Genomic DNA, 67,109 nt, shown 5'->3' with positions numbered 1-67,109 from the left:
GGACAGTGGTCTGAACTTCCCGGCCACAGAGTACATCAGCAGAGTGATCTACAGAGAAGCTCTCATGGGTAAGAGAGATCAGCACAGTGCTCTACAGAGAAGCTCTCATGGGTAAGAGAGATCAGCACAGTGCTCTACAGAAGGTGTTATGGGTGAGAGAGATCAGCACACTGCTCTACAGAGAGGCGTAATGGGTGAGAGAGATCAGCACAGTGCTCTACAGAAGGTGTTATGGGTGAGAGAGATCAGCACACTGCTCTACAGAGAGGCGTAATGGGTGAGAGAGATCAGCAGAGTGATCTGCAGAGAGGTGTAATGGGTGAGAGAGATCAGCACAGTGCTCTACAGAGAGGCGTAATGGGTGAGAGAGTTCAGCACAGTGCTCTACAGAGAGGCGTAATTGGTGAGAGAGATCAGCACAGTGCTCTGCATAGAGGCGTAATGGGTGAGAGAGTTCAGCACAGTGCTCTACAGAGAGGCGTAATTGGTGAGAGAGATCAGCACAGTGCTCTACAGAGAGGCGTAATGGGTGAGAGAGATCAGCACAGTGTTCTGCATAGAGGTGTAATGGGTGAGAGAGATCAGCAGAGTGCTCTACAGAGAGGTGTAATGGGTGAGAGAGATCAGCACAGTGCTCTACAGAGAGGTGTAATTGGTGAGAGAGATCAGCACAGTGCTCTACAGAGAGGCGTAATTGGTGAGAGAGATCAGCAGAGTGATCTGCAGAAAGGTGTAATGGGTGAGAGAGATCAGCACAGTGCTCTACAGAGAGGTGTAATGGGTGAGAGAGATCAGCACAGTGCTCTACAGAGAGGTGTAATTGGTGAGAGAGATCAGCACAGTGCTTTGCATAGAGGTGTAATGGGTGAGAGAGATCAGCAGAGTGATCTGCAGAAAGGTGTAATGGGTGAGAGAGATCAGCAGAGTGATCTGCAGAGAGGTGTAATGGGTGAGAGAGATCAGCACAGTGCTCTACAGAGAGGTGTAATGGGTGAAAGAGATCAGCACAGTGCTCTACAGAGAGGTGTAATGGGTGAAAGAGATCAGCACAGTGCTCTACAGAGAGGCCTTTCAATCACTAGCTGCACTTCACTCTGCTTCCCTCTGAAGTAACTCCCGGGTGTAACGGAGCAGGTGTTTTGTGGGAGTTCCTGTCCGTTTCTCACGGCTGTGCAGAGCTCAGGGTGTAGCTCACCTTGCATCGGCTCTCAGGCTGTGTTTGTGATGTAAGAGGTCTCCCTGTCCCTGGTCTCAGCATCCCCGCCCCGGTCGGTGGTGCTGGACTGTCACCACGTCTGCAGCCTGGACTTCACGGTGGTGCAGGAGCTCCGGGACCTTCTGCGGCAGTTCCAGCTCAGAAACGTCTGCTTGGTCTTCTCGGGTCTGTCGGTGAGCTGACCGTAACCACCACCCCCCGAGCTTCCCATGATCCCTCTCTCCAACAGAGCAGCAACTCCAGGAGATTAGTGAGTGTCTATCTCTCATGCGCTCTCTCTGTCTCTCTCCCTCTCTCCCCCTCTCCTCCTCTCCTCATTGTCATGGTGACAGCACTCGGTGCTGGAGATTCTGTTGGCTGCCGACTTGCCGGGCCTGAAACACACAGAAAGCGTGGAGGCAGCACTGCAGGCCCTCTCTGGTAACCAATGATTGCCCTGTCATCAACACTACCGACCAATGATTGCCTTGCCATCAACTCAGTCAACCAATGATTGCCTTGCCATCAACTCAGTCAACCAATGATTGTCCTGTGTTTGTCCTGTCATCACCTCAGTCAGCCAGTGATTATTCTGTTATCACCTCAACCAATGACTGCCCTGTGATTGTCCTGACATCAGCACAGCCAACCAATGACTGCCCTGTGATTGTCCTGACATCAGCACAGCCAACCAATGACTGCCCTGTGATTGTCCTGACATAAACCCATCCCTTCTAGCCTGCTGGTCTTGTCGGACACGGCCTCTGACCAGCAGTGCTAATCCATACTGACATCGCAGTACCAGGTTTGATTGACAGCCCTGGTGGGGATCCATTTTCTGCACTCCTACCTGTTTCGTGGCCACGCCCGCATGCTCCGGTCAGATCGTGGGGACACAGTGCTGCTGTTGGTGCAGTGCTTTCTTAGCATACACACAAGTGACACCCATCCAATCAACAACAGCGTTAATGCTGTCACTGTGCTGCAGCTTTACAAAATGCAAGCAAATGGAGGATGGGTTATTAACAGTACCTCCCATTTTGATTTAAAGGCTGCCTATTGTGATCTCAGTCCCTCACAAAGTACCATTCGTTTGCTCTGATGGGTGAGGTCAGCTGCCTGTTACCTTGATAACGATAGGCCCTCGTTCCTGATCTCAGTGAACGACCTCCTGGTCTCTGTTTGACCCCCACAGAGCTGTACTTCACAGAGGAACTGAACCACGTCAAACCTCTTCTGGGGAGATGACAATGGGACCAATTACACCCATGCCCAAATCAACACACACAACTGTCTGCTGTTATACAAGCCTGGAAATCACGCACACGGCCATCTGTGGCTGTACAAGCCTGAAATCACACGTGCACCTGGGAAAATTCACCGATCCGTCTTTCTCCACATCTCCTGAAGGCCTTGAAGAAACACTACTGATTACAGGAAATGCAGCACCACTGAACACTGGAAAAGTGAAGCCTGAGAAGCAGGGAAAGCTCACTGTCTGTATTTCAGACGTTCACCTGTGAGAGGGGGGTGGGTGTACAGAGTGTGTTTCCATAGCAGCGTATGGTAAGAGAGCATGCTCCTGGCCAGCCCATAACCCTGCCCTTCCCACCAGTAATGGGGTTGATCGTTTTGGGCTGCAGCATTGAAATAAAAAAGCTTTAAATTGTGATTATTGGATGGTGCAAACATTTGATTTACTCTGACCCTCAGTCAGGGGTGACGGGACCCTATGCAGTACTTCCTGATTCTTATCTCTGCAGGCCTCCCTGCTGAGTCACTGACAGCTCACAGCATCACACAGCATTACACAGCATTACACAGCGTGTGCAAACTGCAGGGTGCTTTCCGTACCCCTGCAAGCTTCACGTCACTTGAAAAGCATTATGGGGCAGATGCTTTAAATGTGTGCAAATCTGCTGTCCTTTCTCTGTGCATCCCGCACAGTCTCTTACACTACCTCAACAGATATCGCACAAGACATTTATGAATGAACGTTTGTGTTTCACTTCTCGTGGGGATTTGACATATTAGGCGACAATATTGGAAACACTACTGTGAGCTGTGAAGTGATGCCATCAGGCGTTTCCTGCAGTCTTTCATATGGTAGGATGAAGAGGGTACTGCTTCATGTTCTGTATGTTGAAAAAAGGTTTTAATAGGGCGTATGTGTTGTTCTGGATGCTAGAGTATGTAAAATATGTCAAAACAAACAAAGAGCTGTATATCTCTCTCCTGGTGTACTGGATAAAGTATAGACGATTTTAGAAAGATTTTTAATTCTCACTAAAGACCTGTTGTTTACTTTTTAAACTTTTTTCAAAATTGTAAACTGAAATGTTTTTTTTAAGTTTCTAACAGAGATGATGTTATATGGTGCATTTTCTTAAATTCCAACACAGCTTACTGGTTAAAGGCTAAAGACATTTTGTGTTTTGGATCTTTGTTTTGATACTAATTGTGGAAGTGGTATTTTTTAATGTTTCTGAAGTACGGTTAAATGAAGGGAAAAGCATACAGTCTGTAATATGTCTGATTTACTGGGGCAAACAAAGAAAAAGAAACCATGACTAACCAAAAGGTGTTGTGTTTTATTGTTCTGTTTCATTGTGATTTTCTTTAGGTCTTGATAATATCTCATAACCTTGGACTTGATTTGCACGTTGCAGTGTGAAGAAATGACAGATTCTCTGGGAGCCACCGGATCTATGGGCTGCATTAGTTACAGCATTTCTCTGTCAGTCCCAAGACTCAGACCATCATTTTGTTTCCCCTCACTCCCCAACCTCACCCTCCACACTCACTCTCTAACCCTCACCCTCCACACTCACCCTCTAACACTAACCCTCTAACCCTCACTCTCTAACCCTCACTCTCTAACCCTCACCCTCCACACTCACCCTCTAACACTAACCCTCTAACCCTCACTCTCTAACCCTCACCCTCCACACTCACCCTCTAACACTAACCCTCTAACCCTCACCCTTTAACCCTCACCCTCTAACCCTCACTCTCTAACCCTCACTCTCTAACCCTCACCCTCCACACTCACCCTCTAACACTAACCCTCTAACCCTCACTCTCTAACCCTCACCCTCCACACTCACCCTCTAACACTAACCCTCTAACCCTCACTCTCTAATCCCCACTCTCTAAATCACAGGCCAGTGAGATTTACCACACCCAATCAGAGGCTAATGAACTTACCACACCCAATCACAATTTAACAAACACACACACACACACACACACACACACATACATGAACAGAAACATGAATACACACACAAACACACGCATGCATGAACAGAAACGCACTCACACATACATACGCAGACATGAACACACGCTCCTGCGCACGCAGACACGAAAAAAAGACATAATCTACGACCTCACATCATGTAATAAAACGTTCAGCTTGCTCCTATTACACATTTCTGTAGTCTCCTAGCTGCCAGGGTTTGGAATAACGGATAACACAAGTGCATGATTTTTCAATTATCCGACAAAAATACAACACATTTCTACCTTGCACGCATAAATGTGAAGACTACGGGAGTCGTCCCCGCTCTCACTGTTATCTCGGTAATAGCTCATAGAGCCCGGAAAGCTCAGCCGGTAGAGCATCAGACTTTTAACGCAGACTAACCCGGCGCTGAAGTCCGCTGCGCCCTGCAGCACCGGGCGCTCGCTGTACGCCAGCTAATGACGTTGAGAAAGAGCGCAGATTCTTAGGAAACGAAACTGTGCCGCAGACGCGCAGAAAGAGAAGGGGTTCGGCAGAGACACTCCGCTGGACGCGTCCGACCTCCTGAATGAGGGCTTATTATCGAGGACAGGCACGGAAAACACTGGCTGCTGACTTATCACAGGTAGTTTTGACCCGTCTGTAGTTAACTATCACTGTGCGCCCGTATCTTTTCAAATCATTAGCAGGACAGTGGCTCGCTGGTAACCATTGGAATTTCATAAAGCAATATTTGTCAACCGTTTGATGTTACAGTGTATTCACACTGGTTGTGACAGAACCTCACCAGAGCTCGGGGGTGTTTGTGAATATTATTTGTTTTTGGGCTCGTTAAACAGATATTAATGATCTGGCAAGCGGTGATCATTTGAAGTTTATTAGATAACTGTGAAGGGCAAATTTGCTGGTCATATGAGATACGTTGAAACGACGACATTGCTATCTTAATTACTATGTTGTGCTTTTTTGCAAAATAGCGACAAATTGTCGCGCTCCCACTACAACAGAAAAGCTGATGTATACTTTGATTTTGGGGTTATGAATAATAGTGCGGCCATATGGGGTCTTCATGTGGTCGAAAAAAAGGTACAGCAAGAACACAGTGGAACTTGGGAGCGAATGCCCGTTCAGCACCTGGTGTTTTTCGCACTGTATGGACATTATTTCCCCTGAGTTGATATGCCATCGCTGCATTCCCGCATTCTCTTATGCATCCTCATGTTGTAAAAAACGAAACTGATGTTTACTTGTGCAGAGTGAGAACGGGCCGGGTCTGTCTTGGTCCTCCCTTTTTATTTCATCGTGATGATGGAACGAGGACCTTAGAAAGAGAAAAACAATGTACACAAAATGAATTTAAATTCTTTACGTGTTATAAAAACATGGTATAACCGAATCTTCCATTGAGTGTGTATAATCGTGGAGTGATAACGGTATATTTCCAGGCGCAAAGGCATCAACTAAAGCACTGATTGACTGTGTGCTACGGTGCTACGTACCGGTTTCTGAAATTCACCGGCACAGTCCGAGGCAGAAATGAAAGTGAAAGATTTTTTCGCAGAACGAGAGCGTGAGGACGCATGTCTGCGTTTTTTCCCCAGTATTCGCTGTGCTCATTAGAGATAATTGTGTCATCCCACGCGAAGGAGGGAAGAAGGAAGAATTGGATACATTTTTCTTGCGCTGGCTGTGTTTCTGGCTCTTACGTTATGGGATGCAGATTTGGTATCACTCGAAGTAAACAATAAAATCTCTTAATCTCTCTCTCGGGCAGAAACAAGCTGGCTGCATTGTCAAACTGTACCATCCTGACAATAATATCCGAAAGCAAATAATGCACGTGCAAACAGACACCAGGTATGCTCAGCATACTATGCTGACTCACTATATCAGAGTGTTATTCAGCAAATGCTCTCTGAGTGGAGTGAGGTATGCCCGTCCACAGAAATCAGTGCAGTGGAGCCACCAGCAGCGGGCAGTGCAGAGTTCTGCCAGGCAGCTGTTGATGTGAGTTTTATCTGTCACAGAAGGTTTGCTGCCGAGGCTGAAATCTCCCGCTGTGAGAGGACAGAGCTGGGGACAGAGAGGGAGCCGGGTGGAGACATCTCAGAAACAGGCAAACCAGGAGCCCGTCAGCACCATGAGAAAGAAGAAGGTAAAGAGGAGCTTTGCTTTGCCTGTGGTGGAAGTGAAAAGACTGTTCACCAGCTCACCTCTGCAGCTCATCACTGTATGTTTATGCCATTGGTCAATAGCTGGCCTGTTCAGGTATGACAGTGTTACACAGCCTCTCCCTGTGCTTATAGCAGATTTTGAGAGATGAGACAGGGAAGTGTGGGTGACTGGGTGATTGAGGGGTTTGGTGTGTAGCATTGTGGGGCGACAGTGTAGCATTGTGGTTAAGGGGCAGGGCTTGTAACCAAAAGGTTGCTGGTTTGATTCTCCCCTGGGCCACTGCTGTTGTACCCTTGGGCAAGGTACTTAACCCACAATCGCCTCAGTTAATATCCAGGGGTATAAAAGGATTACATGTAAAATTTGTAACATATGTAAGTCACCCTGGATAACATTTACATTTTTTTATTTAGCAGACGCTTTTATCCAAAGCGACTTACAAAAGTGCATACAGCAAGTATAGCGACAGTACAGGGACAGGATGTGTACAGTTCCACAATGAGACAGTTCTCAGCTGAGAGCAAGGTCTGTTTGAGGACACAGTACTATTATATTTGTACAATTACAGCCTATAGGACAACTACTACGATACGCTTTCAAACGGCGGACTTCAACAACTTCAAACGGTGCAATGAGCGTCAGGGTAAAGGCGGCAACAAGAAACAATTTAAAAAGCACAATTTAGAAAGCACAACAATTTACAACAGCACTGATGGGCGGGGGGGCAGCAATTGTGTGCTGGGTCAGTCCAGGTAGAGTCTGAAGAGGTGCGTCTTCAGGCCTCGTCTGAAGGAATGGGGTGAAGAAGCTGTCCGTAGCGAGACAGGGAGTTTGTTCCACCACTGAGGAGCGATAACAATGTCTGCTAAATGGTAATAATGTAATGTAGTGACCGGGTGATTGAGGGGTTTAGTGTGTGGTGAGTGGTGACATGATGCATGTAATTAGATTTAAGGTGACCTTTGCTAGATTGTAGAATTAAATTGTAACTTCTGCGTGGGTAACCTCTTCCACTGTAGATGAAAATGGGGAAGGAGAAGAAATCGAAAAGGCGGGAGAAAGCAAGCCGTCCATCCCAGGACTCCACTGCGGCTGTGACCTCTGAACCCTCCGTCTCAGCGGACAGGAAGCTGAAGAAACTGCAGGAAGCAACAGAGGCCGCTGGGAGCGGGAGCTCGGCCAGCAGTGCGGAGGAGGAGTCCCATTCGCTGCAGGACACCAAAGCAGACACTCCCCCTGCCCCGCCCTCAGCTCCTGAGCCGCCCTCCCCGTCTGCCCCCCCTACACTCCAGGGCGAGATTTCGCATGACCCCAGTACAGCTGACCCACGACTGGATCAGACCTGTGCAAATCCACCTGCACAGGCGCCAGCCAATCAGGAGCCAGTCAGCCATGCTCCGCCTCCAAACCCCGGGAAACTGGCAGATGAGGGTTCTGCAACTGCCACTCCAACCTCAGCCGCTTCCCTACCCTCGGGGAGGGTGTCCATGGAGAGGAGCAAAAGGCGGAGTTCACAGGGAGGAGGCGGGAGTGCGCATGGGCGAGGGGCGGGTAACGAAAACTCCAAAAGCAGGAAGGATACAGCAAACTCCCAGCAGGCTAACAGCCTGGGACCCCCTGCGAGGCAGACGACCAAACCTGGCGAGCAGCCAGGGCTGAAGCCGGCACAGCCTCCCCCCAGCGCACACACCCCTCAGGTAAACTCGCCTGGGCGGGCTCTTTAGTGAGTTTCTGTGTTTCATTTATTTTAGTGTAATTTAAGCGAAATACACTGGCCCATTTCATAACCTGATGTGTGTTTGGAAATAATATAGTTAATCTGAAGTGGCTCTACAAGGATAAACCAAGGGAAAGGGTTTGGTGGCCCATGCTGAGCATTAATAAATGGCCTTTGGCTTTGCATGTGTGAAACCCATCCTGGGGTTCATTCTCACTGTCACACTTTTCATATTTCAGTTAGATGTACCCTGGGAGCAGAGCTGAAAATAAAGCTTTATTACTATTATTACTGTTCCTTTTTTAAGGATTTTTTATTATTATTAAGATTACACACATCTCCTTCCTGCAATCAGGCAGGTGAGTCAAATGTGAGTGTGGAGAATGCTGGGACAGACCAGGAAGTGGCCAAAAGGATGCCTGGGTCAGAGGGTGATGGGGCGGGGACCAGAGAGGAGCAGACGGCTCTGCCCAGCGCACCTGTGGACACACCCTCACCTGGGACTCAGAAAAAGAAAAGGCAATCCCACATTCCTCAAAAGTATGAAGCACGCTTATGTATACGTCATAAAGCCTTTGTGAAGCGTACTTATCTCTCTCATGAGCAGACTGTCATATCTCTATAACATACTTACAAACACCTGCAGCTCTCTGTCATGCCTGGAATATAGTGATACAGCTCATGTTGTGTAATACATGACATCATTCATGTGAAACTGAAATATCACTCTGTCACCCATAATAAATCATAAGATTTGGTTATGAATTCTTTACAAAGAGGTAGCACTGTGCTCATTGATGTGTTATGTATGTTTTGTGAAGGCCTTAAGCAGTTACACTGTATAGAATGTGCTTCTGTTGCTTACAGCCCATGTTGAAGAGTTAAATCATTTTGATTTTTCTATCTCTTGTTCTTGTTATTCACTCCAAAAGTGAGACAAATCTTCAACAGGCCGCTTTTGTGGACCAGGTCACCATTTACTTCCATGCGATTCTGTCTAAAGATTTCAAACTGGACCCAGAAAAGGATCAGGTTTGGCTGGAGGGGGGGGATCCTTGGACCAGAAATGTGGCAAAGATGGAAGTCACACGGTAATTAGCATGTTTTAATGAAGAAAGCGAAGTCACACGGTAATTAGCATGTTTTAATGAAGAAAGCGAAGTCACACGGTAATTAGCATGTTTTAAGGAAGAAAGCGAAGTCACATGGTAATTAGCAGGTCTTAATGAAGAAAGCGAAGTCACACGGTAATTAGCAAGTCAAAATCAATCCCAACTCTGTACATGCAATGGGGTTAACACATATAGCTCACAAGGGAAATAACTGATGTGACTACCCCAGAAGAAATGCTAAGGTAATATCTGAAATGTTTAAACCATGTCTGCTAGCTTAAGCACAAATTAATTTTGCACTTTTTGTGTGTGTTTCTCACAGGGATTTAGAAGAACATGGTTTCCTTGTCGAGGGACGATTAGTGACATTCAAGAACAGTGTTTCTGCTCCCTTACCTTATAAATATGTTGTGTACAAAGCATGTGGCAAAGAATATGATGCTAACTTTGAACACATTTACAAAAATGATGCAAAAGGAATTGTCAACAGATGCTTACGTGTCATAGAGCTGACCCAGCAAGGTAAAGTACTGAAAATAAAAATGATATTCCATTAAAGTGATTTTAGCTCCATCTCCCTGACCCAGTTTCACCACAGAGGGGCTCAGTGACAAGTTAAACAGTGTTATGTTCACCGTAGTTACAAGTATTTTATATATTTGTTACACATATTTCAATCAAAAGTATGCAACACTGCTATTATGAGGCTGCAGCATTAGCCAGAATTCATAAAATGAAATTTTAGTAGAGCTTTGTGATTATATATAATCAGCACTCTTTAATGGTCAGGAAAACCCTGAGGCTGAAAAAAATTGGTCGACTTCTCTGGTGGAAAGATGTAAAACTACATAAAGAATAAACAGTCATGGCCATTTCTATTAATGGCAGAGTTAGTGACCCACTGAATGAACCAATCATAATCTAATGCTTTGGAGATCAAGGTCAGCAACAGATTTGTACAGGTGAATTATTGACAGTATATGGAAGCCCCGCCCACACTGGGCTTATTGTGGCTTGCCCCTCTCAGTTGGTAGCTATTCCTGTAAATCCCCTTGAAAAGGTAGCCTCAGCTCACCTTTGCTTAACTGTGTGTCTCTCAGGGGAGTGGCATCAGTATGATGACATCATATGTGCAAAGCCCGACAAGGGTTTAGTAACATATGTCAAGAACATGTTTTCGTCGGAGAGCAAGGACATCGCGAAGGGTCGTCACCTGGCTGCGGGGGTGATGCTGAAGGCCATCTTTGACCTGCTTCGATGCTGGAGTCCTGTCAACGTGCACAACTTCTTCTGTCAGCTCGGGCAGTTTGTCGTGACCTACAGCACCCCCCTCGTTTTTGAAGAGAAGCCGAAAGTGTGGGAGTCTCTGGGCTTCGGAGAGGTTCAGGTAAATCACATGACATCATGCTGTTTCAGGTTGCCAGGTAAAGGTGAGTTTAGAAAACACCCCCACCAGGTGAGTATGAGGCACCTTTTGGCTGAACCCTCTCTGTACTGTACCGTAGTGCACTGTGTACAGGGTGATGTGGAAACCCAGCTTTCGGTGGCTCCAAATGACATTTCAGAAGCATGTGGCTGAAGTGAACAGTGCTGTTAAGATGTAACGTGATCTGTATCTGATTAGAAGATACAATCAAATGTCCCCCAGAAAAAAAAAAAACTTTATCCAAGAGTTGTAGCACAAGGCATGTGCTCAGCAATTGTCTGGATGGGTGTGTCTGCTATTCAAACTATAAACTCCATATGTGTGTGGGGTGTTTTTTATGATAAGCTCTGAATGGATGTGTGGGTTTGAAGCATACTTTGAGTATTACATGTAAAAATGCTAAAACGGAGGCTGTATTTTGTGCATTGTGCAGGTGAAAGGCCTTTTGAAACAGTTCATCCTGGAAAACATCATCCCTCCGCTTCAGAAGGAGGAAGCAGGTAGTGGTGGTTTCCTACAGGACCCTCTGAAGGCAGCACTCATATCCCTGCTGCTGTGGAGACAGTACCATCTGAAACTGGATAACGTCGGGCAACAATTGTCCCATCTGTGTCAGATCCTGTGTCTCCCGCAAAAACCAAGAGAAGATTTCTGTGCCTACTGGAAAGATCTGACGAGTGGATTACAGTATCAAACAGGGTATGAGCTGAATGCAGTAAATATTACAGAATATTTAAGTTTGAAAACCATCTGACTAGCAGTGGAATGAAATAATTACTCCCTCTCACTCACAATGGTGTCAACCATCAATGGTCTTAACCCTTAATAACCTCAGATGGAGCATGTAAAACATCTTCAGACGGTTTTAATCCCATCACTGACTCATTGCATTTTCTCCAGGGATGATTACTCTATGTACAGGCCAAGATGAGGGCTCCCTGAGTTTTATGTTGTGCTGTGCTGTTCTCAGCCTGAGTGAGGTGGGTTAGGGTTAGGGTTACGGTTAGGAGGGTTACGGTTATGGTTAGGAAGGTTAGGGTTAGGGTTACAGTTAGGAGGGTTAGGGTTACAGTTAGGAGGGTTAGGGTTAGGGTTAGGGATAGTGTTAGGGGTTAGGGTTAGAGGTTAGGATTAGGGGTTAGGGGTTAGGGTCCTTGCTGTACATAAGTTTGCTTATCAGAAACAATGGAGTCCTCATTTCAGTAAAGAGTTATCATTCTCTTTCTCTTGCCTTTAAGTGGGAAGAATTAGGGTTAGGGTTAGGATCGGGGTTAGAGGTTAGGATTAGGGGTTAGGGATTAGGGTCCTTGCTGTACGTAAATTTCCTTATCAGAAAGAATGGAGTCGTCTTTTCAGTAAAGAGTTATCATTCTCTTTCTCTTGCCTTTAAGTGGGAAGAATTAGGGTTAGGGTTAGGAGTTAGGATTAGGGGTTAGGGTCAGGGGCAGGGTTAGGGGTTAGGGTTAGGGTCAGGGTTAGGGGTTAGGGTCAGGGTCAGTGTTAGGGGTTAGGGTTAGCTTCCTCTGAGGCCTGTGTGTTATACACAGGGTGCTGGAGGAGGTTGTGGCTCTCTGCAACACCGCAGTGAAGCAGAAGGTGGTGAAGTGGATCCTGGTGCTTCCCCTTCTGCACCTTCTGAGAGGCGACTGCAGACCGTTTGAGTCCCTCCCATCCACCGCTGACCCAGGGTTCGAGAGCTGGGCGGGGCTTCAGGGCATCAGTCTGGCCCAGTTCAACCCAAGCTCACAGGACACCAGGTGAAGGGCAGAGACTGGGGGCATTGTGTCTGTATGGCTGAAGCAGTCTGGTGATTTCCTTTATTAGATGAACTGAACACCCTTTGTTTGTTACTCTAAATCAAAATATATTCAAAATTAAACGAAACATTCCTTTAAGGACATTGCTCTAAGTACACACCACACATGAGTGGGTGTATGCTGCAGGTCAGGTCCAGGATACAGCATGTGTACTGTGTGCTGAGGTTTATGATGAACAATGTAGATTGTCTGATTATCTCTTGTAAGTAAAAATGATTATTGAACTCCGTCATCGTTTGGTAATGTAGCCTGACGTAATAAGGTTTCATAATACATTTTGGAATAAATATGCGTGTGTGTGCTTGTGTGCCTGCGTGCATGCATGTGTTTGCGTGTGTGTATTTTGTAGGGCCCTCCTGAAGCTCATGGCAGCAAACTCTCACCTGCTGTCGGTGGACCGGCTGGTGGGGCGGTCCTGGATGAGCTTGCTGGGCATGGAGGCCCTGGCTGAGTACTGCTCCTCTGCTCCTGTGGACCTGCTAGACGCCCTCCGCATTCTCTGCTTCAGTCCCCGGAGGGAAACGTTTTACTCCAAACACGAGGTCTGTTCCCATCCCTCTGCTTCCTGCGGATCCTACAGCACCGGCCTCTTCAGAATGCAGCAAACTCTGTTACTCTGGCAACAAGCGTGTATAAACATGTATGTACCTGTGTATTTTACAGACAATGCAACAGCTGCTAGCCTGCCTCCTCAGCACAGTGAAGGAACAGCAGCTCAGGTGAGAAAGAGAATGGTAACTCTTTACTGAAATGACGCCTCCATTGTTTCTGATAAGGAAACTTATGTACAGCAAGGATCCTAACCCCTAACACTATCCCTAACCCTAACCATAACTCCAGCACTTAACCCCTAACTTGTAACCCTTAACCCTTAACACTAACCTCTAACCTTAACCTTAAGCCCTAACCCTAAACCTAACCCAAGCTTGCATACAGCAAGGACCAGATTCAGTCTAATACAGATTGTATTAGATAATACAGATTGTTTTTAAACAATGATTTTAAGCCATTTTTACATTTTGTTAGATTCTGTTTTTTCACTTCAGAAATCAGCTCTTTCATTATGTTCTGGAGGTATTGGAAAATGAAACCAAAATGTAACACTGGCTTAAACTGGTCAGCAGTACACGCACTGCATTTTGATTGAGTGGAAATGTAGGGTATACTACCTGCAAGAGACACATCCATGTGAAGCACCGGGGGCTGCATCAAAGCATATTTTTCACCATTACACAATGAAATCTGTTGATGAATGTTGAGAATATTAATTTTGCAGAAGGTGCTTTTAGGCATATCCACTTATCCAGGGGCTTTGGTTTTTCAGTTGTTATGACGACAGCTATGGAGAATTTTGCCTGAAGACAGCGGTGAGGCTTTTGGAGAGAATCTGCAGTAGCACTACAGACCGGCATGCCTGTGATGTTCCTGTAGCATGCCTGGCTCTCATCGCTGAGGTGGCCGAGTTTGCTGGCCTCTTTCATCCCAAAGTGAGTCAGCGCGTAGCCGTGATCACACCTCATTGGGCATCAGTGATGCTGCTTTGGCCAATAGCAGGACAGGATGCAAATGTGTGTTTGAGTTTTTATTTAGCATGTAAGGTTGCATATGGTTGGACCACAGCAGGGGGCGTGTCATGTGAAAACCAATGGGAAGAGCAGCTGAGGAGGTTCTCTCTGTCTAATGAAAAAGGAGCAAACCTACTACCTCTAGCCCATTTTTATCATAACTGACACATTGCACAATATTGTTGATGTGCATGTGTTTGACATCAAACGATTCTGAGCTCTTCCAAAAAAGACTTACATTTACATTTACATTTATGTATTTAGCAGACGCTTTTATCCAAAGCGACGTACAAAAGTGCATACGGTAAGTATAGCGACAGTACGGGGACAGGATGTGTACAGTTCCACAATGAGACAGTTCTCAGCTGAGAGCAAAGTCTGTTTGAGGACACAGTACTATCCAATTTGTACAACTACAGGGTATAGGGCAACTAATAAGATACACCTTCAAACTTCAAACAGCAACTTCAACTTCAACAACTTCAAACAGCGCAATGAGTGCCAGAGTAAAGGCGGTGACAAGAAAACAATACACAAAAGCACACAGCAACTTACAACAGCACTGATCTGGGGTGGGGGGGGGGGCAGGTGTGTAGGGCTGGATGAGATCTTGGAGGTAGGTAGGGGCTGTGCTGTTGATTGCAGAGTAGGCAAGGGTCAGAGTCTTGAATCTGATCCTGGCAGCGACAGGAAGCCAGTAGAGGGATTTTAGCAGGGGAGTAACATGGGAGAATTTGGGGAGGTTGAAGATTAGTCGGGCAGCTGCGTTCTGGATGAGCTGCAGAGGCTGGGTGGCAGTAGAGTCAGTGGGGTGTCATCAGGGAGGGAACTCAGAAGAGTGTCAAGCTCGACAATGAAGAAACCAAGGGGACCTGGGGGGCGGTAAAGAATAAAAATGGTGAGTTTTAGAGGATGAGATACAGATATGGCATGGAATTCAAATGAGTTAATGGAGAGAGTATGGAGGGGCACAGGGGAATATCTCCAGGATGGGGAGATAAGCAGCCCCGTGCCACCTCCTCTGCCTGAGGCCCGTGGAGTGTGAGTGAAGGAGTATGAGGAGGACAGGGCAGCGGGGGTGGCGGTGTAGTCCGGGGAAATCCAGGTCTCAGTGAGTGCCAGGAATTGGAGTGACTTGGAGTGACCTGCAGCTAAATCCCAGAATCCAGGTGCTCAGGATGCTACTGGATTAAACAGTGTTTTTGGGGCCAACACACACTTGTGCTTATGTGTGCTCGTCCCATATGCCACTGCTCACATCCTGCGGTGTGGAAAGGGTTAAGTGTGTGTGACTCTGCTTCCAGTGTGCTGAGGGACCTGAGGAACAGCTCAGCAGTAAGAGTGGTGAGGTGTTGCGAGGAACCCTCCAAACCATCAGGGCCTGGCTGAGAAAAACCTTCCGTAACAAACTGCTCAACTCCTCTGTCTTGTACACCAGCTTTACCTCCATGTATGAATTACAGGTTAGATATTCCAGCTGTTATTAATGTTATTATTATGTGGTTATTATCTATTACTGAACTAACATAGTGGCAGATTTATATTGTGGCAGTGTTTTCCATTGAGGAACGCCATTTGTTGTACTTGTCCCACGTTAATGTGCATGTTAAAGAGTAGAACATTTCCAGTGAATCTCTGCTCTGATAAAGCACTGCCTTTTAGGCTTGGAATAACCTTCTGTCTCTGACATTTGCTGGAGGGGACTTCACCAATTATTGGAGGACTACTCTTCTGAACGATTTTGAAGGCAAACTCAAACAGGTAATATTGGTCATTAAAGTTATATTGTAAAACAAATATATAAACCTACAGAACAATGGAATTGATTGCATACTGTATACTGCTTTCTTTCTTGCTTCTGGTTACTGCTATTCTTAATGCCGATTGGGTGCCTGCTGATGCCACCAGGAGCGCTCTGAAAACCGAATTGAGATTTACTGCGGTCAGACTGAGGAAGTGAGCAGGAAGTTTCCCGCCTTAACTGCAAGCCTAGAAAAATGCGCCCTGGATGCTGTCACCGCCATCTGCCAGGTACGCTGCCGTTCCCACCTGTGTCACCGTGAAGGGGGCTGAAAACACCCACAGTGGGAAGCTGAAAAAGAAAAGGAGCCAGGTGTGCAGTCTCCAGGGGGCGTGGAGCATTCTCCAGGGGGCGTGGAGCGTGGAGGTGAACTCTGAAGAGGTGAGAGTAGGCTCATGGGCTTGATGACTCTTGATCTGCACCGACAGGAGAAGTCTGAGAACTCGCTCTTTGACCGGCTGAAGGGGCAGGACTTCAGGAAGTTCGGAAAGCTGGTGTCTGCCATCATCCTGAAGGCCTGGCCCAGGGACCATCACAGATGTTACCTGCAGGGGGAGGAGCTGGTGGTGCAACACCTGCTCACCTGGTCTGCTGCCAAGAACGTCTTTCAGCTGCAAGGTGCTGGAGAGTCGTGGCACCTATGGCTTCTTTTTTTAACCAGTTTGCACTGGAGTTTGGAGCCAGCAGATAAGAACAGCATAGACACATGCTGATGTATGATGAGACAGGGATGTCTGACCTTCTGTGGATTAAACCCCCAACTGTATGAGTGAACATAATCCATTTAAACTCATCCTGGATCAGGGTATCTAAATCAGAAACAGGATGATTAGAACTTTTCCCAGGCCAGTTCAGTGCAAGGGGCAGCGTGGGGAGAGGCTGCAGTTTGAATTACTATTACTGGAAATGGTAAAAACGGCACCTGAATTCTGAAGAGCTTGATTTCTGAGACCCTGTGTTTGCTGGTGTTTTCCTGAGTGTTTCTGTCCTTGCTAACACAGACGGTACTCTGATGGAGCGGCTTACAGACTCTGCCAGGGAGAGAATGGCTGTGGCCACCTCGGCATTTACCGCAGTCGCAAAACAGGTCCTGAGCGGAAAAATAAGGATAAAGACTCTCAACCAAATCCTCAAGAGGAGAGACGCCTTTATTGAACTCCTGAAAATAGGTATGTGTTCATCTTTTGAGTTACACCTGTTCTGTTGTGGTACTCGTATGGAATTGCTCCCATGTGATTGGTTCAGAACTGACATTTTACCTGTCCATGTACGTACGCTGAAGTTTTGACAAATTGCATATTAACTTGATTTGATTTTGGTCATATTGTTTGGCTCTTTGCTTGTAATAGATATCCATCATATTAATCCCCAAATGACAAACAATAAGCAATAGGGGTATGTGATTGATGTGTGTGTGTGTGTGTGCGTGCGTGTGTGCGTGTGTGTGTGTGTGTGCATGTGTGTATGTGCACGTGTGTGTGTGTCTCGGCAGACTGCCTCTCAGAGAGTGAGAGGTGCAGCAGACCAGGTGCCATCAGGAGGTTGCTGCAGTCGCGGGAGGAGGAGGTGAGGGCCGTCCACCAGGAGAGGGCGCTGCTGCAGAACCTGCTGACAGCGTGCCGGAAACTGCAGGGCCACGTCACAGGTGCGTGTGTGAAAAACGCCTCTGAGGTGCTGGCAGGCCTCAGCTGAAGTCTTAACTGTCTGAAACTGAAGTGGAGGAGCACAGTCTGTGCCTGAGAACTGGGGCTGTAAGCAGATGCTTTCAGATTTAAACCCCAACTCTAAACTGTAACCTGTGGCCATGGATAAAGGCATCTGCAAAGTAACTTAAATCCTGTCCGCAATTCAGGTGTGTGTAAAGAGTAAGATTTTAGCACCAGCTGGGTGTTTCATTCCTGCTAACTGACCAGTCCTTGGCCATGTGCTGTTTCATGCTACACTTCTGTTCAAATCTGTATGAATTTCAGTTGATGTGGAGGACCTGGAAAGCAAACTCAGCATCAATATGGAGGAGAAGAGGCTGGATGAGTTGATGGAGGTTCATCTGCTTGATGAAATCGCTTCTGAAAAAGTGGGTGTGGTCACGTACTTCAGCCTCCCGCAGGCCACCAGAGAGATGGCGGAGGCCCTGCATGTGTTTAAAGAGAGCTTCATTTTCAAGATATGCTGGGAGCGACAGGCAGAAACGCTGTCCCGCCCTGATGACATCACAGACAAGCTCCACCCTGATGGCAGCACGTCGGCCTCACTCAGTGTGGTCCAAGACCGCATCTTTCAGCCTTGTTACCGTAGATACAGGGAAATCTATGAGAACTTGAAGAGCGGCCGCCTCATGCTGGAGGAAGTGGACAACATTTTCGAGGCCTTCAAGGGCAAATACGAAGAGCTGGGGGAGGATCTGCAGATCATGTGCAGAGTGGACCCACCTGCCGACAGGCGATGGGTCGAAAGAAGAGTCCAGCAGATCGAGCAGTACCACGAGCTGCACCTGGCCCTGGAGTCGGCCAGGGTCATCATGGAGGTCAAGCAGACGCTCTGCCCTCAAGGCGACTTCCAGGTGCTGGAGACTTTGCTCAGTGCTGTAAGTAGTCATGGTTACGTTCCTTTTTTCAGAGTGAACTGTTCCGTGAAAAGAGTGTGACCGTTTCCATGGAGACGGTGTGGGCCTCACCAGTGAGAGTGCACTGTGTTCACTGTGTTTGTCTTAGGCCTCCTTTGATAGATGTTTTCCAACAGGTTTTGAAAAATACATTGACTCGATGAGCAGATAGAATATTAGATCTATGTCAGGAATAATTTACTTTGAACACTTCAAATTACACCCATGATTATGCTGTTAATGTACATTGTTCAGTTTCCATGACATGAGCAGATTTTATATAATTGAAGTTTCTTCTTGAATCTAAAATTTCAGCTTCATTTTTGTGTTATCAGACACATGTTGACTTTAAGAGAGAGAGTCTGGATCGCATTGACAATGACTTGATGAAGGCCAAGAAGGTGCTGGTGGACATCACTGAGGCTCGCAGACAGTGCCTTCAGGAGCTTGATCTCAGGAGAAGCTTGGTCCTGTGGGTCAAAGAGGCTCTTGAAGGTGAGGCACTGTAACCGCAGTGAGAGGCTGTGTACATTACAGCAGTTCCTGCAATCACCCGGCCTTTCAGACGAGCATACACACAAGATGTGTCGTGACTGTAGCTGTAGGACAGCACTGAGGATCCCAGGATTTAATGGGTCCAAAAAGATAACAAGTGCGGTATTATTAATACGTTTATGTCATCATCATGTTCTCACACTCTTCTCACACTATTTATATAAAACTTTTGTTTTGTCAACGCAGATATCAATGAGCTGAAGGTTTTTGTGGACCTGGCCTCCATTTCTGCTGGAGAAAACGACCTGGATGTCGACCGCGTGGCCTGTTTCCATGATGCTGTCCTGGGCTACTCCTCCATGCTGTATGACCTGAAACCCGATGCCGACTTCCCTGCCTTCAGGAATGCCCTGATGAAACTGTGGAAAGCACTAGAAACTGACAACAATCTCCCCAAGAAGCTGGTGAGAACTTCCTCTCTTCTCTATTATGTGAAAGTGATGTATGGTCAAATTTACAGTGTATTCTATGGAGATATGGTTATTCAGCTTTTTTAAAATCCTGGCTACCATTCAGAGCCTACACTTTCACAAATGATACATATGCATAGGTGGATATTATTTTCTAAAGCAGTCCAGGTTAAGCAGCTTTCTTTAGCATACAATCAAACAAGGAACCTCTGAGGCTCCCCAGCCAGTTTTTTCCCCACACTTTGCTCATATTTTATAGGTGAGGCTTTACTGAATGGGACTGTGAAGTAGATGAGAAACAGTGTGAGATTGAGATTGGAAACAGTGTGAGATTGAGATGAGAAAAAGTGTGAGATTGAGATTAGAAACAGTGTGAGATTGAGATTAGAAACAGTGTGCGATTGAGATTGGAAACAGTGTGAGATTGAGATGAGAAAAAGTGTGAGATTGAGATTAGAAACAGTGTGAGATTGAGATTAGAAACAGTGTGCGATTGAGATTAGAAACAGTGTGAGATTGAGATTACAAGCTTTGTAAGTGAGGCATGAGAAAAGCTGCTGTTTGCCCTGTGTTTCAGAGAGACACTGCACGCCACCTAGAGTGGCTGAAGACAGTGAAGGACAGCCATGGCTCTGTGGAGCTCTCTTCACTCTCCTTGGCATCTGCCATCAACAAGAAAGGCATCTACATCATCGGTGCACAAAACCAAAAGAAGGTATGTGCTTGCATTGGTTATGACTGGTCTAGTGGACTTGTGGGTAGAGGGCTCACCTGACCCAGGAGGTTGATAGGTTCAGTCCAATGAGCACAAGACAGAGTCTCTTCTACACATTGGCAGCAGACAAACCTGGGTGCACTGGTCTGAGCAATTGTTAAAACACATTTTATTTCAAACACTGTAAGCAAAATGGGCATCTTTACTGTCTGCTTTGTTTACTTCATAGAAAGACTATACCTTAGAATCAACAGATCAGATTTGGCAGATTACCATTAACTTTAGCAGTGAACAGAAAATGTTAACTGAAAGTGCTTAATTCAGTGACAGATTGGTGCTTTGTAAGAGTTTCCCTGAATAAATACACCTTACCAGCTGTGTTTTGATTGGTTGATTATTGGCTGTCTCCTGGTGCAGCTGAGCCTGGAAACAGCCCTGAGGCTGGAGCTGCCAGAGAGTCAGGAGGAGGGGCCGGAGCTGCGCTGCTATTGGCTGGAGGACCTGAGGGAGCTGCAGAACAAGCTAATGCTGATGTCTGGGAAGGGGGAGCAGGGCCAGGGCGAGGTGGACCACTTTGCTGAGGTAAAACTCCTTATCCCCCCAACACACAGACAAGCAATCCAAAGTTTCTGGAGGTATATACTGAAGATGTTCAACATCACTCTTAAAGTATACCTGACTTGAGAGTGATTACCAACACACATGGTGAGTGTAAGATTATTTATCCAAAGGTTTTGGACACCAGATAAAATGAAATGACACTACAACAGTCCAGGTTCAGGCTTTGCTGAGCCCCGTCCCATGGTTTCCATCTGTTTGCGTAGTTCAGTGAGGGTGTCCTCAGGATGTTAGGTAAAAAGCTCAGATGAGCATATTCGTTTACCTAGTGACATAAATGCCCTGTATTGCACTGAAATGTAGACACTGCAGTCTTCTATAAAACACTGTCATTTTGTTTTCTTAATTGCTCAGGCCTTCAGCAGCGTGCAGAGACTAGCCACGGCGTTCATAGATCTGCATGCTGCTGGGAACCCTCTCTTCAGGCGCTGGGAGGCCAAGATTAGCTGCAGCACACCGAGGGATGCCGGCATCATCATGGACTTCAACCTGACTGGCAGGGTGGGGCAGATGCTGGTGGAGGGAAGCGTGATGGAGCAGCTGCCAGAGCTGTGCAGGAAGATGGAGCGATGCCTCACCTTCTGGAGCAGCTTCATGGATAAGCAAAGATCTCAGCATTACTACCTCAACTACTACACCGCAGAGCAGATACTGTACCTGTGCGACCGCCTGGCTCCGCAGAATTTGAAGAAAGAGCTGGATGATCAGGTGCTGATGCTGCTCTCCTTCATCAGACCCACCTGCAGAGCCTCTGGTTTGAAGGAGCTGTGCGCTGCACTTCAGAGCAAAGTCCTCAGCAGAACACCAGAGCAAAAAGGTGAGCTGGAGTTTCAGACCTTTGTGGAGGCTTCTGGGAACGTGGGAGAAGATCAGTCTTTTGAACGGGAGGGTGGTCCTCCAACAGAAGCTCTCCAGAATCTCGTGGATCAAGCTCACGGCTCAGGAAAACTGGATCTGGTCTGGAATGCATTCATGAGGGACGTGAGTGGCTTCCTTCCCCACTCTTTAGATGTTTGCAGCTTGGGCAGACTGCTGGAAGCACTGGCCAGTGAAGGAGCAGAGGAAAAGTATGAGGAAGAAGATGAGGAGGAGTTTGATTTTCCAGAGAGGGAGGGGAAGGTGGTGAGGAGAACCCTGCCGAGTGGCTTCTCCAGTGGAGTTCCAAACCTCATAATCTGCCCCCATGTGGAGGTCCTGACCTCCTGCATCTGCGTCTACATGAGCTGCGAGTCCCAGCCGCTACCTACCTACGACGAGGTTCTCTTGTGCACCACTGCCACCCCCTACCAGCAGGTGGAGCTGTTCCTCCGGCGCTGCCTCACGGCTGGGTACAGGGGGGAGAAGATCTACACCCTGCTCTGTGCTGACCAGCTCACCTACGAGGTCAGCTGCAGAGTGGAGCAGGCCTTTCAACGGCTGAGGCTGCAGGCCATGCAGGACTACAGACTGGTGATCATCTGCAGCTCCGAGAGAGAGCATGCCTACCTCCCCTCCGCCTTCAGCCAGTACAGGCTGCACATGGTCCCCCAGGAGCCCCTGGAGAGGATCCGCAGCTACCTGTCCAAACACTACACCATCCCGCTGGGACAGCCTAGTGCTGCCGCCGTGTTCAAAGGCAGGCAGTATGTCGGGGTCGTGTCCTCCAAACGAGCAGGCGTTGGTGAGTCAAAAACAACAACAAACTACCCCTTCAATCAACCCACTGCCCGCATCATGTAATGAGGCCTGAGCTGTTTTTATTTTAATACTGCATTGGTTAACTAGTGGCTAATGCCCACTAGTGGTTGATGATGTTACTGCGGGAGCTACTTTGTCTTCAGTGACTAAGGACCAGTGCCATTTGTGATGTACACACTGATGAATACTCTGTCAGTATTTATCTGTGGTACTAATTACATTTAAATTGTCTCCTCAATGTTAAATCCAAGGTAAATCCCTCTATATCCAGAGATTATATGAAAAACTTGAAGAATCTGCGGAGGAATCCTCGTTGTTAAAATGCATTCGCTTGATTGAACCAAGAGTCGATGAGAGCATCATCCTCAAGTCCCTGCTCAACACTCCTGAAAAGAAACTCACAATCTTCCATTTTGATGTTACATCATCGGTAAGGGTGTTAATCAGCCAAAATGAATTATATGAATATAAATGTAAACATTTCAAGTTATGGATTATTTCTTGGATTGTTATGAAAGATATTGCCCTTATAGAGAATACTTTAAAAGTATCACTAGATTCTATAGCAGGATATGGTATAAAGTACAAATTCCAAAGTGGAAGTTACAAGTGGATAGTGACATTTTACCCCATTTAAGCCAGTTGTGGGATGGTTTATATGCATAGGTGTTTTTGTGTGTTTAGGTGCAGCGGGGCTTGTATGAATTCCTGTTCAAACTGTTGATCCTGGGCTACCTGATGGATGATGAGGGCTGCATGTGGAGATGCCACCCAACACACCTCTACGCTGTTGAGATCCTTCGGCCCTCTCGCGGCTCACACAGAAATGTCCCGAGAGTGGTGAGTGTGCATATGTAGTGTTTTTAGAATTGTTCTCAATTGTTCTTAGAATTCAAGCTGAGTTCATTCAGCTGCACCATAGTAAGTATTGTTTTCGGCAAAAAGGTGTAAATACCTTTCTTTGCAGTGAAAACAGAGACCATTACAGTGTTGGAGACTAGACTTGGCACAGTGCTAGATACACAGCAGACACACGATATACAAGCTCAGTAGCCTTGGTAGACTGAGTTGAATAGCATTTTGATCTTTTTCAGGTGTTACTGGAAGCAGTTTAGTTTACTGAGTGTTATTCAACAACACCAGCTTTTATTTAATACATATTAATCTGCTGTTAGAAAACCAGGAGTTCCTGAATATGCATTGGGATGGGTTATGACCCTTCTTGGGGTTTTTATGCCAATAATATCAAAAATGAAAAAATTTGAAATGATATTTCTGAAATTATTTTTTCAGAGCTGCAAATATTGACTTTGACTCTCTTGGCAGGGTGCACACCCACGGTTTGACTTCCTGGATATATTCCCTGAAGTCATCTGTCGTCCCCCAAAAGAAGTTCTAGAGCTGGAAATGAGGATGCAAGATGGTACCGCTCCAGATGCTGAAGACCCGCTCATGGACGACCAGGAGTTCAGAAGTGAAGCCTTTCAAAGACCCTACCAGTATCTTACTCGGTTCTACAATCACGTCAACCTGGACAGGTTTATGTACGGAGGAGTGGAGGGGACCCATGTGGAGTGCCTGCAGATGCTGTTTGTCTACTGTGGCATCATGGATCCATCCTGGGCAGAATTGAAGAACTTCACCCTGTTCCTCAACCTGCAGCTGAGAGACTGTGAGACATCTGTCTTCTGCAACGTGGACTTTGTAGGAGACACTCTGCAGGGCTTCAAGAACTTTGTGGTGGACTTCATGATTCTGATGGCAAAGGATTTTGCCACGCCCTCCCTCAGCATCTCAGACCAGAGCCTTGGGAGGCAGCAGGTGGACCTGACCAGGGTCAGGGAGGAAGACCTGGCCCCCTTCCTCATCAGGAAACGGTGGGAATCAGAGCCGCACCCCTACATCTTCTTCAATGAGGACCATGCCTCGATGACATTCATTGGCTTTCACCTTCGAGCGAACAATCAGAAAGGCTTTGATGCCATCGACCCCGCCTCAGGGGCCGTGATCAGGAGGAACATCATGACTAAGAGGCTGTACAATGGGCTCAGACTGCAGAGAGTGCCTTTCAACGTTGACTTTGAACAGCTGCCAAGAGGAGAGAAAATCGAACGTCTCTGCAATGTTCTGGGCATCCAGTGGCCTCTGGACCCAGACGAGACTTACGAGCTCACCACCGACAACATCCTGAAGATGCTGGCCATCCACATGCGCTTCCGCTGCGGCATCCCCGTCATCATCATGGGGGAGACGGGCTGCGGGAAGACGCGGCTCGTCAGGTTTCTGTGCGAGCTGCGGAGGGGTGGAGCCGAAGTGGAGAACATGAGGCTCGTCAAAGTTCACGGCGGGACCACCTCGGAAATGATATACCGCAAAATACGAGAGGCGGAGGCCAAAGCCATTTCTAGCAAGCAGGAGCATGGCCTAGATTCGGTCCTCTTCTTTGATGAAGCCAACACGACTGAAGCTATAAGCAGCATCAAGGAGGTCCTTTGCGATGGTGCTGTGGAAGGAGAGAAGCTGAACTCAGGCACAGGTCTGCAGATCATCGCCGCATGCAATCCCTACAGGAAGCACACAGATGAGATGATTCGCAGACTGGAGGGTGCTGGCCTAGGGTACAGAGTCAGAGCTGAGGCCACAGAAGACAAGCTGGGGTCCATCCCCCTCCGTCAGCTGGTGTACAGAGTGCAGGCTCTGCCCCCAAGCATGATACCACTGGTGTGGGATTTTGGGCAGCTCAATGACCACACTGAAAAGATGTACATCCAGCAAATAGTCCAACGGGTGGTTCAGACCAGCTCCATTGCTAATGGCTACATTGGGGTGATCACTGACATCTTGTCGTCCTCACAGAAATATATGAGGACCAGGAGAGACGAGTGTAGCTTCGTTAGCCTGCGGGATGTGGAGCGTTGTGTGCAGGTCTTTGTGTGGTTTTATGACAACAGTATAATGCTGCTTACCCAGCTGGAGGAATTTCTTGAGAGAAGCAGAAACCTGGAGAAAATCAGTGCTGCTACAGGTGAAAGGGATCCAGTCATCTGGGCTCTGGTGATGGCTGCGGGAGTTTGCTACCACGCAAGCCTGGAGAATAAAGACAGGTACAGGAGAGAAATCTGCAGGCACCTCCCTGAAGGATTCACTTCTCAGAGAGTCATGCAGGAAATCTCCCTCATGCAGGACCTCCTCCTGAGCGGTGTCCCCCTTGGGGAAACCATCGCGAGAAACAGCGCCTTGAAAGAGAACGTCTTCATGATGGTGATCTGCATCGAGTTACGGATCCCACTCTTCCTGGTGGGGAAACCCGGGAGCTCAAAGTCCCTGTCTAAGACCCTGGTTGCGGATGCCATGCAGGGCCAGGCGGCTCATTCTGAGCTGTACAAAAGGCTGAAGCAGATTCACCTGGTGTCGTTCCAGTGTAGCCCACACTCAACACCAGAGGGCATCATCAACACCTTCAAGCAGTGCGCCCGCTTCCAGGAGGGCAAGAACCTGAAGGAGTACATCTCCGTGGTGGTGCTGGATGAGATCGGCCTGGCTGAGGACTCCCCCAAAATGCCCCTGAAAACCTTGCACCCCCTGCTGGAGGAAGGCTGCATTGACGACGAGCCTCTGCCCCATAAAAAAGTGGGGTTCATCGGCATATCCAACTGGGCTCTGGACCCAGCGAAGATGAACAGAGGCATTTTTGTGTCACGAGGTGATCCCGATGAGAAAGAGCTGATGGAGAGCGCCAAAGGAATATGCTCCTCTGACCTGATGATTCTAGAGAAGGTCCAAGATCTCTTTCAGCCTTTCGCTCAGGCCTATTTGACCATCAGCAAGGGCACAGGCTTTTTTGGTCTGAGAGACTACTACAGCTTAATAAAGATGGTGTTTGCCTTCACTAAGGCCTCTAAGCAGAGACCCAGTGCTGAGCAGATAGTGGAGGCGGTGCTGAGGAATTTCAGTGGCAAGGATGATGTGGACGTAGTGAAGAACTTCACTGCCAGCCTGCGTATTGGTCCGAACCCGGAGAGCATCAGTGCCATCGAGCTAGTGAGGCAGAACATCTCAGACGTGGGGCAGGACGACGAGTGCCGCTACCTGCTGGTTCTCACCAAAAACTATGCCGCCCTCCAGATACTGCAGGAGACATTCTTCGACCAGCATCAGCCCGAAATCATCTTCGGCTCCAGCTTCCCCAAAGATCAGGAGTACACGCAGATCTGCCGCAACATCAACCGGGTGAAGATCTGCATGGAGACCGGCCAAACCGTGGTGCTGCTCAACCTGCAGAATCTGTATGAAAGCCTCTATGATGCCCTCAACCAGTACTACGTCTTTCTGGGGGGACAGAAGTATGTGGATCTCGGACTGGGGACCCATCGTGTGAAGTGTAGAGTGCACGCAGACTTCAGACTCATCGTCATTGAGGAGAAGGAGGTGGTCTACAAGCAGTTCCCTGTTCCCCTCATCAACCGGCTGGAGAAACACTACTTGGACATCAATGCCGTCCTCGACACCCACCAGAAGGAAATTGCCAGGGAGCTGGAGAGGTGGGTGGAGCAGTTCATGACTTTGAACAGTGCAGATTCCCAAAGTCACAAATACAAGCCACCTGACGTCTTCGTCGGCTACCACGCCGACACCTGCTCATCCGTGGTGCTGCAGGTGTCTGAGAGGCTGAAACGCGAGGCAGAAGCCTCAGACACCTGGAGAAGCGTTCTCCTGGAGGAGGCCAAGCTGGTGTTGCTGAACTGTGCCACTCCGGACTCCGTGGTGCGGCTGGACTTTTCGGCCCTCCCCAACGTGGAGGCGGAGCAGCTGGCGCAGGTGTACTTCCAGAAGCAGAAGCACAGCTCCCTGGTGGACTTTGTCCTCTTCCAAACTCAGCAGAAGGATCGCGGACACTCTTCCTTCACTGAGGTGACCCATAATTCCATTCCTCTCCCGAACCTGTCAGAATCCTTCTATTCAGATTTTTAGTTTAAATGAGGAACAGCATCCTTTGAAAAATGGCTTTATTCATTTTGTTCTTATGGGCTGCAGTGTAGCATAGTGGTAAGGAGCAGAGCTCATATCTGAAAGGTTGCTGGTTTGATTCCGCACTGGGGTACTGCTGCTGTACCCTTGGGCAAGGTACTTAACCCAGAATTGCCTCAGTAAATATCCAGCTGTATAAATGGATGACATGTAAAATTACCTTGCAAGTCTCTCTGGATAAGTGTGTTGGTCTCTATCGTCTAGGTTACCACATTCTCCAGGCTTCTGACTGCGTGGGATATGAGAACGCTCCAGGATGCTGTAGAACCCTGTAGCACTGAGCTGCTCTCACTGCAGCAGTTTGATACAGAACATTCCTTCCTCAAAAAAATCAGGTCCACTTCTAAATGTAAAAATGTGCTGAATGCATAAATACTACTGAATATAAAAATGTAAATGTAAAAAGTCACAATTAGGAGTGTCTAATTTTAAACAATTTTTTATCTTCCCTATATCCTCATATCTGTTCATAATAAGCTGAAAAGTGAAGCTTTAACTGGCAAATTATCCTTTGTGCAGACATTTTCTAGATTCCACATGTGATGATAAAATCCTCATCATTCAGACGGAATTTGGTGAAGATCGTCAGAGTGCAAATATCCTGGCATCTGCAAAGTAAGCTACAAAGTGACTGTAATATTCTCACAGCTCTGTTTTATTAGATTTAGTTATTACTTTATTATTCTAACAGGAGCCTAAATTTAAACTTTTCATTTTGCTGTGTTTATCTCTCACAGGTATTCTGCCATAAATGAAATTAACAAATCAGGAGATGAGCACATGGCAGGAAAAGTGCTTTTGTACTTCATCACAAAGCTGCCCAGAGTGGAAGGGGGGGCTTCCTATGTTGGTTTTCATGGAGGTGAGGACTAGCTTCACACATGGAAACAGCATCTCTGCTCTGTGCACTGCACACACTGACATTAAAATAACACAAACTCTCTCATAAACAGGCACCTGGAGTTCAGTCCACATTGATGACCTGAGAAGATCGAAAGACATTGTTTCAGAAATCAAAGCCTTGAGAAGCCTCACCATCAGCCAGCTCTTCGAGGAGAAGACAGATCAGCATGAAGGTAATGGGACTTTTGTTTGTCTGGGTCAGTGTCATTGCAGAAATTCTGAGGTCAAGGACTGTTAAGATTACTCTGTTATGCTACGGTTGTTAAAATTACTGCTTGCTATTTCATTTCAGTGCACAGTTAATTGTTTTTTCCAGATGCGTGAGTTGAATTGAATGTAAATCTTATATGATTATATTGTTTATACTGTGCTGAATTCAATTCAAGAGATACTAAGAAAATGTTGTTCATTTGTGCAAGTACACTGTATCAATTAAGTATCAAACCTGCCAAAGTCTGTACAAAAAAATGCCGTATACATTCCTCCTAGGAATGGCAGTGGATGAGACCGTGTCAGAACAGCCTGAGAGAGAACATTCTGTGAGTAGCTTTGTTTTTTCATCTTCAGATATTGTTGTGCTCTTTGAAATTAGTATGTCAGGACTGATCATCTCTCAGGGCATTTTAAGGTGTTTGAGATATCAGTGTAGTGCTGGAAATGCTGTACATCGACTGCATTTTTTGTCTTTATTTAACAACAAGTTACAGTCCAACTTCCTAGTGACAAATGCTGGTGACACCGGAAGCTGTCAGGCATTGAACTTTGACCTTGAGAGTTCTGCGTTTACAGGAATGGAGCGGCTTGCTGGACACCACGTCACTGCTGCGCAGCTGTGTGCAGGCTGCACTGAGCATGCTCAGAGACCAGGCCGAGGGCGGGGCCCGCAGCACCAGGAGAGTGGAGATCCTGCTGCTGCTATTGGGCGACAGCGAGGACCTCAACGGTAATGTGCTGCATTTCAAAACACAAGCATTTCAACAGGGTAGAGAGGAGTAACCCAACCCTGACATTTAAGCCCAAAATACTCCTGATTTGGGCACTTCAGGACTTCCATTGTTAATTCCAGTTGCAATGAGCTTGCTTTGTGTTTTTTGAAACGCTTTGAAGCAGTTGGGTGCTTGTTTTTATGTGAGTGTCTCTGTGGGTGTAGCTGCATTCCTGAAGACAGTGAAGCTGCGGCTTCACTCTCTCCTGAAGACCCGGGACAGCCACATGCTCTCACCCAGGAGCTGGGTGTTCAGGGAGGCGTCGAACGTCACTGCCCTGCAGGAGGGAGGGACATTCAAGTAAGTGAGCTGGTCAGCCACAGGATGTACACACTATGTGTAGCATAGTGGTAAGGAGCAGGACTCAAAACCGAAAGGTTGCCAGTTCAATTCCCCTGGATTCTGGATAAGTTCAATTCTGGATAAGAGTGTCTGCTAAATGCCAATAAAGTAATGTAATGCAATGTACAAAGCTGTATTTGTGCCTTCACAGACACGCCCTGTGGAAGAGAATCCAGGCAGTGGTTACCCCCTTCCTGGCTCAGCTGGTCACAGTTGTTGACCGTGACCACAACCTTGATCTCCTGCTGGACCGTAACTGCAGCACATCTGTCAGGAAGCTGTGGCTGGACATCTTTGCGGATGAGACACTGCTGAATATTCCCTACAGCGCAGTGGACCACAAGTGAGTGACACACCCAGTGTGTGTGAGAGACCGCTCGTATGTCTCATAAAAAATATGCTTTGAGAGATTATTTTGAAGGTTATCTGAGTTTGATCAATAAATACAGATACATAGACAGGTTGAGTGTGAGTGTGTAAAATCCTAGTGAAATAGTGTTAAATCCTTTTATTTGTAGCAGTGAAGCAAAGACCCTCCTGGTGCAGCACTCCATGGCATCAGAGGGGCGTGCCGGCTGCTCCATGCCTTTCAGCTGCATGATCAGAGACTACCTGGAGGAGCTGTGGCAGAACGCACAGCAGCGGGAAGGTAGGAGCGCAAAGAGAGGTCTGCTCCAACAGGGCAGTCTGCTCCCAGAGAGAGTTCTGCACCAACAGGGCAGTCTACTCCCAGAGAGAGCTCTGCTCTAACAGGGCAGTCTACTCCCAGAGAGAGGTCTGCTCCAACAGGGAAGTCTACTACCAGAGAGAGCTCTGCACCCAGAGAGAGCTCTGCTCCCAGAGAGAGGTCTGCACCAACAGGGCAGTCTGCTCCCAGAGAGAGCTCTGTTCCCAGAGAGAGGTCTGGACCCAGAGAGAGGTCTGCTCCAAGAGCACAGATCCACAGTCAGTGTTTATGTTAACTCAGCAGCAGGTTGGCTTGGTGGAAAAAGGAACTGGGACTGAAGTCAGAATATTGTAGGATTTATTCCTAGGTAGGCTGCTGCGGTGTTGCCCTTCACTAAGGTACTCAACAAATAAAGTAAAAATAAAAATAATCCAGTGCTTACTGCTTAGTATTGACAGTAAGATTTAATATGTAAATTCATGGGTACATACTCTGTAACTGTAAAAATATGTTTGTTAACGGTTAATATAGATTTCACCAGGCAAAAGTTTGAAGAGATATTTCACAAGACTCCGCTGGGCCGGTACGTCGGAGACACAGATCCAGAAACACAGAGAGAGCTGTTCCACAGGTACCTGCAGGACGTCGTCTCCATGACGTTGAAAATGTCCTCCGAGGACGATCTACAGGTACGTACGGCCGGGCTGTCTGGGACGGGGGTCAGCAGCAGAGGGGCTCAGCGGTCAGTCTGGGACTGAGGGTGCTGGCGTGTCCCCCTCAGCTGCTGTGTCGAGCTCTGTCCTCCTGCGTCGCTGAGCTGAGAACCCGTCACCACGCCGGCGACAAGGTCCCCTCTCTGGCCTGGGTCCACATCGCCCACCATGACTTCCACAGCCGGCTGCACAACCTCGGCCGGATGCTCAGCCTCCAGCCCCGGCTGGCCCGGTCTCTCCTGGGGAACGTGCACGCCAGCGGAGGGACAGAAATGGTAAGAGTTTTGCTAAGGCCATGCAGCGGGTAAGGAGCTGGGCCTTTCACCAGAGGGTTGCTGGTTCCAGTCCCCTGTTTGAGTCAGCTGGTTAGTCCTCAGGTGGGACTCTGTAATTGTGTGTCGACAGTTAAATATTTCAGTTTTTTTCAGTCATTTACACACATTTCCTAAAACTATTCACGCAAAACTCAAAAACTGAAAGCTGTTTTTGTAAAATGTCACAAATCTCTTGAGGAAGGAAACATTTTGTTCAGACAGGGAATGAAATGCTGCATAAAGTACCTGTAGCACAAAGGAAGAGGAACAGACCCTCCCAGTTAAAGCAGTAAATCGCTGTAAATGCGGTAATTCCACAGCGCAGCAGTCTGCACCACGCCTTTCCTGCCAGCTCACGGGTCACATCTGCATCTTCAGGATGCAAACATTACATTACATTACATTACATGCGTTTATCACACGCTCTCATCCAGAGCCACTTACATCACAGTAGAACATAAGTGTAAGCCTTCAAGTTAAACAGGCAACAGTGGCAGACCAGGCTAACAAGATTGCCAGACCAATGAGTGTGAGCATAATATTACTCAAGCCCTCCCCAAAGTATACTACGATACAACAGTCCCTAGAACACCATTTATAACACGTCGTAATGCTACACATAAAATTAGCATCAAATGCAATCAGCAGGCTCAGAATGAGAGAGATAATCAGATTTCACATTTACTGGGCAAACCTCAGTCGTTTCCTTGCAGTATTTCCCACCTGCTACATTAGCGAAAGAGTGTGGGGGATCTGGGCTCCTGTGGGAGTGTGTAAGTGTGTCTGTGCCCTGACAGTTCGGGCCTGAACCCTCAGGTTCTGGACGTGTTTGCGGCAGTGGCCTGTGTGGAGCTGCTGGAGCCCGAGGCCCTGGATTCGGACCGGCGGTGCCAGGCCTGGCTGGGCCAGGTGAAGAGGCTGCAGGTGCCCATTGAGCTGGTCTGCTCGGAGCAGGGCGTGTCGGCTTGGGGGGAGAGGAGCCGCGAGATGATCCGCTACATCCGGTGAGTCACGGGAGGTCCGTGGGAGCTGGCCGTGCAGCCAGTGAGCGGCAGGTTCCAGTCCCAGACACAGCTGAGGCGCACATCTGAGCACAGCTGCACACACCAGGATCTCTCCTGCCCTGCATGGGTGTGGCACTGAATCCTGGAGCACAGTCCCACACTGAACCTGGAGCAAAGTCCCACACTGAACCTGGAGCACAGTCCCACACTGAACCTGGAGCACAGTCCCACACTGAACCTGGAGCAAAGTCCCACACTGAACCTGGAGCACAGTCCCACACTGAACCTGGAGCAAAGTCCCACACTGAACCTGGAGCACAGTCCCACACTGAACCTGGAGCAAAGTCCCACACTGAACCTGGAGCAAAGTCCCACACTGAACCTGGAGCACAGTCCCACACTGAACCTGGAGCACAGTCCCACACTGAACCTGGAGCACAGTCCCACACTGAACCTGGAGCAAAGTCCCACACTGAACCTGGAGCACAGTCCCACACTGAACCTGGAGCACAGTCCCACACTGAACCTGGAGCACAGTCCCACACTGAACCTGGAGCAAAGTCCCACACTGAACCTGGAGCAAAGTCCCACACTAATCCTGGAGCAAAGTCCCACACTGAACCTGGAGCACAGTCCCACACTGAACCTGGAGCACAGTCCCACACTGAACCTGGAGCACAGTCCCACACTGAACCTGGAGCACAGTCCCACACTGAACCTGGAGCAAAGTCCCACACTGAACCTGGAGCACAGTCCCACACTGAACCTGGAGCAAAGTCCCACACTGAATCCTGGAGCACAGTCCCACACTGAATCCTGGAGCACAGTCCCACACTGAACCTGGAGCACAGTCCCACACTGAACCTGGAGCAAAGTCCCACACTGAACCTGGAGCACAGTCCCACACTGAACCTGGAGCAAAGTCCCACACTGAACCTGGAGCACAGTCCCACACTGAACCTGGAGCACAGTCCCACACTGAACCTGGAGCAAAGTCCCACACTGAACCTGGAGCACAGTCCCACACTGAACCTGGAGCACAGTCCCACACTGAACCTGGAGCACAGTCCCACACTGAACCTGGAGCAAAGTCCCACACTGAACCTGGAGCAAAGTCCCACACTGAACCTGGAGCAAAGTCCCACACTGAACCTGGAGCACAGTCCCACACTGAACCTGGAGCAAAGTCCCACACTGAACCTGGAGCACAGTCCCACACTGAACCTGGAGCACAGTCCCACACTGAACCTGGAGCACAGTCCCACACTGAACCTGGAGCAAAGTCCCACACTGAACCTGGAGCAAAGTCCCACACTAATCCTGGAGCAAAGTCCCACACTGAACCTGGAGCACAGTCCCACACTGAACCTGGAGCACAGTCCCACACTGAACCTGGAGCACAGTCCCACACTGAACCTGGAGCAAAGTCCCACACTGAACCTGGAGCACAGTCCCACACTGAACCTGGAGCAAAGTCCCACACTGAACCTGGAGCACAGTCCCACACTGAACCTGGAGCAAAGTCCCACACTAATCCTGGAGCAAAGTCCCACACTGAACCTGGAGCACAGTCCCACACTGAACCTGGAGCACAGTCCCACACTGAACCTGGAGCAAAGTCCCACACTGAACCTGGAGCAAAGTCCCACACTAATCCTGGAGCAAAGTCCCACACTGAACCTGGAGCACAGTCCCACACTGAACCTGGAGCACAGTCCCACACTGAACCTGGAGCACAGTCCCACACTGAACCTGGAGCACAGTCCCACACTGAACCTGGAGCAAAGTCCCACACTGAACCTGGAGCACAGTCCCACACTGAACCTGGAGCAAAGTCCCACACTGAATCCTGGAGCACAGTCCCACACTGAATCCTGGAGCACAGTCCCACACTGAACCTGGAGCACAGTCCCACACTGAACCTGGAGCAAAGTCCCACACTGAACCTGGAGCACAGTCCCACACTGAACCTGGAGCAAAGTCCCACACTGAACCTGGAGCACAGTCCCACACTGAACCTGGAGCACAGTCCCACACTGAACCTGGAGCAAAGTCCCACACTGAACCTGGAGCACAGTCCCACACTGAACCTGGAGCACAGTCCCACACTGAACCTGGAGCACAGTCCCACACTGAACCTGGAGCAAAGTCCCACACTGAACCTGGAGCAAAGTCCCACACTGAACCTGGAGCAAAGTCCCACACTGAACCTGGAGCACAGTCCCACACTGAACCTGGAGCAAAGTCCCACACTGAACCTGGAGCAAAGTCCCACACTAATCCTGGAGCAAAGTCCCACACTGAACCTGGAGCACAGTCCCACACTGAACCTGGAGCACAGTCCCACACTGAACCTGGAGCACAGTCCCACACTGAACCTGGAGCAAAGTCCCACACTGAACCTGGAGCACAGTCCCACACTGAACCTGGAGCAAAGTCCCACACTGAACCTGGAGCACAGTCCCACACTGAACCTGGAGCAAAGTCCCACACTGAACCTGGAGCACAGTCCCACACTGAACCTGGAGCAAGGTCCCACACTGAACCTGGAGCACAGTCCCACACTGAACCTGGAGCACAGTCCCACACTGAACCTGGAGCAAAGTCCCACACTGAACCTGGAGCACAGTCCCACACTGAATCCTGGAGCACAGTCCCACACTGAACCTGGAGCACAGTCCCACACTGAACCTGGAGCACAGTCCCACACTGAACCTGGGAATCCTTCAGTGATTCAGCCATGTGGCAGCAGTGTGGTGCAGTGGTAAGGAGCAGGGCTCAGACTCAAAGGGTTGCTGGTTCCATTCCCGGATGGGGCACTGCTGATATGCCCTTGCGGAAGGTACCCTGCCTCTGTAAATATCCAGCCATGTAAATGGATAAAATGTAAAAAATGTAAGTTATGAAAGTCATGAGCATCTGCTGGAGGAACTGCTAATGATGTAATTATGATATTAATACAAATGATACTGTTTTATATGTGGAAGCAGAAGGCTTTAAAAGTGTCTTCTGGGTGGATAATTGGTGTGGTCTTTTCTCTCTGTGTCTGCAGGAGCAGCTGGAAGCGGGTCTTTGTGCTGTCTCTGTTTGTGGAGCAGCTGTTGCTGGAGATTGAGTCTGTGGAACCAAAGCTCAAAGCCCCAGTGCTGGACCATGTCCGAGGCTTAGGCAAAGTGAGCACGCTTGCTCCTCTGCGTCGGTGTGAGAGATCTGTGCTTTGGAGAAACTGCATCTCAGTAGCGGTGCAGTGTAGTGGTTAGGAGTAGCCCAGACGTTACAGAGGTTTGATTCCCCAGTGGGGCAATGCTGTTATACCTTTAGGCAGAGTTCTTTACCCAAACTGCCTCAGCTGTCTAAATGGATTAAGTGGCTTTAGATAAGTGTGATAAACAAATATAATGTAATTTAAGATGTACAAACATTGCTAGTGTGGCAGCAGTGTGGTGTAGCTGTAAGGAGCAGCAGTGTGGTGTAGCTGTAAGGAGCAGCAGTGTGGTGAAGCGGTAAGGAGCAGCAGTGTGGTGAAGCGGTAAGGAGCAGCAGTGTGGTGTAGCGGTATGGAGCAGCAGTGTGGTGTAGCAGTAAGGAGCAGCAGTGTGGTGAAGCGGTAAGGAGCAGCAGTGTGGTGTAGCTGTAAGGAGCAGCAGTGTGGTGTAGCTGTAAGGAGCAGCAGTGTGGTGTAGCGGTATGGAGCAGCAGTGTGGTGTAGCGGTAAGGAGCAGCAGTGTGGTGAAGCGGTAAGGAGCAGCAGTGTGGTGTAGCTGTAAGGAGCAGCAGTGTGGTGAAGCGGTAAGGAGCAGCAGTGTGGTGTAGCTGTAAGGAGCAGCAGTGTGGTGTAGCTGTAAGGAGCAGCAGTGTGGTGTAGCGGTAAGGAGCAGCAGTGTGGTGTAGCTGTAAGGAGCAGCAGTGTGGTGTAGCTGTAAGGAGCAGCAGTGTGGTGAAGCGGTAAGGAGCAGAAGTGTGGTGTAGCTGTAAGGAGCAGCAGTGTGGTGTAGCTGTAAGGAGCAGCAGTGTGGTGTAGCGGTGTAATATCATGCATAATGTATTTGCTTTGTGGTACTGCAGGTGCTGGAGAGATGCTCGGATGTTAAACTGGAAGAAGGCTTTGTGGCTGTCATTGAGGTTCTCAAGTCCTGCAGAGCTGCGGCAAGCAGCTGTATTTTCAGGTGAGTGTCTCTGGTCTGACCCTGCTGTTTGTGGAGCTGCGATGACTCTGTTGCTTTGTGGGGTGCTGTGGTGCAAATAGGCCCATATTTCGGACGTGCTTATGAGTCTGTGTGTCTGTGTGTGTGCATCTGTCTCTCTGTGTGTCTCAGGTTTGGGCTGCAACCGTGCCCCGTGTGTAGGGGGGACCACCAGGAACCCCTGGATCTGCCATGCAAACACATCTACTGCCTGGCCTGCATCAAAGAGTGGCTGATCCCAGGTCAGATGTACTGCCCACTGTGTAAGGAACCTGTTCCTGATGACTTCACCCTGCGGGCATCTGAGGACATACGGTAGGCGTGAGCTCGACTACAGAGGCCAGGGTTAGGATCCGGGTCAGAGGGGGTTGCAGAGGGTTGTGGTTTACCCCAGTTTCTGTAGTGTGGATCATGTGTAAAAAACAGCTGCTTCCCTGGGCTGTGTGTCTATAGGTGCATTTTCCCTCTTTAGTGACAGGCACTGTGGGGTATTGGTTAGGGAACTGGGCTTGTAACCATAATGTTGCAGGTTTCAACTGTTGTTGTACTGCTGAGCGAGGGACTTAATCTGAGTTACTGCAGTAAGTGGTTATCTCTTTAAAGAGGTTATGCATATATGTAAATGCTGTTAGTCTCTCTGCCAAGTGAGTCAGTCATGGCAAAACTGATGTAGCAATGCATCATGGGAGTCTGAAAGAGTTGCATCATTTTCTCACCCGTTCTCCTTATCGGATTTGCAGACGTCTCGTCAGTCTGGACGGCCAGTTCAGGAAACGCTGCAATGCCTTCTTCATCGACCTGGTGTCCGGCGTGTGCTTTGAGGAGAACCATCCCCCCTCCCAGCAGGTGGTTCTGCACCTGCTGTCCTTCCTCATGATGGAGGCAGATCCGGTCCCTCTCATTCGAGGTGAGCCACGCCCAGACCCCTACACTCCCACCCACCCGCTACACATCTCTGCTTAGCACTGCAGCCAATCAGCATGCAGCACTGCAGCCAATCAGCATGCAGCACAGCAGCCAATCAGCATGCAGCACTGCAGCCAATCAGCATGCAGCACAATAGCCAATCAGCTTGCAGCACAGCAGCCAGTCAGCTGATGGATGCTAGTTTAGAAATGATCAGCCATATAGGTTACCTCAGACCTGTCTGCCAGATGTAAGGTGTATCTGTAAGCCAATAAGCCAGATCTCTGACGAGGCCCTGCTTCTTTAGTGAAATACCCAGCTGTTGATGTTGTTTCCCTTCTTCACCAGCACATCGGCAGATCTTCACCAAAGCGCTCTCCCCTTTCCAAGAGTCTGTGGACAAAACCCCTGTGGTTCGCTCTGTGGTGCTCAAACTTCTGTTGAAGTACAGGTGAGACAGCACTGACCCAAAACCCACCTGTTCAAGATGCTCATATCTCCCAGCACTGACCCAAAACCCACCTGTTCAGGAAGCTCATATCTACCAGCATTGAGCGAAAACCCACGTGTTCAGGAAGCTCATATCTCCCAGCACTGAGCCAAAACCCACCTGTTCAGGAAGCTCATATCTCCCAGCACTGAGCCAAAACCCACCTGTTCAGGAAGCTCATATCTCCCAGCACTGAGCCAAAACCCACCTGTTCAGGAAGCTCATATCTCCCAGCACTGACCCAAAACCCACCTGTTCGGGCTACACCTGAGTCCCCTGAACTAAGGAATATCCCATGCCTTTCTCCTGACATCTCAACAGCTCCTACCCAGAATGCAATGTGATGTACTTTATATTACATCACATTATTGTCCTTTAGCAGATGCTTTTATCAGTTTTGTCCATTTGTACACCTGTGTTTTTACTGAGGAAACTGTGGAAGTGCCGTACTACTAAACCACACTGCTACTCTGATGAAGTGTTATAATGCAGTGTTAGGCATTATATGTGTGTGGTAGTATTATGTAACTTTAGGTAGCTCCAGTGGTTACTCCTATGGTTCTTGCATTGGAAATGGTGGCATGCTTATCTTTACATTGTTTTAGATTGATTCTGTATCACGGCTTTGTTGCTTGCTGTTCTGTAGATATTAAATGCTCTTGGGCTTGATGCTGTTATAATATGTACCATGTATATCTTCAAATGAATAATAATTAATACTAATGGTGTCCATCTGGGAGACTGAGGAGGCTGCTGGTGTGTGAAGTGCTTTTTCTGGCTTGCGCTGAGTGATGTTCAACACGTGGTTTTTCCAGCTTTGATGAAGTCAAAGACTACCTGCAGCAGCATTTGACATCGGTTGAACAGAGTATCATTCTAGATGAAGAGGATAAAGCAAACCTTTATGCCCTGTACATCAACTGCCTGGAGGTATGATATTCAAACCCTGTCACAATAACTAATAATAGTCTCACATGCTGATATTTGACCTGGATCTATTCACAGACTTCTGATATTAAGTTAATATTTTTAGTGTGTTTTTTAAAGTCATTGTGTATATGTGCTGACAGTTTTATTGCATGCAGTAGCGTTTATCTCTGCTGTTATTGGCTGGAGGGCAGAATGACCCCTGACCTCTGTCTGTCTGCGCAGGACTCCATGTTTGAGAGGCTGCAGGGCCACACAGTGGCGGAGAGGCGGGTGTGTCTGCAGGGCGAGGCGGACTTCCTGCACTACCTCCTGACCTCTGACCTGGCGTCTGCGCAGACGGTGACCGTAAACCACCTGCATCAGATCGCCAGGGTGCGTCTGTGCCTGGACCTGGCTGCGCACCTGCTCATGGACAGGCTGGCAGGTAAACACACCTGCGGCCTAACAGGCACAGCGGCAGGTTAGATAAGGTCTAAGCTGATCCTGGATCAGGATACCTATTTGGCATAACACAGCAGGAGTACAGATTTTAGGTTGGAACTGATTCTGCAGTAAGGAGCCGGGGTGAGAAATTCTGGAGTAAGGATGAGGGGTAGGATGATTACGGTAAGGGTTAGGGTTCGGCTGAATGGATTCTGGGTTGGTTTTTAAGGAAACTATTTTTATAAGGCAAGCTCTGAAGAATCATTGAAAAATAAAATAAAGTTTCCAACATGTAGATTTTTATGGATCATATCTACTGCAAATTATCATCCCAAAAGATCAGGAGTAATGAGAACATTTTAATTAGGATTATTTATTTATTTATAAGTATCTCTAACACTCAGTTGGAATAGCTACATGAAAAATGAACTTCATAGCATGTATGTTCTGGAATTGCTTGGTGGTTTAATCTCAGTGTGTTCAGATTGTAGCTGTATTTTGCGGGTGTCTCTGCTTTTCCCATGTGCCTCACTGTAGGGGTGCCTGTGGAGGCTCAGACTGAAGCCCCGCCCTTCCTGCGCAGTGTGATGGATCTGTGCGAGAGGAGCGGGTGTGACTGGTATCGGGTCTATCTGATCCGGAGGCTGTGTGGCCTGCAAGGCCTGGAGTTTGTCCAGAACCTGCTGCAGGGGCCGGACCTCAGCTGGCTCTGTCCTAAGGAGATCCGTCAGCAGGTAACTCACCTGTACCTGTACACTCTACAGGGACGGGCGGAACGTCTGCTTCTTAAATTACCACTTTACTTTACTTTACTATTTCAATATTGAAATGCTGATTTAATTAACCTAAAAAATAAAATCAAAATGATTTTTTTTCTTTCTCATTGATATTCATTTACATGTTGTGTTTATGTATAAAGCTGTTCTTTTTCTCGTGGCAGAGTGAAGATGGGGGCCACATGGATCAGTACCTTGTCTGTGGGGAGGACTACAGGACCATTCGTGATGCTGTTGCCAGGGCAACGGTGGAATGCAGAACGGATGGAGTAGATGCAGTGTGTGAGGTAGCAGTGTAATTCCCTCCTCGGCAACTTAATCTGAAAAGTCTTTCTTAGTAGTGTGATTGCATGCTGTGTTTGCAGAAGTGGTTGTGAGGGTGTGTGTTTGTGGGCTGTATTTGTGGCAGTTTGTGTTGCGTATGTGTATTAGCGTGTTATGCGTGTTTTGTAGAAGTGTGATGGTCCTCCAGAGAAGCACACAGTGTTCCTGCTCCTGGCCCTCTTCAGAGAGGTCACCACCCTGTGCAGAGCCTCTAACCCTGCGCTGCACCCCACGCCTGAGGTACGCAGCACATTGCTGTGGAGGAGAGTGAACACACCATGAGTGATGGTTATACCTGTGCTGTCAATCACCCTTTGTATTTGGACATTCAAGTCTTCGCTCTCTGCAGCAAAACACTGTGATTGGTTCATACGACTACCTCACTAATGACACATTACATTAGCGGTATTTAGCACACACTCTGGAGCGACTTACATAGGTTACAATTTTTACATGCCATCCATTTATACAGCTGGATATTTACTGAAGCAATTGTGGGTTAAGTACCTTGCCCAAGGATACAACAGCAATGCCCCAGCAGGAATTGAACTGGCAATCTTTTGGTCATGAGTCCTGCTCCTTAACCACCATGCTACACTGTAACGCCCCTGGGTGTCTCTGTATCTCTGTCCCACTGGACACTTTTGCCTCAGTGTGTGGAGGGGTCCAGCTGGAATCACATGGCTGCTCCTGTTTCTCTTTCAGCTACGTGAGGTGCTGGAGGGGTTCGTTCAGAGCTCCCGGATTCTGGTTGGCCCCGAGGTTCGCGCCTTTGCCACGGGCCTGGTGAGGAACGAGCCGGGCCCGCTGTGTGTCCGAGCAGGTCGCCCCAGCGCCGAGCACGCCCTCATCGAGCTGACCGTCCACCTGACCGCGGTGCTGCTTTGCGGGAAAGAAAGGGTGCTGGCCCCCCTCAGACAGCTGGCCCTGTCCCCTGCCAACATGCAGGTACACCCCCGTACCCCCCATCCCTCCCATACCGCCCTATCCCCCTGTACGTCCCTGTACGTCCCTGTACCCCCCGTCCCTCCCGCACCCCCCAACACCCCCGTACCCCCCATCCCTCCCACACCCCCCCCACACCCCGTAAACCCCTGCACCGCCCCCATCCCTGTACACCCCTGTACACCCGCGTACTCCCCTGTACCTCCCCCATACATACCTGTACCCCCCTCCCCCCCCCCCGCGTTGCTGTTGTAGTTGGTACTGTGAGTACTGGGTAATATCTTCATTCCTGCCTGTTTTTGCAGATCCTGTATTAAATTTCATTTAATTTCATTAAAATAGTCATGAACTATCCTTACTATTTAGATGGTAAACTCGGGATGTGTGGCTCTCTCTCCCCACAGGCATCCTACATTCCCACAATGCCCGAGGACATGCTGGCAGCGGCCCAGAGGATTATGGGTCCCCATGAGCGCCTGCAGTGGTACAGTAAGTGCAGTCAGGGACAGCGCACCACGCTACACAGCTGCTCAGCAGCCTCACTGCTTTGGGATGAAGGTCAGATTCTCACTGGTTTGGTTTCTCTCGCTCTGCAGCCTGCCAGAACGGCCATCCATGCGCCATCGGGGAGGTGAGGGCACGTCGCTCGGTGTGGACGCTCGTCTGCGGCTGTCGGTGCTTTCCCGGGGTTGTAACAGCAGGTTGCTTTGTGGTTTTGAATGTCTCCCTGTCCTTTCTCAGTGCGGTCGACCTGTACAGACACGTCGCTGCTTGGACTGTAACGCAGAAGTTGGAGGACGTGGCTATGTGGCTGTTTCAGGCTTCACTGCGACCGGGATACAGTGAGTCACAGACTTCCCTGCGGACGGGGGGTCCTCAGAGTGAATCGTGGGAGATGGAGGGTTCCTCTGAGTGAATCGTGGGAGATGGAGGGGTCCTCTGAGTGAATCGTGGGAGATGGAGGGTTCCTCTGAGTGAATCGTGGGAGATGGAGGGTTCCTCAGAGTGAATCGTGGGAGATGGAGGGTTCCTCAGAGTGAATCGTGGGAGATGGAGGGGTCCTCTGAGTGAATCGTGGGAGATGGAGGGGTCCTCTGAGTGAATCGTGGGAGATGGAGGGGTCCTCAGAGTGAATCGTGGGAGATGGAGGGGTCCTCTGAGTGAACCGTGGGAGATGGAGGGTTCCTCAGAGTGAATCGTGGGAGATGGAGGGTTCCTCAGAGTGAATCGTGGGAGATGGAGGGGTCCTCAGAGTGAATCGTGGGAGATGGAGGGTTCCTCAGAGTGAATCGTGGGAGATGGTGTTCTCCTCTCCTGTGTGGTGTCCTCTCTTTATATTTGGTACACTCTTGGTGGAAATGATCTGAGTGTCATTCAACTAATTTAGTTTAATTAAATAACATTCCAATAACAGCGAGAGGTTTCTCTGGTCTGAGTGATGAAATGCACACCTGTGTCAGTTTAGAATAATATAATAATGTAATTTGTAATTCATAAAGTTAAATTTGCTCTCCTGCAGCAGTGTTAGCTAAAGCAATCTCAGGATAGCGCCAGCAGCAGTGGTGTGGAGCAGTAGTGGTTAGAGACATTACAGCCACAGGGCTGTGTGGTTGCATTGCCGTGGACTCTGATTGATGGATGGTGGTGCGTTGACACAGGGGTGATCGTACCCAGAGGGGTCACATTTTGGGGGACCCCCAGAGGAGGGACAGCCCTGTCGCTCTGGACACCAGGAGCATGGCCCCCGTCCCCTTCACCCTGATCCGGCTGCTCACCCATCTGGCCATGCTGCAGGGGGCCTCAGGTGACCCCCAGGTATGACCTCTGACCCCCTGGCCTCAGTTATGAATAATGACCTCTGTTAGCCTGCAGGTGGGCGTGGCTGACTGTCCCTGCTCTCCCCGCAGTCTGTGGGCGGGATCGTTCGCCCTCCGGTCCCGGACCCAGGTGTGTTCCTCATGGGTCACCTGCAGCGGGACGTGCAGCAGCTGGGCGGGGCCCTGGGGAAGGCCACAGACGACACAGTCAGTGTCGCACACCTGGTGGTCAGGAGTCTGCTGGAGCCACGCCCACCCGGCCAGGGTAATGCCCTCCTCTAACGCCAGCCAATCCCAGGGCGCTGACATGCTGAACGATGATTCAGGGATTAGAGAATAAAATAGTCACTCTGCACCCACTGCCACCATGGGCCCACCGCTCTGCTATAGGCCCTCACCCACCCTGACTCTGCCCTGCCAGGGTGAACATCCAATCACTGCTCACAGACACACCCACCCTGACTCTGCCCTGCCGGCGGGAGAACATCCAATCACTGCTCACAGACACACCCACCCTGACTCCGCCCTGCCGGCAGGGGAACATCCAATCACTGCTCACGAACACACCCACTCTGACTCTGCCCTGCCGGCGGGAGAACATCCAATCACTGCTCACAGACACACCCACCCTGACTCCGCCCTGCCGGCAGGGGAACATCCAATCACTGCTCACGAACGCACCCACCCTGACTCTAACCCTGCCGGCGGGAGAACATCCAATCACTGCTCACAGACACACCCACCCTGACTCCGCCCTGCCGGCAGGGGAACATCCAATCACTGCTCACAGACACACCCACCCTGACTCCGCCCTGCCGGCAGGGGAACATCCAATCACTGCTCACAGACACACCCACCCTGACTCCGCCCTGCCAGCAGGGGAACATCCAATCACTGCTCACGAACACACCCACCCTGACTCTGCCCTGCCGGCGGGGGAACATCCAATCACTGCTCACAGACACACCCACCCTGACTCCGCCCTGCCAGCAGGGGAACATCCAATCACTGCTCACGAACACACCCACCCTGACTCTGCCCTGCCGGTGGGGGAACATCCAATCACTGCTCAAGGACACACCCACCCTGACTCCGCCCTGCCAGGGTGAACATCCAATCACTGCTCACAGACACACCCACCTTGACTGCGCCCTGTCAGATGCTTTTGTCTGTCCTGTTTTTACACTAATGTCTCATAACTTCTGAGGAAGGGAATTCAAAGCCAGTAAAATTATGCAAAGAGAACTCGAAGAGAGGCCAAAGCAAGAGAAGGCATATCCTGAGGTGGTGACCTGCTATGTCTCACCGATTTCACAGTACCTCATCCCCAAATCCAACTTCTCTGCAGCTACACAGTCGTACAGCGTGTCGTGGACACTTTCAGCACACTCCTCTTACTGTGTTAGCCATCTGGCTTTGTCCTCTCTGAAGCTTGGTGATCAGGGCGGGGCTTGGTCAGTATTTGAAAGTGAGTCCTCCAGACCAGAAAGCAGGTTGCTGTTGCTGTTGCTGATACAACATCATCATCTCTCCTCTCCTTCCAGGTCCTGCTCCACGTGACGATCTCCTTTCCACTAAAGAATCCAGAAGCAGCTGGGAGATGGCCATTGCCACCAACATCCTCTCTCCCCAGCTGAAGGTGAGAGTTATGAGTGTGCTGAGTCAGATATACGTACAGCTGATATATAAAGGTACAGTCACTCTCGCACTGATGACCCTGCCGTAAGACTTAGAGCGCCTGTTGGGCTGGGACTTTGGAAAATCAGCTGCTGTTTGGAAAGAGTAACGCAAAAAAGTGCCAGAAAGTAATTCAGTGAGCTGACAGCTCACCTCACACACAGGGTTTGTGAGGGTTTGGACGCTTTTAGTGGCGTTTCCTGGAGCAGCCGGAGGACACTGCATCATCTCTTCATTTGGAGGATTCTTCTCTTTCTTAACAGAGTAAACATTTGGTACATTTCTCTTTTCTCTCTTTTATTTTCTCTCCTTCCCCCTCTCTTTCTCTCTCCCTCCTCCAGCACCTGGAGCAGCAGCTGGCTCAGGTGAACGCCTCCATCAGGAGTGATTCGCGTGTGTCCTCTGACCCTGTTGTGAGGATGGTGTTCGGGGACCCCCAGCTCCTCTTGGCCTCTCTGCGCGGGAACAATCTCATCCACTGGGGGGCGGTGTGGAGCTGCAGGGAGAGGGTGACCCTGGCCAGGCTCGCCCACATCGTGGAGCAGAACAACGGCCGCGATGCCTTTCCGCTGCTCTGGGGCTTCCTGCAGAAGGTAAACCCTAGCAGAGGGGACGGTTCGCTGCTGTAGCATAGTGGTTAAGGAGCAGGACTTGTAACCGAAAGGTTGCCGATTGGATTCCCTGCTGGGGCACTGCTGCTGTATCCTTGGGCAAGGTACTTAACCCAAAATTGCCTCAGTAACTGAGGTAACTTGGTCTGGATAAGATGCCAATAATGTAATGTAATGCTGCTCTGTGGTCATGTGATTGGTACTGCTACTGTGTTTGGCTGCTTAAATATAGTGATGACAGTTCTTATTTAGGGAACTCTGGGTCATGTGATTGATACTGACAGTGTGATTGGTTCTGATGGTGTGGTCATGTGCTCAGGAGGCAGAGCTGCGGCTGGTGAAGTTTCTGCCGGATATTCTGGCTCTGCAGAGGGATCTGGTGAAGAGGTTCCAGAACCGGCTAGACTTCACATGCTGCACCCTCGAGCAGTTCATCCAGAACCAGGCAGAAGGTGAGAGGAAGCCTGCTTTGAACCGGATTCATAAACTCACCCACACTGTGAATCTGTGCTTGTGTTTGGCCTGTAGTAGTACGGGGGCAGTATAACGTCTATATTTTGTCTATTTAGCAAGTCCTTCTAAGTACTGAGCATGGCATACATATTCAGGGTATACTGAGCTGTGCCATCTACCCACAATGCATCTGTCGTCCAGTGTACACTCTGCTGTGGTGCACTGTGGGACTTCCACTGTACGCTGACATTACGGATGTCCGGATCTATTTAACATAAACTACTGTGATGGACAAATCCCAAACCAGCCAAGTTCACCATGAATGTAGGAAATCCATTTTATAAACAGAGATGAAAATTGTTATCAAATTGTTAAAATCCTTAGTTGAACCTCTTTCTGTGTGTCTCCAAACAGCCTCAAGGCGGTCCTGGCAGAAACGGGTCAGAACTTTCCTGAACACGTGGAACCAGCTCAGGGTGTCGCTGGCCACCAATGGTAAAATCAGCCATCCCTTCCTGTCTGTCGACTGTAAAATCCTGCCTTATAATATAATAATATAATCATTCATTTTTGTCAGTTTCACAGACCCAGGCAGGTATAGCTCAAGCCTTAGCATCGTCCAGCTCTACCCAGAAAAAGATAAATCCTATCACACACCCTCTGGTATCTGACATTGTTAATTTCACATGGTTTGGAAGGACCAGTAAAAATATCCCTAGCAGGGTAGCAGGTTAGCAGGCACTGGCCGGTCTACTTCTTTCTTATGTTGTGTACTCGTGTGTGTGTGTGTGTGTGTGTGTGTGTGTGTGTGTGTGTATGGATGTTTTGACCTGCAGGAGAGATAAAGATCCCAGCACAGTTCTGCCAGGACGATTTGGACCTCAGCAGTGATCTCCAGGTGCTGTTGCCACGGCGCCAGGGTTTGGGTCTGTGCTCCACAGCGTTGGTCAGCTACCTGATCGCCCTGCATAACCAGATGGTCAGAGTAGCGGAGCGGCACACGGGAGAGGAGACCAGGCGAGTTCAGTTCAGCTTAATCGGGTTCAGCTTAATGCAGTGTAATTACATGCAGTTCAGCTTAATGCAGTGTAATTACATTCAGTTCAGTTTAATGCAGTGTAATTACATGCAGTTCAGCTTAATGCAGTGTAATTACATGCAGTTCAGCTTAATGCAGTGTAATTACATGTGGTGTAATTACATGCAGTTCAGCTTAATGCAGTGTAATTACATGCAGTTCAATTCTGTTGTAGGGGATAAGATTCTGTTAATATCTACATTTAAAGTTTAGAGAGACAGATGGAGAAAGGGAAAAAGAGAGGTAAAAGGGAGATGGGAGAGGGAAATACAGAGAAAGAAAGAGTGAAATAAAGAAGAGACAAGGGGAGAGAGATAGAGAGAGTGAAATGAGAGAGAGAGGAGCTGGTCTCACTTCTGGTTTTCCTCCTGTAGCTACACTGTGAGCCCAGCAGACCTCACTCCTCTGCATGTGATCCGGTACGAAGTGGATCGGGACCTCCTCTCTCTGATTCTGTCCAACTGCCAGTACAGCCTGGAGCGTGGGCAGGAGACGGTCTCTGAGTACGACCTCCCCAAAATCCAGCAGCTGGTTCTGACCCGCTTCCTGCAGGGCAAACCCCTCATCAGCCTAACCGTGAGTGGGGAAGATGCGGGGCAGGCCTGACACGTGCTTGCCGCTAACCAACACACACTTAATGCTAACCAACACACACTTAATGCTTAATGATCGGAGATCGGGACACAAACGTGGACCACAGGGTATACGGATCCTAGCATTTAATCGGAATCGATAGGCAGTTCGTGGTACAGGGACAGGCAGGGTTCGAAAACAGGGGGAAGCAGTCCGGGGGCAGATCCAGAATCGGTAGTCGGGGCGGGCAGAGTCAGGAACCAGGCAGGCGAATGGCGTCAAACAGATCCGAATCGGCAGGCAGAAATGAAGTCAGGAATCGGGCAGGAACGGCGACAGCAAACAAATCACGGGAACTAATGCGGGGACGAGACAGGAAAAATCACTGAAACAAACTAGCAACAAGACAGAGACACACAGGGAAGATATAGGGCTGGGGTGACGAGGCAATGGGATGCAGGTGAGCAGGCAGGCAGGTGCAGGTAATGAGGAGATCAGGTGGGCGTAGACCAGGCAGGGAGCGGGGCGGGGCTGGAACACAAGGGAAACAAAAGCACAGGTACGGGGAAAAACAAAAACACCGCGGCTTAAGGGGGCGGAGCCCTGACACTTAATGCTAACCAACACATGCTTATCGCTAACCAACACACAGTTACCGCTCAGCTGCACACACTAACTGCTAAACAACACAGGCTAACCACTAAAAACACACAATAAACTCCTAAACAACATGCACATACCATTAAACAAAGAGGCCTCACACACTCTTATTACTGAAAGACACACACACACACACATGCTCACACGCTCGCACACTCACTCACACACACACACACACACACACACGCTCACACACTCACTCACACACACACACACACTCACTCACACACACACACACACACACACACACACACACACACACACACACACACGCACACACGCTCACACACTCACTCACACACACACACACACACACACACACACATGGACACACACACACACATGGACACACACACACACACACACACACACACACACACACACACACACACACACACGCTCACACACTCACTCACACACACACACACACACACACACACACACACACACACACACACACACACACACACTCACACTCACACACTACTGACTGAAACACTCCTGGACCAGGCTTACACTGCTGCTGACATTCAGCTCTTTCAGGTTTTTAATGGCACTGTTTCGTTTCAGGGAATTCCTACTCTGGTCAGCAGACAAGATCGAAACTATGAGGCCATTTTCAGGGACGTGAAAGGGAAGATCGGGCAGGTTTGGAGTGGATTTCCTTGCCCCATCTGCATATTATCATGAAGGCAGAACACACTGCTCTTTGCACATACTCACTCACACACTCACACACACACACACACATGGACACACATGCACAAACACACACACACACAGATGGACACACACACACACACACACATGCACACACACACACACACACACACACACACGCACACACACACACACGCACACACACGCACACATGGACACACTCTTGCATTTACAGCACAGTCATTAAGGCCTGGGACTGGCATGAGGGTTAGGATCTGTGTTTGACCTTTGACCCTGAGCTGCTGTTCTCCCAGGAGCCTCTGCCTGCACTTACCGTGATGGGCCTGATGGGGGAGCTGCAGTCTCACAGTGACCTGTGCGAGGCGCTGGGTGTGGTGGATGTCACCCTGGCGTTCCTGGCCTCCACAGGGGGGCGGGACATGGAGCTGTCCCTGTACCTGGAGGAGGTCCTGCAGATGGCGGACCAGCTGGCTCCCCACATCCTCACGGTCAGCCCCGCCTCCTGCACCCAAATATGGCCACACTTCCTGTGTTAGGTCGCAGTAGGGAGTCTTTTCTTTTCTCTCATTGGATGAGGAGCTTGAGGGAAGGAAGATGTTTATGAATAATCTGACGCTAAAGCAGCGCTTTGGTGGTTAAAGGACAATAATGCAGCTGTTTTCTCATTGCTCTGCTACCCGATTACTGACTGTGCTCTGTGTTCTCTGCTCTGTGCTCTGACTGTGTTCTGTGCTCTGTGCTCTGACTGTATTCTGTGCTCTGACTGTGTTCTGTGCTCTCTGCTCTGTGCTCTGACTGTGTTCTGTGCTCTCTGCTCTGACTGTGTTCTGTGCTCTGACTGTGTTCTGTGTTCTGTGCTCTGACTGTGTTCTGTGCTCTAACTGTGTTCTGTGCTCTGTGCTCTGACTGTGTTCTGTGCTCTGTGCTCTGTGCTGTGCAGGCCCTGAGCAGATGCCGGCTGAAGCACTGTGTGGCTCTGTGGCAGCTCCTCGCCTCCCTCAAATCAGAGAGCATGCTGCGTCTGAAGAGGGTAAGACACGGTCCCACTGTGGTCTAAAGAGGGTAAGACACGGTCCCACTGTGGTCTAAAGAGGGTAAGACACGGTCCCACCGCAGTCTAAAGAGGGTAAGACACGGTCACACCGTGGTCTAAAGAGGGTAAGACAGAGTTGCACTGAGGTCTAAAGAGGGTAAGACACGGTCCCACTGTGGTCTAAAGAGGGTAAGACACGGTCACACCGCGGTCTAAAGAGGGTAAGACACGGTCCCACTGTGGTCTAAAGAGGGTAAGACACGGTCCCACCGCAGTCTAAAGAGGGTAAGACACGGTCACACCGTGGTCTAAAGAGGGTAAGACAGAGTTGCACTGAGGTCTAAATAGGGGAAGGCAAGACTGAAAGAGTCTTATCAAAACTCTGAGACAAGCAGTAGGATCCGTGCAAGCTCCACCCACAGGAATCAGCAGCTGCTCAGAATGAATCAATGCTGCACCAAGCTGCATGGTGCAGGTGAGGACCCTCATAAGGCTCTGTATCTCAGACAGGGTGTGTAACCATCCCGATAAAGTCCTGTACCGCTGTCCCAGGATCCATCAACAGGGAGACTTAGAGGGTTACATTTTAAAAACTATTTGTGATGAGGTGTCTTGCAGGTCTGTGATTGGGCGTGGTAAGTCTCACTGGCCTGTGATTGGGCGTGGTAAGTCTCACTGGCCTGTGATTGGGTGTGGTAAATCTCACTGGCCTGTGATTGGGTGTGGTAAATCTCACTGGCCTGTGATTGGGTATGGTAAGTCTCGCTGGCCTGTGATTGGGCGTGGTAAGTCTCGCTGGCCTGTGATTGGGCGTCTCTGGGTTTCCTTGTCTCCCCAGGACCCGTTTGTGGGGGTCTCAGAGCAGTACAGGAGGCCTCTGGGCGAGCAGGAGTGCAGACTGCTGATGGGGTTCTTCAGCAGGGCCAGTGTGGACACCTGCCTGCTGGAGATGCACCAGTTCCTGCTGCTGCACCTGAAGAGTGGCCACGCCCCTGACACCTACAGGCCCGACTGGGGGTAAAGTTACAGGACAGCAGGGGTCTACTCGAGTGCAAGGCGATGACGTGGTCTAATTGGGACTAAGGCTACAGCACAATATGACTCAAGACTGAGTGCAAATGTTCAGGGGAAGCATACTAAGGTTACAGGAAACGTCAAAGTGTATCGAGGGCAAGGTTACAGTGTGAGGATAACTGACAGGAGGTAAAGTAACAGGGCATCATGACTGCTAGACTAGGCATGCTGATAGTGGTAATATGTGACAGGGTTACATGAGGCCAGATCAGGTTAGGAACGAATGTTTCTTGACTTTGTGTGCAGAATAGCCAGTAAGAAAATGAAGCACAGGGTCATGGGTTTGAACCCTAAGAAGGGCTGCTGTCATTTTGCTGTAAAGCCACGGTAAAACCCCATTACAGAATGCATCAGATGCACTGTTTCTTGGATTGAATTAATATAAGTACAGCTGCACAAACAATATCACAAATGAAACTCAAACTGATATTAAAACACAGCTCTTGTACACCAAAAATGCTGTTTTCTGTTGCAGTCTGAAGGAAACGCTGGTTTCCTACATGGAGCGGGAAGGCCAGGAGATCCCCCTCGACATGGAGGAGTTCTTCCCCGAAGAGATCGGTCTTTCCCAGCTGCTGGAGACCTGGAAATTCACTGTCTCCTTCAAGCAGGAGCAGAGACAGCAGAGATGATGTGGCTACACCAACGATGGTTTACAGAGTTCCTTACTTATTCCCTCAGGCTCATGTTTACACTGAATGTCGGTGCAGGAAATCATTAATGGTTGTTTCTCTAGCACTCCAATTTAACACATCATACAAACCTCTTTTATATAAAGATTATTGTGCTGTTAAATTGATTAATGTTATGCTATATTTTTTTGTAACGCTGCCTTTAAAGTTGTTTGATTTGTTCTTCAGTTTTCATTTCTGCATGCCTCAGTTTTTTAAGTGCCTTAAAGAGCAGTTCCTGCACGGGAGAAAAATCCTTTTTTAAACTGTAAAAAAGCTTAAAAACTGTTGTCCTTTGTTGCTGAGCGCTGTTGAGTAGCAGGGATTTTGTTTAAAAGACAACTCTGAAATGATCTTTAAAGTCATTTCATGACAGTCACAGAAAGTCTTATGGTTAGAGTTTGGATTCGTTCTCAGGGATTGTCTGATATGAACGAGAGAGAGCCTGTTTTTCAGACCTCTCAGACAGATGGCGCCTCACCTGTGTTTAACCACTAGGGGTCGCTGTGGTCCACCAGTCTCTGTCCCATCATGTTGAGTGTCACTCCATTCCGGATCTGTGCCGCCTCACAGAGTTTTCTACCGCTTGTTTTGTCTTGGTTTTTTTACTGAATGCACACTTTAAAATACCCAAATTCAGCAGCTTTCTTGCACTCCATTAAGATGACCAAATAATACTTTATGTTTAATAAATGAAGACTTGAACCGGTGTTGTTTTCATTCTTTGTGGAAGCATTGTGATGACTCAGATAGCTGTAGTTATGATGCGATGCCAGCATTGTCTTTCAGAAAGTTACCTGATGTCAAATTTCTTTAGAAAGTAGAAAAAAGCTATAGTCTGTAGTACACAGCTACTTTACCTACATACATGTGTGTGTGTTCCTCTGCTCTCTGTGATCTGCTCTTTAGTTCTGCTTTCTGCAATTTGCTGTTTGGGTCTGGTATGTTTGATCTGCTCTTTGGCTCTGCTTTCTGCGATTTGCTGTTTGGGTCTGGTATGTTTGATCTGCTCGTTGGTTCTGCTCTCTGTGATCTGCTCGTTGGGTCTGCTCTCTCTGGGTCACGCCACACCCGGTAGACTGAGCTCACTGTAAACAGCAGACAGGCTGAGAAGCCTGCAGGTGCTCTCAGGTGGGTCTGTTGTCCTCCGTCTCGCTGGGGTTAAATGGTGGCTGATGGGAGAGATTAGCATTCCTGGCGGGGACACTGTTCTCATTCAGTTTCCCGCAGACTGAAGCTTTTTTTTCCTCAACATAACAACGTCTAAAGGCAGTGCAGGCAGTCAGGAGAGAACACCATGCCTGCATCTGCCCCTCTCTCCGAGGCTGTGGGGTAAATGATATCCAAAACCCTGCGTCCCAGCCAAGAATGTTCCCAGAATTCCTGGAGATTGTCAGTGGAATTAAGAAATACGTCCATACGCTTGCAAAAATATCATTTCCATGGGAATGTATGGCAGGTCAGATTCCTGCAGTGACTGGGCCGTGCCATTCTGACTGCGCTTATTAATTGTAACCAGAGGCTTGAACACTGTGCTGTGCTTCCTTTGTTTCTAAGGCCTGTTAAACAGTTCTTTGGAGAAAATAGGAGCCTAAATTTGATGCATGTGTAGATTAATGATGGCTTGATCATCTTGTCTTTTCTGTGTGATGTATTACCCCAGTCTGTGACATCCCAATTTAAAACTGGGATGTCACAGAAAATGCTGTGGTTGAAAATCCTACATAAATGCTACATAGAAAATCCCCCTTTTGGAATCTTGGAATGTACATTTGAGGGAGCACAGTATTATTCTGTAGATCTTTTCAACAAGTAGATGCAAATGGCTACCACTGTCATTTGAACTTTATATTAATGATATTAATGGCTCCCAACACGAAGTTCACGTCTCGTATATTGGCAGGCAATATTTTTCTCGAGATTCTGTGGTTTGTCGCAGTACTGATGGGAGTCACTAGAGAGCGCCATTGACCATTGTGAATGGGACATTAGCAAGTTTGCTTAACTTATGTGGAATGTGGAGGGGATTTACGCACAGTTAGTAGAACAGTTTTTAATACTGTGCTTTCTCATGCTGATTGATGGATGCACCATATACATATTCAAAAGGAAAAACATTAGAGCATCTTTTAGCCAAACAATTTTTCATAACTTTGTTTCAACACAAAGAGATACAAGTAAAACTAGCTGTTTAAACTGGTTGGTCTATTTGCGTGTATTGTTTTGGGTAGTGTAATATTGTATTCATAAAAATAGACTGTGCTATTTTGAGCAGTGGTCACCGAAAAGAGAGTGAGCAGTTTTTGCTCACATAAGGATTGGCTGCGCCATCGACTGTATTTATTCCTCCTGCAGAAACGCTGCTCTCATTTCACGCGCTCTGCGTGACTGCCATCGCATTTCCAGAACTTTCCCTGAGTTGTTAGTGTATATATCTGTGTGCTTTCTCTGCCCTGACCTCAACCCTGTTGCAATTAACTCCTGTGAAACAAAAGAGCACTTCAGTCGCGAATCTGTCCCATTCATTGATCCGGGAAATCCTTCCCTGTTAGCCCTTGGAAAACAGCGGTGGATTTCCTCACGTTTGCGCCTCGCGGATCCGATGTCGTCCGACGCGGGCACTGTCGCCGCCGCAGCTCCCCCGAAAACGCAGCCAAGATGTTGGCAATTACAGTGTGAAATCACTCAGATGAAAACCCAATCACCGCCCCTATGGGAAGATATGCAGCAAACAGGCTACTGTATTTCCTGGGGGATCCAGCGTGCCTTTCAGGGTTCTGGGTGAATGTTTTTCTGAATTAGCCCACAAGGCCCCTGTGTTATTACTTCATTATAATATTATTGCATTTTAATTACAGCGTCATAAGAAATCTCTGCAGGGCGGGGGCAGGACATGGTGACCCTGGTTCTGCAGTGGGTCAGTGCGCAGTGAGAACACGGGGCACCGGGCCGCGTCGCACACTCGCCGCGGTGCGTCGCACAGGGCACCACGCCGCGTCGCACACTCGCCGCGCCGCGTCGCACAGGGCACCACGCCGCGTCGCACACTCGCCGCGCCGCGTCGCACAGGGCACCACGCCGCGTCGCACACTCGCCGCGCCGCGTCGCACACTCGCCGTGCCGCACACTCGCCGCGCCGCGTCGCACACTCGCCGCGCCGCGTCGCACACTCGCCGCGGTGCGTCGCACAGGGCACCACGCCGCGTCGCACACTCGCTGCGTCGCACACTCGCCGCGCCGCGTCGCACACTCGCCGCGTCGCACACTCGCCGCACCGCGTCGCACACTCGCCGCGCCGCAGCTCTCCCTCCCGCTCAACACGCTGGTCGGCCTCACACACATGGAAGAGATTAAAAACTGAGTGGGGCTGTGTTGTGCCATTAGATATGTGAAGAGAAAATACAATTATTGCTTAAGTGGAAACACACCACCAGGGATTATTGGAGGCAATGATGTTTTATGTTTTTAAAGTGATTTAATTTGACTCCAACCTGAAGGGATAAAAATGAGGAGGGGGTCAGGGGGAACCAGTGTTCATTAGAAGCTGCCATTTGAACATGAATATTTGTACGTATTTCCTGTATACGTTTTTAATTCATTCATCCTCCTGTTCAGCAGAAGGTCTTGTGGAACGTGGTTCTATATTTATTGTCCAATCGAATGTTTAGGCAGCAATGACTATTCAACAGCACATCCTGTGAGATCTCCACTGCTTAGAGGCAGATCAAATAAACAGCTTGGCTTCTGAGCGCAAACAGAAAGAATAAAATCTCCTGTGAGTACAGCACTGTACATTTCCAGCACTGCTCCTGACTGCTCTGATCACACCTCGTTTCTGCTTGCTGACATTATGAGGTGCTCTGATGATGTCATCTGACTACCAGTCAAATCCGAACGAAGACCACGGAGTGACTGACATCACTGCCCAAGAAATGTCTCCTGCTCACAGAGAACCATGCAACGGTTGTTGTGGCAGGTTGTCCATGGGTTTCTGTGTAAGAGAGACACTGAAATAACTGAAAATGTGTCCAGAAAAATCATACATTTGCATTAATTTCTTGCTCAAAGAAGAGTGCAGAGAGCTCAAAGTGCAGTAGCGGTGAGAGTGGTTGATTTCCTGTGATTCAGACATAAATTAAAATCTCTCCAAAGCTTAATACCCAGAAAAATTTAAATATTCTCAACCAGTAAATCAAGTATCCCCAGCTGAGCCAAGCGTTACATGATGACTCAGCACAGTGTTCAGACGTGAGAGTCGGCCCTGTGACTCAGTGACTCCATCTCTCAGAGTTACCAGCCTGTGCTGCGCTGCGTCTGCGCAGATTCACTGATTGGCACGGCATGTAGATTGGATAAAAAGCCAAAACTGGGGACTGGGAGAACAGCAGTAGCCCATCCAGATGAGTGAAAGTTCAGCGGATGTGCACAGACACAGCTGACACCTTGCGGGGTCATTGTCTTCGTCCTGTGCGCCTGACGGAAGCTAACGGGTAAAGCATCTTCAGCGGGAGAGTGGGAGCCAGGCCGCACAGACCCTGAGCACTCAGGTTACAGCACTGATCCAAAGCTGACATCCTCCCTGCCTCGCTTGGTAATAATAATAAAACACTCTGGATTGGCTTGTTATAGTAAGATGATAGGCTGCTTGAGAAGCCCAGAAATATGTCTAGCATTCCCTAAATAACAATGCTAGCAGGGTGCTGCTGAGCTCTGGCTTCAGGTGATGCATCACGTATAAAGAGCGAGAAAAGCACATTTCTCTCTGTCCGCACGGCTCCGGAGTCGCAATGAGACACCGGATCCGGTTTCAGAGATCCAGACTTCTGCTTTCTCTTCCCCAGCTGCCATTAACCGCCTCTGCGTTGTATTTGGGGGGAACAGTGTGTTTCGAGTGTGATTCCCCTTCCAGAAGAAAGGGAGAGAAAAAGAAACACTGGAAAGCCCAGGGGAGTTTGCTTTACACTGCGCTGGAAAAGAAGCACACTCAATCCTCCAAACAGCTGATGTGGCCACATCCCGAATGTGCCAAAGAACTCAATATGACCATATTTAAATTCGTTTATTAGCTGGAGATTGTGTATGTCCATAATGTCTTCACAGCTTGGCTGGGAGAGTGAGAGGCTGGGGGGGGAGGGGGGGGCTGTATGTTATCAGATCCATCTGCACAGCGCTGCAGTGAGCTCCCGCTCCCGCTGAGGGGGTCCGAGACGCATCCCTCACCCAGGCCTCGGCTCCACAGCGCTGGCATTCTGCCCTGGATACAGAGGATGGAGAGTGTGCTATCCTGGGAGAACGGCACAGCATCTTTCACCTGAGTTTTCTCTGAGGGGGGAGAATTCCTCTGAACTTCACCTCGGGAGAGATGGGTGAGGGCACACAGCACATATCGACTCAGGAACAGGGGGCTCCACTTTGCAGCAACTCTCGGCTCGTCACTGTAGCATGGCCCCCAGGGTTTTGGGGTTCTGTGCTGACTTTTTCAGGGGCGCGCTGGGTCCTCAGAGAGGAAGACCCCCTACCTCACACACATCAGTGCAGCAGTGTGTACCAACCAAAGTATGGCGGTGGAATGAATGATTCTGTACCATGCTACCTAAAGCACGGCTGGAATGTACATTTCAATGTAACTCTGTGCCATTTAAGGTCACTCTTCCCTTTTCCTGTTTTTCTATGCCCTTAATTCCCAGAGAATGAAACTCCCGCTCTCCATCCCTTCTCTGTATACCCTGTTCCCTCTCTCCTTTGCTCCTCTGTCCCCCTCCTTTCTTCTCTCTCCCACTCTCTCCTGCCTGACCCCCTCCTTTCTCCATCTCTGTCTCTCCTCCTTCCTCTCTCCTCTCCCCCTGTCTCTCCTCCTTCCTCTTCCTCTCTCCTCTCCCCCTGTCCCCATTGCCTCCCCAGCTGCTCCTGATTCTCCTGGCCCCTCCTGGGGTAGAATTTCAGCTGTTCCCAGGAGTTCCTGTGTGAGGGATTAACACTTTGGTTCTGGTGGATTTGGGGTCTTAGTGGACCCCCGGAATGTGGATCCCAGGCCACCCCCAGGGAAGGGGGGTGTGTGTGTGTACTGGACACCCACAGAATCGTATTCACATTTGAAATGCCATGATGACACCCTAGTGCTGCTTAACAAACTCCGCAGGGATAAAACATGCTACAGCGCACCTGAAGACCTGAGAGATTTTACTTACCTGTTTAAAGCTCATGTTACACTAAGACCCACGATGATAAGGTTAATCCTTAATGATGAGTATTTTCAAGAATTCATGCAAGAGAGTATTCTTTACTGTAAAATAATTTTTAAAAAAGTTCTCAAAGCGATCTCAGTGGTGGCTCCGGCCACCATTTTCATACTGTAGTAACATTGGACTTGAGTGATATTTTTTATTGTTGCATTCATTGGTAGCATCACTGTTTCAGATACAACCCAGGCTTTGGTTTTCTCAGCCCTCATGGTATCGGGTGAAAAATGATTACTGCTGATTGCTGACAGCTATGGATCTCTTAGATCTGATCTGAATGTTTCCACTTAAGGCACACTTTAGGCACATAACAGGTAGTGTTATTAAAATGGGCCCAGCTGCACTCTGAGCTGTGAAACAGAGCATGCAGTTACCTGGTGCGCAGTTACGGGGAGCTGACTGTGTCTGCCCTCCTGGCTTTGATGAAGCACACTCGGCAGTGGCTGGGGAGGCCAGGGAAAGGCAGGGAGATGTAACTGCACATGCCACCCTCACCCTGCGCGGACACAATGCATACAGCGCCTCCTGCAGGAATGGAGTGGAACTAATGAACACACACACACTGGATACTGACAGACACCTAGCAGCAATGCAAACAGACATTACATGCTACTGCGGACAGTAGAGTGGATGCTAAGGTGTGAGGGTTTCGCCTTGCTTTGGGTTCTGAGGTTCGGGGTCTGGGGTCCAGTTGCAGGGGCTGTGTATGAACTGATTTTCAGGTTAACTGTCAGTAATATGTATGTGATACATATATTATGTATGTGATACATATATTATGTATGTCATACTTATATGGTAATGTATATATGAAAGGAGCTGAGTGTCACTAACAGCAACGTGCTTGCTTCTCACTGGCACTAAATCCACATAAGAGCCACTGGGCCAAACTTCCTGGCTGTCACCTGTCTCCTTCTGCCCAGTGCTGTATGAATATTCACACACTTTTTCACTGCGATTTAGTTCACTGTCTGCATTAACACGGCAAGCACCTGCGAGTCAATGAAAGGGTTATTTGGTCATCAGGTGATCAGACATGTGACCCATCCGTCACGGCAGCACTTTCCTCACGGGTAGGTGGGGCAGTGTGGGTGTGGTCTCGCTGCTGTAAGGGGGGTGTTGTCATCCATGTTTGCTGCATGAGGTCAGAGAGTTTATCTTCCCCCGATCTACTGCCGGGACACAAGCTGGGCTGTTGTCTCCATAGGAACAATGGAGTGATTGTGCTGGGTACGGCTGGCAGAGGCTACAGCCCTACTGAATTCTGGGAAACACAAAGGGTGTCAACACAACATAAAGACCTTGTTCCCCCCCCCACCCTGCTCTTCTTTGCTGGCTAAATGCCCTTCCTCTCCTCACTGTAAGGTGTGCTTGAACATTTGAATCTGAAGAACAGGCTTAATAAATCAAGAATAATAATAAAAAAAATCTGTAACCGTCAAATCAGCTGTTATCTGCTTCTGAACACAGAGGCTGGCACCGTGTTTCACTCTGTGTGAGACTGCTGTCTCTCTGCTATCCCTGTGTGTGTGTGTGTGTGACTGCTGTCTCTCTGCTGTCCCTGTGTGTGTGTGTGTGTGTGACTGCTGTCTCTCTGCTATCCCTGTGTGTGTGTGTGTGAGACTGCTGTCTCTCTGCTATCCCTGTGTGTGTGTGTGACTGCTGTCTCTCTGCTATCCCTGTGTGTGTGTGTGTGACTGCTGTCTCTCTGCTATCCCTGTGTGTGTGTGTGTGTGTGTGTGTGACTGCTGTCTCTCTGCTATCCCTGTGTGTGTGTGTGACTGCTGTCTCTCTGCTATCCCTGTGTGTGTGTGTGTGACTGCTGTCTCTCTGCTATCCCTGTGTGTGTGTGTGTGACTGCTGTCTCTCTGCTATCCCTGTGTGTGTGTGTGTGTGTGTGTGACTGCTGTCTCTCTGCTGTCCCTGTGTGTGTGTGTGACTGCTGTCTCTGTGTGTCTCTCAAAACATTGAATATTCATGTACAGCTCCACAGAAACAGAAACAGCACGTATTGCTCTAGCCCAACCAAGCAGGAACACCACTGTGATGAGAAGCTCCCAAAATAGCTGAATTACTCGTCTGACACACCCTGTCCATTTGTTCATGTCAGTGTGCATCACGCCCTGGCCAGGCAAAGTGAAGGAGGTGTCCGAACTGACACAGAGCCGCGGCCACAACGCGCCTGTGTCACAGGCAAAGTGAAGGAGGTGTCCGAACTGACACAGAGCAGCGGCCACAACGCGCCTGTGTCACAGGCAAAGTGAAGGAGGTGTCCGAACTGACACAGAGCAGCGGCCACAACGCGCCTGTGTCACAGGCAAAGTGAAGGAGGTGTCCGAACTGACACAGAGCCGCGGCCACAACGCGCCTGTGTCACAGGCAAAGTGAAGGAGGTGTCCGAACTGACACAGAGCAGCGGCCACAACGCGCCTGTGTCACAGGCAAAGAGCCACAATAAACATGCTCTCAGAATCCTTATAGGCAGCAGTGTAGCATAGTGGTAAGGAGCAGGACTTATACCTGAAAGGTTGCCGATTCAACTCCCTCCTGGGGCACTGCTGCTGGCCCTTGGGCAAGGTACTTAACCGACAACGGCCTCAGTGAATATCCAGCTGTATAAATGGACAACATGCAAAACTGTAACTGTAAGGTGCTCTGGATAAGAGCGCCTGTTAAATGCCAATAATGTAATGCAATGTCATAGCGTTATAGCGATACATTTATTATACTGGGAACCCTGTAATCCTGTAGTTATCCATCCATCTATTCATCTGCCTGTGCAGTAACACCTGTTTGATTTCAGAATGGCCATGAGGCACTGCATATTTTTCGTTTTTATAAAACGCTGTTCATTTTTGCAACAGTTGAACTCATTATCACATGTAAGAACTGAAAAAACAACAACCTTAAATGCGCAGCATCATTGTAGTGGCCCCTCCCACTCAGATGGAGTGCTGAGCTGAAGTACCGGCTGGTTCATGGATGATACCACAGACACCGCACGGATTACTCCTTCATGGATTATCCTCTCAGGACCGGTGCACGGAAAGGGAATTAGGGTAATTGCCACTGGAGCCTGGTTCGCAATATTGCAGGAAATCCAATCGGTTTCAGTAGAAGTGATGAGTGCTGTGTCTGTGTGTTACAGAGAGGATGAGTGGTGGAGGAGGCTGGGTTTCTTACCTCTGCACTGGTAGACGGAAGAGCAAGAGGGTGAACTGCAGGGAGAGGCGGGGAAAGGGTGGTATAGCAGCCCAGGAATCCCAGGACTGGAAGTGTGTAAAAATACAACATCCCGCTGAAATAGCTTACCATGTCGCCCTACACATGCACAACTTCACCACCATCAAAAAACTAAACACTGCCCCCTCTCTGTTGGGAGGAGAAATAGCAGACAGCTCTGCTTCCTCTGAGTGAGAGCAGCTGGCCAGCTCATGGCCCAGAGATATGCAGGTTTAGTCAGTGCCGGAGCTCTCTTCACAAAAAATGAAGATGCAGGGGTGTTTTTCTCGCTGGCCTGCACACACACACACACACACACACACAAATAAGTGCAGGAGAGGGCTGGGGGAAACCCAATGAGGTGGCATCAAAGCCCAGTATAAACACTTCCTGAAAGCTCTCCAGGAATTCCAACTCACAAAATGAAGACTGACATGTTTTGTGTTGATTAAAGATTTCTTTTGTCAATGTTACGCGTGATGTAATTTATTTTCTGCCTTTGTTTCCCTGCTAATGGAAATGTTTCATCATATTACTGTCTACAGAGCTGAGGGTCAGGGCGGGGGTGGGGGGGGTCAGTCGAGGGGATGAGGGGGGAGGTGCTGGGATTTGGGCCATTGATAGACTCCCAGAATGCACTGAGGCCCTGGATAATATAAGCAGAGTGCCCATTAAGACACTGCTTGTCTTTTTCCCACTGTTTATGCAGAAACGACAGTGAGCTCCTGAAATGCGGGTTAAGCAGCAGTGGTCCTGTGTATATTTTTCCTGAGAAGGACTCCATGTCGCAGAGGTGAAATAAAACCCTTGCTAATAAATGTGAGGGGCCGTCTCAGCCGAGACGCATAAACTGCGGCAAAGCGCTTCCATTCCACTGCAAACTCAATTACAGCCTGAGCGTACTGCAGCTCACGGCCTTCCACAGCGCAGTAAAACGCGCTCCACATGGCAACGCTGCTCCTGGCATCAGCGCCGGGAGTCATAACAATAAGCATAACGACAATACCGAAAGCAATGCAGCTCATCAGGCGCGTGCATGAGAGCTCAGCGGCAGTGAGAACAAAGCGCTGACAGACTCCCTCTGAAAATAAAAAAAAAAAAACAACCTTTCAGTGATATTCTACCCACAGAGACTGGAACCATCCTATTGGAAAGAGGGGATGAGGGGGTGGGGGGGGGATGAGAGAGTCAGTGACAGAAAGAGAGAAAGAGAGACAGACAGACAGAGAGCGGACAGGCCTCTGGCCGCCAGCTTGTTTTTCAATTCTTAGAGTGGCCGCTTCCCCATTTGGGAGGCTAGACGCTACTTCATATGGGAAATTGTTGCGGTTAGATGATATTCAAGATCAGCGAGACATGCACTTTTCAATATTGGTGGAGTTATTACATTTTCCTGTTTCTAATTAGGGTGGTAATTACTGCACGTAGCCAGCACTGGGACTGAAATGGACTCAGGCTGGTGCCAGCAGCAGGTAGGAACCGGTCTGAGAACTGCAATCAGGACTGCTGGACTGTGCCAACACACACACACACACACACACACACACACACACACACACACACATATACACGCTCTCTCACACACACACACACACACACACACATACACGCTCTCTCACACACACACATACATACATACACGCTCTCACACACACACACACACACACACACACACACACACACATACACATACACAAAGACACACAAACATACACACACACACAAACACACACGCACTCACTCTCTCTCTCTCTCTCTCTCTCTCTCTCTCACACACACACACACACACACACACACACATACACACACTGAAGGCCTTACTCTCTCGGGGAAACTGCAGCAGCAGTTTCTGTAATATGAGTCTGAGTGTGTGTGAGTGTATGTGTGCGTATGTAAATGCATATGTGTGTGTGTGTGTGAGAGAGAGAGAATTCATATTCTGAATTAGACACAGCTGGCCCACACAGTTCTGTAAATGCCCTCTAAAAAGCATCTGTCAAATCAGAAAACAGAATCTTCTGAGACTGTTAATTTCAAATATAATTTCCATAAATTGGTCAAAACTATTAAACTGGCAGAGTGTCATTAAACAGCTGCAGGAGGGATCTGACTGGCAGCCATGAGGCCATTTATCAATCCTTTACGGGAGCTTTACAGTCACAACAAAGCAAAACAAACATTCTCACACAGAGGAGTAAGAACACACACATGCATGCAGAATTAGCAGAGGACAATGCTGATTGGACACACACACATGCATGCAGAATTAGCAGAGGACAATGCTGATTGGATACACACACATGCATGCATTATTAGCAGAGGACAATGCTGATTGGACACACACACATGCATGCATTATTAGCAGAGGACAATGCTGATTGGACACACACACATGCATGCATTATTAGCAGAGGACAATGCTGATTGGACACACACACATGCATGCATTATTAGCAGAGGACAATGCTGATTGGATACACACACATGCATGCAGAATTAGCAGAGGACAATGCTGATTGGACACACACACATGCATGCATAATTAGCAGAGGACAATGCTGATTGGACACACACACATGCATGCATTATTAGCAGAGGACAATGCTGATTGGACACACACACATGCATGCATTATTAGCAGAGGACAATGCTGATTGGACACACACACATGCATGCATTATTAGCAGAGGACAATGCTGATTGGATACACACACATGCATGCAGAATTAGCAGAGGACAATGCTGATTGGACACACACACATGCATGCATTATTAGCAGAGGACAATGCTGATTGGACACACACACATGCATGCATTATTAGCAGAGGACAATGCTGATTGGATACACACACATGCATGCAGAATTAGCAGAGGACAATGCTGATTGGACACACACACATGCATGCATTATTAGCAGAGGACAATGCTGATTGGACACACACACATGCATGCAATATTAGCAGAGGACAATGCTGATTGGACACACACACATGCATGTGGAATTAGCAGAGGACAATGCTGATTGGACACACACTCATGCATGCAGAATTAGCAGAGGACAATGCTGATTGGACACACACACATGCATGCATTATTAGCAGAGGACAATGCTGATTGGACACACACTCATGCATGCAGAACTAGCAGAGGACAATGCTGATTGGACACACACACATGCATGCATTATTAGCAGAGGACAATGCTGATTGGACACACACACATGCATGCATTATTAGCAGAGGACAATGCTGATTGGACACACACACATGCATGCATTATTAGCAGAGGACTATGCTGATTGGATACACACACATGCATGTGGAATTAGCAGAGGACAATGCTGATTGGACACACACTCATGCATGCAGAATTAGCAGAGGACAATGCTGATTGGACACACACACATGCATGCATTATTAGCAGGGAACAATGCTGATTGGACACACACTCATGCATGCAGAACTAGCAGAGGACAATGCTGATTGGACACAAACACATGCATGCATTATTAGCAGAGGACAATGCTGATTGGACACACACTCATGCATGCAGAACTAGCAGAGGACAATGCTGATTGGACACACACACATGCATGCATTATTAGCAGAGGACAATGCTGATTGGACACACACACATGCATGCATTATTAGCAGAGGACAATGCTGATTGGACACACACACATGCATGCATTATTAGCAGAGGACAATGCTGATTGGATACACACACATGCATGCAGAATTAGCAGAGGACAATGCTGATTGGATACACACACATGCATGCATTATTAGCAGGGGACAATGTTTTGGAGGCAAAGGTTGAGAGAGAGAGACTGAGTGGCGGGACGAGGGGGTCAGAGCAGGAAAGAGACAGAGAACTGAGAAAGCTCCTCTTTCTTCCTCCTCTAATGACATCACCAGCTGTCGGCCAATGACTGCTCGACCCCAGCACGATCCCTGCACCCACAGCTGTGGATTGGGCCTCCATATGGAAGACGTGCAGAGTAAAGCTGTATTTTTCATGGCTTTCTGAGGCCAGTGCTGATGTCCTAACGGGCCCCTGGTCACCTGGAGCCTGTTTTACAGACAGATGTGCTGCTCCTTGGGTCCATACCAAACTCCCACACTGTAATGAAGGAGCAGGAGGGAGGGAGAGAGGGAAGGAGAGAGAGAGAGACAGAGAGAGGGAGAGAGGGAGAGAGAGAGAGGGAGAGATAGAGAAAGAGAGGGAGAGAGAGGGAGAGAGAGACAGAGGGAGAGAGAGAGGGAGTCAACAACATCTGTTGTGTGAGAGGGGGCATTGTTGAATTAGGCATCCATGAAGATTGAAAAAAGAGGTGTAAAATACTGGGTGTAATCACCTCTACCAACATCCCTGATCTACAAGCACAAGACCCTTGAGACACAAAGCTACTAACAATGGGAAAGCAAAAATACAACAAAACCACAAAAAAATAAACCAACAAATACAACAATGCACACCCCTAACTGGCACAGTGGCACAAAATTAAATATGAGCACCATCCACCTCTACCTTAAGAAGAGTAGAAACCGTGACAGAGGGAGATGCTGAAGCTGCCTTCCTGCCACACTGTCCTGCCCGGCAGCTTCACCGCTTTTCACTGCAGAGAAAGAAAGATCGATCTCAGGTGTGCATGAACTTGTGAACGCTGATGTCTTTGCAGAGCGATGGATTTCCCATGCAGAAACAATATGTGTTTAACCCAAGTGCCAGCTCATTTCAATCACTATTCAACACACTGCCATCATAATGAGGGAAAGAGAGAGGGAAGGACTGAAAGAGAGGGAGAGAGAGGGAGGGAGGAAAAGAAAAAGAAAGAGGGAGAGAGATGCAGAGACAGAGAAAGAAAGAGAGAGAGAGAGGACAAGAGAGAGAAAGTAAATTGGCAGCCAGTTTGAGGCCTTCGGCGCTTGCCACGCGCTGAGCGACCCGAGGAGGTTGTTGTTCCTGGCAGAGCAGCCAACTACCAATCATGCCTGTGTAACTATATGACTACCAATCATATCTGTACAACTATATAACTACCAATTATGCCTGTGTAACTATATGACTGCCAATCATATCTGTATAACTGCATACCTATTGATCATTTACATTTACATTTACATTTATTCATTTAGCAGACGCTTTTATCCAAAGCAACTTACATAGGTTACAGTTCTTCACAAGGTTATCCAAGGTTATCCATTTATACAGCTGGATATTTACTGAGGCAACTGTGGGTTAAGTACCTTGCCCAAGGGTACAGCCGCAGTGTCCCAGCGGGGATCGAATCGGCAACCTTTCGGTTACGAGTCCTGCTCCTTAACCACTATAAAGCTATCATATCTGTATAGCTTTATAACTATCAATCATATTTGTATAATTGCCCTTTCACTTGCTCCACTCCTTTCCAAAGAGAAAGCCATTATTTTTACTTCTGTGGACAAAGGCATTCCAGGCAAATCAGAGAATGGCGATAAAAACTTCTCAATGAACCTCGGTTTATAATAAAACTGTACAAAACATCTGAATCGCCCCATTTATAAACAAGCCCACAAACCGCTTTCAGCTTGGAAAAACAGCTCCTGCACTGACCCCAGCTGTTACTGCCTCGTGTGGAGGATTTATAAACTGTATATACAAACCCTGCACCAACAATGCTGCCTAATTGGGAGCCGCGTCTCAGATTTCATTCCGCAGTGCTTGTTTGAGGGGAAGCTGATAACAGCCACTCTAAATGCAATTACATTTTA

General features: G+C 48.6%; 2 protein-coding genes across 3 annotated transcripts in view; both read left to right on the top strand.

Annotated features, from left to right (window-relative positions):
* slc26a11 (solute carrier family 26 member 11) overlaps positions 1-3,426 on the top strand; it is a 14,433-nt gene extending 11,007 nt beyond the window's left edge. The window contains exons 13-16 of one of the 2 annotated variants that reach the window (XM_036532818.1): positions 1-68; positions 1,256-1,389; positions 1,549-1,636; positions 2,391-3,426. The exon at positions 1-68 is cut by the window's left edge and continues 32 nt beyond it. In XM_036532818.1, the coding sequence (XP_036388711.1) occupies positions 1-68; positions 1,256-1,389; positions 1,549-1,636; positions 2,391-2,443 (343 nt within the window). In that variant the 3' untranslated portion in view covers positions 2,444-3,426. Of the gene's footprint in view, positions 69-1,255; positions 1,467-1,548; positions 1,637-2,390 lie in introns of both variants that reach the window. The other variant, XR_005005076.1, reaches the window with a different exon arrangement.
* A 4,216-nt stretch (positions 3,427-7,642) lies between these two features.
* LOC118780516 (E3 ubiquitin-protein ligase rnf213-alpha-like) lies at positions 7,643-51,856 on the top strand. The gene is made up of 58 exons (XM_036533058.1): positions 7,643-7,931; positions 10,547-10,833; positions 11,843-11,847; positions 12,420-12,629; positions 13,039-13,231; positions 15,559-15,717; positions 15,917-16,015; positions 16,163-16,285; positions 16,484-16,683; positions 17,034-17,224; positions 17,548-17,700; positions 18,026-18,639; positions 18,993-19,152; positions 19,399-19,616; positions 20,200-20,337; positions 20,755-20,919; positions 21,310-22,615; positions 22,884-23,062; positions 23,317-23,472; positions 23,959-27,543; positions 27,865-27,995; positions 28,180-28,275; positions 28,398-28,522; positions 28,614-28,736; positions 29,339-29,506; positions 29,714-29,849; positions 30,043-30,234; positions 30,410-30,540; positions 31,090-31,247; positions 31,340-31,546; positions 32,402-32,589; positions 35,642-35,762; positions 36,655-36,755; positions 36,906-37,088; positions 37,514-37,680; positions 38,028-38,130; positions 38,985-39,099; positions 39,322-39,559; positions 40,060-40,256; positions 40,463-40,585; positions 40,752-40,862; positions 41,328-41,570; positions 41,972-42,056; positions 42,164-42,198; positions 42,309-42,409; positions 43,226-43,382; positions 43,475-43,643; positions 44,929-45,023; positions 45,403-45,654; positions 45,992-46,124; positions 46,540-46,620; positions 46,962-47,142; positions 47,578-47,779; positions 49,007-49,084; positions 49,411-49,605; positions 50,058-50,147; positions 50,989-51,167; positions 51,700-51,856. The coding sequence occupies exons 1-58, from the start codon at positions 7,643-7,645 to the stop codon at positions 51,854-51,856; spliced, it is 13,977 nt and encodes a 4,658-aa protein (XP_036388951.1).
* Positions 51,857-67,109: the final 15,253 nt, after the last annotated feature.

Source organism: Megalops cyprinoides, chromosome 1, assembly GCF_013368585.1.
Source record: "Megalops cyprinoides isolate fMegCyp1 chromosome 1, fMegCyp1.pri, whole genome shotgun sequence".
Taxonomy (NCBI): Eukaryota; Metazoa; Chordata; class Actinopteri; order Elopiformes; family Megalopidae; genus Megalops; species Megalops cyprinoides.
This window is presented reverse-complemented; position numbering and strand designations above follow the sequence as displayed.

What these genes read in the sequence shown, in the direction of transcription:
- LOC118780516 (XM_036533058.1), top strand. Translation starts at nt 7,643, where the DNA reads ATGGGGAAGGAGAAGAAATCGAAAAGGCGGGAGAAAGCAAGCCGTCCA. An exon ending in TCCTCTCTCCCCAGCTGAAG is followed by an intron (nt 45,024 to 45,402) that starts GTGAGAGTTATG and finishes TCCCTCCTCCAG; the next exon opens with CACCTGGAGCAGCAGCTGGC. An exon ending in TCTGGGGCTTCCTGCAGAAG is followed by an intron (nt 45,655 to 45,991) that starts GTAAACCCTAGC and finishes TCATGTGCTCAG; the next exon opens with GAGGCAGAGCTGCGGCTGGT.